Source organism: Arvicola amphibius, chromosome 10 (assembly GCF_903992535.2).
Source record: "Arvicola amphibius chromosome 10, mArvAmp1.2, whole genome shotgun sequence".
NCBI lineage: Eukaryota > Metazoa > Chordata > Mammalia > Rodentia > Cricetidae > Arvicola > Arvicola amphibius.
Genome location: NC_052056.1, coordinates 69,887,598 through 69,959,686, shown reverse-complemented (window position 1 = coordinate 69,959,686; position 72,089 = coordinate 69,887,598). Strand labels below are relative to the sequence as shown.

Genomic DNA, 72,089 nt, shown 5'->3' with positions numbered 1-72,089 from the left:
CAAAAGAGGTGTGTGGATTATCTTCAACGCGGAGGGTCTGTGTTCAGGAAAAGTAAGGAAGAACCTCTGCATGTTCCCCTTGCCTCTTAGATAAACTTACTTCTGCACTGACCAACTTCTTTTCCATAATGTGTTGGTTGGCGGGAGCCATGTGACTTCTTTGGAAAACAAGGCCTGAGAATAGCAGAGACAGTTCCCTTTGTGGCAAGACCCTGGAGACCCTGACCCACATGGCAAAGGCCTGTGGACAGTTCCCTGCATAATTCCCGGAACGATCCCAGAAGCGTGTGTGCTACGTGTTCTCCTGGCTTCCACCATGCTAGCCACCATGCTGGCCTGGATGAGTCACAGTAGGTCATGAAGTTTAATATTACATATTTGCATAACTGTTCTGAAAAGAATGATTTTAACTAAAAGAGTCTTGGAGAAATGCTCATAAATAGATAATATCAGGAGTTAATGGAAACAGTCTAGAGACAGGAGATGAAGTAGAATCATAGAGAGCCACAGTTCTCTCATTTCTAATAGGTATGCCAATATCCAAAGAAGTTATTAGAGAAAAGCATGAGGACAAGGGATAAATGGTGCCAACTCCCAAGAGTAAGTTTCAAAGTTATGTTGCTTATAGGATAAAAAGGAAAACCTGGTATGTCCCCAGAGGGGACAGAGTAGTACAGAATGTAGAATAAATTGATCCAGCTTTGGCTGGTGAGTTGATTGTGAGACTACCAGATGTTAATAGTAACCACAAGAGACAAAACTACCTCTCACCCCACATGACATTGTAACCACATGTGCTGCCAACTGGGCACACTGTTCTTCATGTAGCTGTGCCTATCAGAAAACTTTGTGTAGCTTGCACGACTGCTTGTGCTTCTAACAGCAGAGATAGAGATCAAATAGGTGGGAGAGTTGGGGCATGGAAGGGGAAAGAGGCAAGGAACAAACTGGTATGATTGTAACCATTTTTAGAAACTTAGGAAGTAAAAAAACTGACTGTAAAACTGTTCATGCAAACCGTTGAAACTGTATAAATAAAGACAGCCCAGGCTATCGGGGCCATATATCTTATCAACAACAGGTAGTCATAATTCCTTCAGGTGCTGACTTCACACATTCATCTCAGGTCATAGAACCCATCTGGAGCAAGGCTTCCAGCAGTTGGCATTTCATTCTATCTGTCTATCTATCTATCTATCTATCTATCTATCTATCTATCTATCTATCTATCTATCTATCATCTGTCTTCTATCTACCATATATTATTTATATATGTACCTATTATTTGTCTATTTACATTTCATATCTCATCTCTCTATCATCTATCATTTATATATAATTAATTATTTACTATCATCCAACTACAATCTATCTCTTATCTATCAATCTAATGTCTATCATCTATCTATCTATCTATCTATCAATCATCTATCTATCTATCTATCTATCTATCTATCTATCTATCTATCTATTTATCTATCATCTACTGCTACAAGAGCTCCTTCCGCTCCTTCAGCCAATAGCCTTTAAGATACCAGCCCACTTGGGCGTGGTCTCTCTGGCTTGAAAAAGCAGCAGTAGCTACACACCCCCTCTGTTGCTTTGGACTCTGCTTCTAGCTACCAGACACTTTTCCTGGTCGTGCAGGGGGCTGTTGTCTAGGACGGTGATCTGCAAGTTTTTCCCTTTAAATAAATAACCCTTTTATTAATCATAATTCCAAACTGGTGTGGGATTGTTTTGTGACTTACTCCTTTAATCTATCTATTTACTATCATCCAACTACAACCTAGCTCTCATCTATTATCAATCTCATATCAACCATCTATCTATTTTATATATATCATCTATCATCCACCTTCTATCCATCTATCTAGCTACATCTCATATCTATTATCATCTATCTATCACATGTCTATTTAGCTCATATCTATCATCTATATATCTCATATTTATCTATTTCATATCTATCTATATCTTACATATCTCATATCTATAATCTATTATCTATCTTCAGCAAAATATGTTACTAGTTTCCTTCTGTATCTCCTCCATGCATCTAGGCCAAGTGCTTCAACAAGTAAAGGGTAGTTGGTTAATGTTGATTGAATTACTGAGTCAAGTAAATCAAACAGACATCTAAAGTCAAATTGATTCTCCATTTATCTGAGATCCTTGTCTTTGGTTACAGGAGGAGATATAGCAGACTTTTTCTTTTCGGCTACCAACCAGCTCCCAAATCATGACACCAAGACTTACTAGTTTTGAATGTTTGGTGATGTGGGAGAGTCTTCTGTTTGAGTTGATTTCATTGGTTAATAAAGAAACTGCCTGGCTCATTTGATAGGCCAGCCCTTAGGTGGGTGAAGTAGGCAGAACAGAATGCTGGGAAGGGAAGTTAATAGACCACCATGCCTCTCCTTAGTGAGACAGACGTGATGAAGCTCTAGCCCAAGATGGATGTACGCAAGAATCTTCCCGATAAGGCACCACTTTGTGGTGCTACACAGATTATTAGATATGGGTTAATCAATATGTGAGTAAGAGGCTGAAACTAATGGGTCAGGCAGTGTTTGTGTGTTGCTATTTTGGGGCATAAGCTAGGCATGCAGGAGCCGGGCAGGATGAAAAGCAGGCTCGCAGCTCCTTACTACAGTTTGGTCTTATGCTCATTTCTTGTTAGCTCTTATAACTTACATTAACCTGCTTCTCTTCATTTACTTTTTTCCTCAAGTTTTTTTTTAACCTTTCATTCTGTATGTCCTACTTTCACTGATTGCTCTGTGTCTGTCTGGCCCCGGGCATCTCTGTCTCTTTCTCTCTCTCCTCTCCAAGCCTAGATTTCTCCTCTTACTTATTCTCTCTGTCTTCCAGCCCATCCTATGATTCTATTGCCTATCTATTGGTCATTCAGTTTTTTATTAGACCAATCAGGTGCCTTAGGCAGGCAAGGTAAAACAGTAACACATCTTTATATAATTAAACAAATGCAGGATAAACAAATGTAACACATCTTTACATCATTAAACAAATACATCATAAACAAATGTAGCACACCTTTACATAGTTAAAATTATATTCCCCAGCATAAATAAACATAACACATCTTTGTCTAGTTAAAGTAAGAGTTCCAACAAGGAGGGGCTCTGTTTGGCATCCTGTGGAAGTCATCAAACTGATTTGTTGGTTTCCAGGCCATATTGCATTGACGACTAACAGAGAGGCCGCTTTTGCTTAGGTTTCACTTGAACGTTAGTGGGCAGATTTTCTGACAACTTGTAGCCTATAAAGTTACACCACATGTAGAGACAGACTAGAGATTTTGAGTTTTGCGCCTACAAAGGTGCAGGTGGGTTTGTAGCTTAAGGCAAGAGAAAAATAATTTGGCAACTTTTGCTAATTAAATCTGGGACCCATTGCTCCCTCAGCCTGCTAGGGTGATGCCAATGGGCTACAGCTTGTTATTTCACAGGAAGAATTCCCACTGTAATTTTTCTGTCATTAGTGGAGAAATCTGCATGCATTAGACCCACATGAAGGCCATCCTTTACCCCAGTTTGCATTACATATTTGTTCCTCCTTGATTTCAAATTCACAGAGTTGAATTTAACTTTAAGGAAAATTTTGTTCTCAGGTTTATGGCACTTCCAATTGCTGGATGAATCACAGACTTTAAAAAATATTGAAATGAGGCATTGAGATTAATGATGCTAATGTCCTATGCATCATTGTCCCCAAGCATCCCTAAGAGGAGGTTGTACAACTTCACGAATGCTTCTAATGACAGGAGTTTTGTTACTATTTCAGACAGTCATTTCATTTGTATTATGACTCTAATTCATATTGATATTAATAATGACATTAGTTCATCCAGCAATATTTTACTCCAGAAAGCATTTTCACATCCATACTGTTTGAATTTCACAAGGCGCTTGGGAAGACAAGCCCCTTAGCCCGGGCAGCTGATGAGGGACATAGGCCTATTTGGCTCTAAGCTGCATGTCTAGAACAGGGTGTTCCATCTCCACATATAAAGCTATGGCAAGTATCCCTTTCAAAGGCCATGATAATTTTTACTTTTCAGTTTTTAAATATGGTAATATCACCCTCTGCAGTGAACAGGGAAAATTAAATTATCTCTGTTAGACCTCCCTTATTTGCCAAGAACTCCTTTGAAGCAGCTAAACCTCACCTCTAAAGCCCAGGGAAGAAAGGAGCCTAGACGAGGTGCCTGTCTGTTTGTAGCCTCAGGTTCATGGAGATGGGTCAGGCCATAGCCTGGGGTCTGCTTATAGACTGAGGAGACAGCTTTCACCTAGAGAGCAACCAGGGCACCTGGCAGGAGTCTGACTTGTCAGTCTGTGGTAGTCAGTAGCCCCAGAGGCACTTGGCCTTGCTGGCACCCTTTCCACTGCTTGGGATCAGCATGGTGGAGTGGTCACTGCTCTTTTTCATGGTTCATTTTTGTCTCCATATGCTAAGGGCAGTTCATTAATATAATGACTTTTTACTTCATAAATTGAAGAATTCAAGTTTGTCTAGCCCACTACCATTATTGATCTTCCTGCACAGGCGGGCAAAACCCTGGAGCCCCTTGAAGTTCATTGTCGTCAGTATGGGCAGTTCCATGCCTGTGTTTATGAGAAGGGGAATACAAAAGAAACTAAAATGTTATATAGCAAATACTGGAAATTTGCAATAATAAGAGGCCTAAAGGAAGAAATTTAATATTGGCAAATTAAAATAAAGTAGGTTTGGATTAACCAAAATGAAAGGAGAACACAGTAATGAAACTTCTCAGACTCAGGGAAACGCACGAAGGGAAGATAATATTAAGAAGGAGCTCTAAGAAATGAGGAAACACAATTTTAAAGAGATATCTGAAATTAAAAGAAATCCTTAGAGGGAGCAAAAAATGTGTGGGTTAAATTTTAATTTCAAAAAATTAAAAAGAGCACTTTGTAAGCTTTAATAAGGAAGATGGGGTTACTTTCAAGGGAGAGAATGTGATTTTACCATTAATTCATATTTACAGCAGTTGGGCAATAGTTGACTGTGGAATAATCCTTTTTGTACACTGTGAATAGGTATCACTCTCATTGGTTTACTAAAGAGCTGACTGTCCAATAACTAGGCAGAAAGAGGTTAGGCAGGAAAGCCAAACTAAGAGGATGCTGGGAAAAATGGGTGGAGTCACAGGGTCGCCAGCTAGATGCAAAGGAAGGAAGAGATGAACATGCCAGGCCGAAAAAAGGTACTGCCATGTGGTAGAGCGTTTATAAGAAATTAGGGTTAATTTAAGATATAAGAGCCAGTTAGCAACAGGCCTGAGCCATTGTCCGAGCATTTATGATCAGTAATGTCTCTGTGTGGTTATGTGGAAGCTGGCTGGAGGGACAGAGCTGACCATTGATCCCTAGGAAAATCTCTGCCTACAACAGTTAAAGAATGTAAATAAAAATTATGAACCTACAGGCCTTTACAGAAGAACTAAAGATGTTTTTCCTAGCTTGGTCAACATGCATTCCTGAAGCACACAGGTCACTTGCCCAGGACTGCATTGCCCACAGTGGGTTGTCCCTCACACAACAACCATTAATCAAGAAAATGCCCCACATACTTCCCTAAGAGGGGGGCCTTTTCTCACCTGAGGTGCCCTCTTCCAGGTGACCCTCACTTGTGTCGAGTTCACAAACATAGAGTATCATAGCAGCATCTGTAACTACATAGTTTCTTAAAAATCAGAAGCGAGTACAAAGACACTTTAGCAAGGCGAGGGAGCAAAGGACTGGGCCGGCGTTCTGTCTTTTGCGAACACAAACTAACACGTGAATTTAAGGTCTGTGTTTGGAAGGGGCTAAGCTGCATTTGGTAAATCTTCAGAATGGACCACCAGTAAAATAAATGCAGAGCAGTGATTAGAAGAAATCCATAAGAGGGGAGAATGAAGTGAAAAACCAAGCCAGGTAAAGTAAAGCAAGGCACACATTTTTTATTGTTTCTATTTTGCTATACATTTTTCTCTGCTTCCCTCTTTTCTTCGCCTCTCTCCTTTTACCTCCTCCTGTGACCCCCGACTCCCAATTTACTCAGGAGAGTAAATTGTCTTTTTCTCCTTCCTATGTAGATTCATGTATGTCTCTCTTAGGGTCCTCTTTGTTGTCTAGGTTCTCTGGGGTTGTGGATTATAGACTGGTTATTCTTTGCTTTATTTCTAAAAGCCACTTATAAATGAGTACATATTATATTTGTCTTTCTGGGTCTGGGTTACCTCACTCAAAATGATGTTTTCTAGATCTATCCATTTGCCTGCAAATTTCAAGGTGTCATTATTTTTTTCTGCTGTGTAGTACTCCATTGTGTAAATATACCACATCTTTATCCATTTAGGTTGTTTCCAGGTTCTGACTATTACTAATAATGCTGCTATGAAAATATTTGAACACATGTCCTTGTTGTGTGAATGTGTTTCCTTTGGGTATATGCCCAAGAGTGATATTGCTGGGATTTGAGGAAGGTTGATTTCCAGTTTCCTGAGAAATCACCATACTGATTTCCAAAGGGGTTGTACCAGTTTGTACTCCCACTGGCAATGCAGGAATGTTCCTCTTACCCCACATCCTCTGCAGCATCAGTGTTTTTGATCTTGGCCATTCTGACAGGTGTAAGATGGAATCTCAGAGTTGTTTTGATTTGCATTTCTCTGATGGCTAAGGATGTTGAGCATTTCCTTAAGTGTCTTTCAGCCATTTTAGATATCTCTGTTGAGAGTTCTCTGTTTAGGTCTGTACTCCATTTTTTATTGAATTATTTGTTCTTTTGATATCAAATTTCTTAAGTTCTTTGTATATTTTTGAGATCAGTCCTCTGTTCGATGTGGGGTTGGTGAAGATCTTTTCCCATTCAGTAGGCTGCCTTTTTATCTTGTCGACTGTGTCCTTTGGTTTACAGAAACTTCTCAGTTTTGGGAGGTCCCATTTATTAATTGTTTCTCTCAGTGTAACTGGGGTTATATTTAGCAAGTGGTTTCCTGTGCCAATGTGTTCAAGTGTACTTCCCACTTTCTCTTCTATGAGGTTCAGTGTGGTTGGTTTAATGTTGAGGTCTTTGATCCATCTGGACTTGAGTTTTATGCATAGTGATATATATATATAAATCTTTTTCATTCTTCTACATGTTGATACCTAGTTGTACCAGCACCATTTGTTGAATATGCTTTGTTTTTTCCATTTTATATTTTTTTGCTTCTTTGTCAAAAATCAGGTGTTCAGAGGTGTGTGGATTGATATCCAGGTCTTCGATTAGATTCCATCAGTCCTCCTGTCTGTTTTTATGCCAGTACCAGGGTGTTTTCAGTACTGTAGCTCTATAGTAGAATTTGAAGTGAGGGATTGTGATGCCTCCAGAAGTTCCTTTATTGTACAAGATTATTTTAGCTATCCTGGGTTTTTTGTTTTTCCATATGAAGTTGAGTATTGTTCTTTTGAGGTTTGTGAAGAATTTTGCTGGGCTTTTTCTGGGCATTGCATTGAATCTGTAGATTGCTTTTGGTAAGATTGGCAAGGCCCACACTTAAAACACCAGTATGGAGGTGCATATCTGAATTTCTAGCATGGAGAGGAGGCATGAAGGAAACACAAAGCCTAGCTTTTCCAGGAGCAGGAGGATCCCTTGAGCTCCATGGCCAGACAGCTTAGAAATATTAAAGCAATAAGATTCAGTGAAAGAGCTCATCTCAAAAAAATAAGGTGGAGGGTGACCCAGAAAGATATCTCCATCAATCCTTGTCCTTCATACACATGTCCACACAATGTATATGAAGATAGGTGCCTGTGTACCAACATGTACACAGAGCATAAATAAAAGTATACATAGATTTCACACACGCACACATGCATGTGCACATACATACATACATACCAGCTCTTGGAAGGCCAACAGGGTAGCTACATAAACAACTTCAGCAAATTCACACATTGTGGCAAAAGGTTAAAAGCTGCATTTGCAGAAATACCCAAAGAACAATACAAAATACTGCCCTACCCATCCAGTTCTGCTTGGGTTCTCTGTGGTTTGGGGGTGACACCCCAAAGCACATTTGCCAAGACCAGTGATGGGAAGCTCCTCAGTTTTCTTCTGGAGTTTTACAATTTCAGGTCCACATGCTTCGTTCTTTAACCTGTTCTGGTTTTTGTGTATAGTACAAAAAAGTTCCCAGAAATATAGCCCCCCCCATCATATGCCAGTGTGTGCGGTAGTGGAAGGGTATGGCTTTCCAGAAGCTTCCAGCCCCCAAGAAGTTCCATGAAAAGAACAGTCCCTGTGGACTTCAAGCTATTCCTCAGTCCAGTGGTGCCAATAATAAAGGGTATATTGCTTTTAATTTCCTCCTGGGCTGAGTGTCTATTTGTCAATATGTCTGAACATGGGAGGCAGAGGCATAAGTAACAGCTTCCAGCATGTTCTGAAGGGTGACGAAGTGAAGTATCTCCGTGAATTGTGGTGCTGGCTTAGCCTGGCATTAAAACTCGGCAAGAACACAAAAGTGTAGACAATTCTGATTAATGAGACGTGTAACCATCCTGCTAAACTGACTCCAGGAAAAGAAGTTGATTTATCCGTGTTACCAGAGAACATGGCAGTGTCCTTCTGTGTGGTTGTTCAAGTGTCCTCGTGTGCTTGCGCATTGTCCTAGAGTGTTTCCTGGGTCTGGCAAGCTGTCTGCCAACGTGTGAGTTTATGGCTGAAAATAACCTTTCTGGAGATTTAATCACAAGAGTTATAATTGATTATCTGAGTGCCTGGAGACATAGTTTCAGAAATATTTCATTTTAAAATTTAATGTTATTTTTAATTAGCATACAAATTAATATGTTTCCTACGGCACTCTGATACATTATGTTGGTTGATCCTCTGGCATCTGTCTACCCTTTCTCTACTTACGTACTCACAGACGCTTGTACACACATGTATACACACATGCGTGCACACACACACACACCACATAGTATTTCTCTTTCTACTTTCACATCAAGTACGTTCCACAGGTCTCTAGACTTTTGGAAGTCTTTCTCACTTCTTGTGGTTGGCTTTCTCATTTCATGACTGTGACACACAATCACTCCAACATAAATAAATATACATGAAAGTTAGAAGCCTGGGTTCACATTTGAGAGAGGGGAGAGAGAGAGAGAGAGAGAGAGAGAGAGAGAGAGAGAGAGAGAGAGAGAGAGAGAGAGAGCAGTTGGCATTTGTTTTTTGAGCCTGGTGTTTCTAATGCTGTGGAAAAAGACCATAACCAAAAGCAACTTGAGGAGAAAAGGGTTTGTTTCACCTTACAGTTTGTAGTCCAAATGTCTAGAAAAGTTAGGGTGAGAACTCAAGCAGGAACCCAGAGAAATTGATGCAGAGGGCATGGAGAGATGCTGCTGACTGGCTTGTTCCTCATGGTTTGTCCAGCCTGCTTTCTTATATAAGACCACCTTCCCAGGGGCAGCACTACCCACAGTGGTCTGAGCCTTCTTAAATAAATCACTAATCACGAAAATGTCCAGTCAGTCTGGAGGTGGTGGTTTTTCAATTAGGATTCCCCCTTCCTAAATGATCCTAGCTCATGTCAAATTTACAAAAAAACAAAACCAAAAACACCCAAAACCAAACCAAACCAAAGCCACTTGATAACACACTGGTTAATTAACTTAATCTGTTATTTTCCAGTTCTGATGTAGGATGACCCTCCCTATGCTGTGAATATGTTTTATTACCATTGGTTAATAAAGAAGTTGATTTGGCCTATGGCAGGGAAGAATATAGGTATGCAGGAAAACTAAACTGAATACAAGGAGAAAGATGGTGGGGTCAGGCAGACGTCATGTAGCTGATGAAGGAGAAAGACACCAGAACCTTAGGTAAGCCACAGCCTTGTGGCAATACACAGATGAACAGAATGGGTTAATTTAAGATATAAGAGCTGGCTAGGACTATAACTGAGGCACTGGCCAAACAATGTTTTAATTAGTATAGTTTCTGTGTAATTACTCAGGTCTGGCTGGCCGAGAAACAAAAGAACAGTTTCTGCTAATACAGTTCCAAACATGTTCATACAAGTTCCATTATTTCATTTTTCTTTGTGGCTGAACAATATTCCACAGAGCATAGATGCCACATTTTTATTATCCATTCATCCATCAATTGACTTGTCAGCTGATCACATGTCCTTGTTATTTAGATAAAATAGAAATAAACATGGATTCACAGTTATCTCTTTGGTAGGATAGTGAGCCCAAGAGTGGTCCTTTTAAAACTATGCTTTGTTGATGTTGTTTTAAACATAGTTACTGCAGCAGCTTGCAGTCCACCAGTAGTGAGTAAGGGACCCTCTTCCACTACATCTTCACCAGAAGGTGTTGCCATTGGCTTTCTCCATTATAGACAATCTGACTAGGGTCAGATAGAGCTTAAAGTCAGTTTAATTTGCATTTCCCCAATGACTAGGGATGTTGAACACTTTTTTTTATATATTTTATTTTTATTTTATTTGCATTGGTATTTTCCCTGCATGTCTATCTGTGTGTGGAGTCAGAAATAGCTGTTAGCTGCCATATGGGTCCTGGGAACAGAACCCGGGTCCTCTGGAACAGCAGCAGTTAGTGCTCTTCACCGCTAAGACATCTCTCCAGCCCCTGTTGAACACTTTTTACAGTATTTATTAGTCTTCTATTTTTATTCCTTTAAGAATAATTTTTTTCCTGAAGACACCCATGCACCCAGCCTGGCCCCAGGGTCCCAGAATGGCAAACACCACTACAATGAACAATGATGTGATAGAAAGAGAGAGGACGTGATGGGGAGACACAGTGAAAGGAAAGAGGAGTGGGTGGTACACGGTGGAGAGAAGTGAGGCTGGAGACACAAAGACGGTGAGGAACAGGCTAATATGAGGAACCTGCATAGCCACCTGAGGCTACCATGATGCCTGAGCTCGGGCTCCTGGTGGTTGGGGCATTTCTGTAGCCACGGTCCTAAAGCAGCAGTGTTGATGTCTGAGACCCAAGACCATGGGAATGTCAGGTCTGGGCTGCCACCTAAAGCCATGTTGATGCTCAAGTACTGCACTGATCAGTGACATGGGCAATGGCATGGGGGTAGAAGAGCTGGGGCCCCCTCCCTCTATGTTTGCCGGGTGCAGGAGAGCTGGCCGTGCCCATCACCAGGGGTGGAGGGTGGGATGAGGGGAAGCCTGGGCTAATCGACTCAGCTACCACCCAGGCCCAGATTCAGTTGGTCCATCCTAACATCTGCCCCATCTATGAACTGCTATAGCATGTGAAGGGGACGGTCCTGAGGAACAATATATACAAGATCTCCATGACTCGGGACAACAGCAGGATACCCTAGAGCTGTCTCAGCGAAGGTCCAGTATTGATTGTGAAGCAGAAGCCTTGATCAGACCAATGACTCATTTCAATGAGCATTTGCAGGTAAAGCTGCTTGGTCAAAAGGGTCCACTGTGTGACACATCACAGTTCCAAGGCCACTATGACAAATGAATACGTGATGGAGAGGCAGGAAAGATGGAGGAGCAGAGTGGTACAAGGAAGGCGGAACTGGGGACGCAGCAACAGGGATGAATGAGAAAGACAGCTGTAATTCATAGAGGAGCAGGCCATGGCCCAGAGGGGATGTCTTTTTGAAAATTTTTTATTTTCTTTTGGAGGGGAGGTTACAAGGTTGGAGAGTGGATGTGGAAGGACTGGGAAATAAGTGGGATTTGGGTACATGATATAAAATTCCCAAAGAATCTATAAAAAAAAAAAAACCATGTTAAAAAGAACAGCCTTTTCCATTCATTTGGAGATTTTTATTTTTAATTTTTTCAGTTCTTTATTTATTAATGACAATAACCCACTATCTCAAACAGAGCTGTCAAAGACTTTTGTCCTATTCTGGAGGATTTTTGTAGACTGTTGAGAGTTTCTTTTTCTGTGGATGTTTCAATTTCATGTGAAGCCATAGGTCTCTTCCCTGTGCTTTTGTTTTTTTACTCAGAAATCTCTTACTGTATCTTTATCTTGACGTGTTTCTCCTGTTTTTCTCTAGCAGTGTGAGCATTTCAGATTTTAAACCACTGATTCTCAACTTGTGTGTCATGACCCCTGTGGGGGTCAAACGACCCTTTCACAGGGATCTCCTAAGACCATAGGAAAACACAGATATTTACATTACAAGTAATTACAGCAGCAAAATTACAGTTACGAAGTAGCAACAGTAATAATTTTATGGTTGGGGGGTCACCATAACATGATGAGCTGTATTAAAAGGTCGCAGCATTAGGTAGGTTGAGGAGCACTGCTTTTTTTTTTTTTTTAACGTTGTTTGATCTTATTTTTTTCTTCTTTTATTTTTTTATTTTATTTGAAAAACAATCTTTGTTTGTATACCAACCCTAATTCCCTCTCTTTCCCGTCCTCCTGCTCCCCACACCTTCTCCCACCCCTACCCCCATCCACTCCTTAGAGAGGGTGAGGCCTCCCATGGGGTGTCAACAAAGTCTGTTATATCACTGCAGGCAGGACCAAAGTCCTCCCCCATGTATCTAGGCTGAGCAAGGTATCCCTCCAAAGGGAATGGGCTCCAAAGATCATGCACTAGGGATAAACACTGGTTCCACTGCTAGTGGCCCCACAAACTGCCCAAGCCACACAACTGCCACCCACCTAATTCAGTCTTATGTGCTTTCCCCAGCTGTCAACCCTACTAGACAGGGTCAGCCATTTTTGTGGGTTTCCCCATCATGGTCTTGGCCCTTTTGCTTGCAATATAACCCTTCCCTCTCTATGGCTGGACTCCAAGAGTTCGGCCCAGTGCTTAGCTGTGGATCTCTGTATCTGCTTCCATCAGTTACTGGATGAAGGTTCTATGATGACAATTAAAGTACTCATCAATCTGATTACAGAGGAAGGGCATTTTAGGCATCCTCTCCACTATTGCTTAGATTCTTAGCTGGAGTCATCCTTGTGGATTCTGGGAAATTTCCCTAGTGCCTAGTTTCTCACTAATCCCATAATGGCTCCTCCCTCTTTCAAGTATCTCTTTCCTTGACCTCCCTCTCTGTCTTTCCCCATCTCAGTCATCCCATCCCCTCATGTTCTCCTCCTGCTCCCCTTCTCCTCTCCCCACTCCCCTCCCTCCCTCCCTGTGTCCTCCTACTGCCATGTTACTAAAGAGATTTTGTCTTCGCTTTCCCAGGAGGATCCATGTATGTCTCTCTTAGGTTTTTGCTTGTTTCTTGCCTTCTCTGGGCTTGTGGATGGGTAGGCTAGAGAACCACTGCTTTAGAGTAAGGTTTGAAATATTTTTTATGAAGGCTGAGAGAGATGGATGTAGTCTCCCTCCTGCAGATGGTTTTAGAGATTTTCTGCTACCATTTATTAAACATGCTTTCCCCCAGTGTATGCTTGTGGCATATTCATAGAATTAGGCAGGCACAGAGGTATAGGCTTATCTTGGGGTCCTCTTTCTGTTCCATTGGTTTATGTATCTCTTTCCGCACCAAATGTAGGCAATCTTTGTCACTATGGCTCTTCAGTGTAGTTTGAGTTTGGGGGGCATGGTACCTCTGGCAGTGTTCTCTTCTTTGGGTTACTTTGAGGATCTGTGGTCATTTGGGTTTTCATATGAGTTTTATTTCACATTTTTCTAGTCTATGAAGAATGCCATTTGGATGTTTATAGGTATTGAAGTTAAAGTGCACAGTATGTTTGGCAGTACGGCCATTTTCACCATATTAATTCTGCAATCCAGGAGTATGGAAGGTCTTTCCATTATTGCTTCTTCCATGGTTTCATTTATTCAGTGTCTCAAAGTTTTATTGCAAAGCCTGTCACCTCCTCAACAGTGTTTATTTCTAGAAACTTTTATTAAGTTATTATTAACAGGATATTTTCACATTTTTTTCTGGGCAAGTTTATTATTTGTGTATATAACAGCTACTGATGTTTTATGTTGACCTTTTATCCTACAATTTTACTGAGAGTGTTTATCAGAAGTAAAACATTTATTGTATAGTCTGCGAGGTTGTTTAAGTATACAGTAGAATCATGCTGTCTGCAAGTAGAGATAGTTTCAGTTTTTCATTTCTAATGACTACTTCTTTTATGTATGTCTCTTGTCTTATTGCTCTAGCTAAGAATGTGGGCACTGTACTGACTAAGAGTGGACAGACTGCTCTTGTTTCACTTCAGATTTCAGAGAGAGTGCTTTCGGTTTCCCCCCACCTGGTTGACTATAGGCTTTGTCATATACAGACTTTACCATACTGAGGTCTGCTTCATTTGTTCCTGATTTCTTCAGGGCCTTCATCATGATTAGATGCTGAACTTAGTTAATGACTTTTCTGCATCTCTTGAGATGGTCATGTATCTCTCCCCTCAAGTGTATTAAGATGGTGGAGCATGTTCAGTGGTTTGAATATGATGAATCAAGCTTGCACCCTGAAATGAAACTAACTCTGTGTTGAAGCAGCGTCTTCTCAATGTGGTATTTATTTATTTATTTGTTTGTTTGTTTGTTTGATAACTTTACATCCATGTTCATCAGGGAAGTTGGTCTGTAGTTTCTTCCTTGTTGTGTCTTAATTCAGTTTTGTTTTCTGAATAATTTGGCTTCCTACAATGATTAAGTACTATCCCTTTGCTTTCTACTTTGTGGACAGTTGGGGAATCTAGGTAGTAGGTGTTTCTTAACAGTTTGGCACGTTGAGACTCCCTCCTGCCCTGGGCTCTTTGCAGAGAACTTTGCACAACTACTTTGGTCTTGGTGCTTGTTAGGGATTGTGTAAACTGTCTGTATTGTTGGGCTTTAATTCTGGCAGGCCATTGCATTTAGAAATGTATCCAATTCCTTGAGGATTCCAACTTGTTAAAAATAGAGTTTGAAAGTATTCCCATAAATAATCTTTGAGACTTGATTGGAGTCTAATGCAACACTTTCCTTTTCATCCTTAATTTTATTAATCTGGGACTTCTCTTTCTTTTGGCTAGGCTGCAATAGAGGGCAAAGCATAGATAGCCCTTCCATGTGCAGTTCCTGAGATGCAAGGAAGCAATCTCCTCCAGGCAACCCAGAGGCAGCTAAGTGAGCATGTTTACTTGAGGGCCAAGGAAAAAATACCTATGTGCCCTGAAGACCGCTTCTATGGCATCTGCATATGCATTTGGGCAATGTTACAAATGATCCTGGTTATAGCAGTTCTATTAGTCTACTTGTTCTTCATGTTCTTTTCTCCTTCCACACCAGTGCTTCTGAAAATATGGATGTGCTGTACATAATATGAGTCTCCTGGTCTGATAGAGTGGGCCAGGCATTGACGCTGTAGAGCAGGTTATGGGGAAAAAAACCTGACTGATAAAAGAATTGGGGAGAATGCAGTTGTTCTTTGCCTGATTATAAAACTTGGCAAAAGAATTATACTGAAACAGAAAGGAACTTGGCTGTGATGATAAAGTTTCTGAAGAGCCTAGGGCTTTAGGGCTGAATGCCTATGGTCTTATAAAACAAATTGGAATTGTGGGAATGACATGGGAAAGGTACAACAATGGAGTAAAACCCACTGAACTTCTGTAGCCACAGGTAGTTTGCTGATAGGAATTCCAAACGCCAGTAGCCTTTATGTTATCTGCCTACTTGGGCATGGCTTCTTTTTTTTTTTAAAGTAATTATTTATTTATTATGGATACAATATTCTGTCTCTATGCCTGCAGGCCAGAAGAGGGCACCAGACCCCACTACAGACGGTTGTGAGCCACCATGTGGTTGCTGGAATTGAACTCAGGACCTTTGGAAGAGCAGGCAGTGCTCCCCAACCTCTGAGCCCATCTCTCCAGCCACGGGCATGGCTTCTTATACTATTTATGACGATGTAATGCATGTGTTCGGCCCTCCTTTCCAGCCACGGATTTGGTTGCTGTTCCCATTCCAGCAGAGGATTGTGATCTGTTAGTCTACCCCTAAGTAAAATAACCCTCTACTAGTCTCAATTCTGAGCTAGTGTGGGATTTCTTTTAAGCGTCCTTCTTTTATAGTTAGTCTCTGAGGTGAAAGCCTCAGAAGTTGTTTTATGATTAACTCAGCTAAGAGTTAAGAATATAGTGCCTGGTCATGGGGCTTGGAACTGGGAAAAATGTCATAATGAAGATGATGTTCTGATTTCAAAGAAATTATACTTCTTGTGAACTGCTTTGCCCATGTAATGATTAACCTGTGGCAAGAAAAAGAGAATCATTTTTCCTTGTGTAAAATTTACAATAAAGACTGAGGTTTGAAGCCCAGGGCAGATAAGAAAGAAGTAGAAGAAGAAGAACTTTCCCTGCAGCTGATAGCCTTCAGCTTGCATCAGAACCCTTGTTCGTGTACTCGCTTTGCCTTCCAGACATCCCAGATTCGATACCCACTTCTCTGCCGAGGCTGGACCCCCAGCACTAGGGAATTGTTGATGTGGTTGATAAGTTGGTTGATTGTTGATAAGTTTGGCTAGGGGATTGTTGATATTGTTGATCAAACTCTTTGTTTAATTAACTCAATATATTGTTCTTTAATTTCCCATTGCTAATTTAGCCTAATCTTTAATCGCTTCCTGCTGTCTGCTGAATTTATATTTGGCTTCTTATTGTTTTCCTAGGCTATTGAAGTCATCACTAGGCTGTTTGAGATCACTCGGATAATTTTTTAATAAAAGCATGTATATCTATAAATCTTGCTCTTTGGACCGTCACGGCAGGACCCAGAGGTTCTGATGCGTTAGGCTCATGTGCTCATTTGATTCTAGGAGATTTCTAATTTCCCCTCTGATCTCCGCCATAGTCACCATTTATTCTAAAGTGAATTGTCCAGTCTCTTAGTATTTGTGACACCTGGTTTTAGTACCACCACAGGCTTCTACTTTATCTCACTGTGGCCTGATAAGATGCAGGGACCAACATTTTTTTAAAGATATTTGTGGCCTATGATGTGCAAAATTTATTGAGCACTCAATGGCCCACTAAGAAGAATTTGTATTCCCTATATGTTGGGTAGAGTTATGGCACATGGGATGATAATGCACGTGCGCGCACACACACACACACACACACACACACACACACGCACACGCACATGCACACGCACACATCATCATCATCATCTAAAACAAACCCAAGTGCTAGTCATGGGAAATTCCTTGAGTTATTGGTCAGTGGATGGGCCAAGAGATTTCCTAAACAATATGGGTTATTGCCATTGCCTTTGGTTGCTTCCCAGAACTTGAAGGAGAGAACCTATCGCTGAAGACACCATACACTTTGAACACAGGATTGGAGTGACTGAGCTGGAACTGGCCTGGAAGCCTCCTCCCTGAGGACCAGCTCTCATAGTAGCTGGAGTTGCTATGCAAGCTGCCAAAGGAGAAGAGCAATCAACAGTTCTACCAAGCTGTAAAGTCTAACGACGACAATGACCACCCTGAAAAGACATCCCCCAAAGTGCAATAGTTCTTCTTAATAGGTAAAAATTTATGTGTGGTACTATAAACCTAGCCAACTTCCTGTGACTGGAGAGGGCATAGACCCTAGAGCAGAACCTCCCCCTGACATTTTCCTAAGCCAATAGAATTTTTAACCATATTCTAAACACTCCCACCTTACACTCACAGGCAGGCGCAGCTCTTACCCCTCATAAAAGGAGCTCCTTTTTGCAGCAGGTGGGTAGTGTGGAGATCCACATCCAGTCAAAACATGGAGAATAAGTGTGTGATATGCCCAGTCCCAATTGACGCATCTACAACACAACCCTTACAGCTAAAGCTACGGGAACATCATGCGAAAGGGGCGAGAACAATTCTAAGAACCAGAGGACCATGATGCTTGCAGTGAGATAGTGTCCTTTAGACACGACCAGAGAAAGTGCACTCAAGAACTCTTAATGTGGTTGCTTCAACAAAACCTTAATAATGGCAGCGTTGCTTAACAAGTCAACAAGAATGGGGGAAATTTCCCAAGCCCCTCGAGCAGATGAAGAACTACACAGAATCAATGGTTGTGTAGAGAGGGAGAACCAGTCTTCTCCAGAGGCAAGCAGTCTGGTAGGTTGTTCGATCCCAAGTTGTCCACCCTAAACACATGTACATCCAAGAAGCACTAACGGACACAGTAAATGGTGCACGCACATGCGTGCGTGTGTGAGTTGTGTGTAGTAAAGAATAGGCCATGACCTTGAGAAGGGGAGTGGTAAGGAGAAAAGATGAGAAGGGGGAGTGGAATGAAAAATGAAAATGATCAAATGTAGTACTTGTACACAAAAGATTTTAAACTAAAATTTAAAATGACAGTCATATGTGCATGTGAAATTGGAAATACAATTAAAGTTTACCTGAGGCTTAGCTCATTGAGTCTAATTCTGGTCATGCAACCATAAAAACTTGTTTTGATCCCAGAACCAATGCTGAGTCCTGGATATAGTGGCATGTACTTAAAATTTACACTGGGGAGACAGAGATATGTGAATCTCTGGGGTTTAATGTCTAGACAGCCTAATCAGCAAATTTTAGGCCAAGTGAGAGACCCTGTCTCAAAACAAATCAAAAAGCAAACAAAAAAACAAAAGCCCCCCCAAAAACCCACAAAAAACAAAACCCAAAACAAAACAAAAACGAACTGTGGTGCTCCTGAGGAACGAACACCCTAATTGGACCTTTGGCTTCTATATACACACACCTCACAGATGCAGCCTCTGCTCTGCCATCTCCTCAGGATCTCTGTTACAAGTGTGGGCTTGTAAACTCTACTCTATTGAAACAAACAAACCACCACCAACAACAACAACAAAATAACCTGCCACATGCCATTGGACAGTCAAGAAAACACCTGCAGAGTCTCATGTACCACCAGATTTTCCAGGTAAGATTCATTTGACAAACTCACTAAATGTATTTCGGGTTGGATTTAAGACAGAGCAATTTCTGAAATGGCTCTAAACGTCCTTCTGCAACTTTATATTACGTATTTATGGGAGGAGGCACTCTCAGCATTGGTGACCACAAAATCAAAGTAACTACCAACCGAAATGATGACGTTCTGTACTCTACAGCATCAGGTGTCCAGTCATGATTTAGGTTTGGATGCGGAACAAACACATTTCTCCTCCTTAGTGTGAGCCTGAGTATTTCTGCTGCTGTGATGAACAACCATGAACCAAGAGAAACTTGGGGAAGAAAGGGTTTGTTTCAGCTCACACTTCCAGGTAACCGCCGTCACTCAGGGAACTCAGGGAGAGAACTCAAACAGGGCAGGAACCTGGAGGCAGGAGCTGATGCAGAGGCCCTGGGAGGGGTGCTGCTTGCTGACTTGCTTCCCATGGCTTGCTTAGCTTGCATTCTTATATGACATAGCACCATAACGTCCAGGTGTGGACACCACCCATAGTGCACTGGGCCTACCCACATCAATCATTAATCAAGAATATTCGCCCCCCACAACCTGCCTGCAGGCAATTCTTATGGAGGTGTTTGTCTCAACTGAGTTCTCCTCTTCTCAGAGATGTCTGGGTTTGGGTTAATTTGACAAAATCCAGGCAACGTAGTGTTTAAATTTGCTTTGATATTTAATAAGTGATAAATTGCACGTATACCAAAGAATTCTTTAAAAATAAAAGCTTTTGAGTGAGCATCAGTAAATGTTTGATTTATGAACTTATTTTACATACATATGTGTCAAGGAGCATATAAAATTCACTGAGTGAGTGAAATGATTCATGGATGGAAAACAGCAGAGCTTCTGCCCATTCCTATGTGAGTTCTCTGGGCATGAACAGAGGCCATGGATGTGAGCAATTCACTGGAGAAACGTGTCTCTGACACAAGAAAAGCTATTAGTGGTGGTTGGAAGGGAGTCTGACGTCCTGGAGACTGTCTGAGCCAGGGAAAACCCCAGAATGTTTAAATGTCAAATGCAAGTGGCCAGGCAGGGTTCAGGAAGGACTACTGACAAGGAAAGGGGGAGATTAAAATGCAAGGATTGGGAGAAGAACTGGCGCCATTGCTCACCTTAGGTGGAAGGCTGACTCTAGTGTGCAGGTAGGAGCACAGGATGGAAGGGCAGATGCAGACCTGGGAGGCTTTCTCACAACTGTGGCACGCTGTGAGAAGATGCTGCTCTAAATAGATAAGGACTTTTCCAGAGAGCAGGTCAGTGAAACAGCAAACTGAAATCTGCTGAGAATGAATGGAATTAGACACTGCAAAGATGGAGAGATGTGGCCATATGGGAAACCCCATTGAGACTGAGAGGCACAAGCATGCAATGTGGACATTGCATGTGTGTGTATGGGATTATGTTATGATTAAAGACATAAATGCACAGCTGTTTGGACATCTCTCTCTCTCTCTCTCTGTGTGTGTGTGTGTGTGTGTGTGTGTGTGTGTGTGTGTGTATCTGAGAATGGGGAGAGGAAGGGAGAGAGAGAGGAAGAGGAAAGAAGTGGTATGAAATAGATGAAAGTTAGGATGAGTTGTTTAGGAATATTTGACAGCACTATGAACCCCAAGTTTGTATTTGAGTTAATTAAATAAAATTAACCTTGAATCAGGAAGCCACATTAGTAATTAGTTGACAGAAAGTATTAGAGTCTCAGAGGGCAATTCAGGAGAGATAGAGAGACACAGAAAGTAGTAGGGTGGGGTTGAAATGGTGCAGGTTTTTCTGGTTTGGTGAAGTAGAAGCACAGGTCTTCCACAGACCCCAGTGGAGGAGAGAGGGTTAGCCAGTTGCTACTCAGCCTCTCTGAGCTAGCAAGTTTTCACCCCCAGCCTTTGAATCTCAAGTCTTATTCATAATTAGAATGATAGAGATTTAGTTAAAGCTACCTTTAGCGGCAATGACAGGGCCAGTGCCTACAAGAGCAGAATTCTCTCCAGGCTGCAGCCCAACTTGGCTAGACGATTTCTCGAGAAGCTGACCAGTAACTGCAGAGCTACCATAGGTGACTGAGATGGCGATAGGGTAAGGTGCAGCCACTGTGCTGAAGTTAAAAATAGCCAGATAGGATAAGCCAATGGCGGGTCACGTTTACCTCAACCAGAGAGAGGAGGCCAAAGGCACTGATGGCTAGAGAGAGCAGCAGATAACAAGGCCCACATCAGGTTTCAGGAATGTGACTGAATGAGAGAAGAATGTGGTGATGTAGGTGAACGGCCTAGGATGTGACAAGGCCCAGGGGCCTGAATGACTTCAGTATTCAGAGTAAAGGTCTTTCGGCATGATTGACATTAGGCTTGTGAAATGTATTTTCCGCATACAGGTTGCTTTAATGGCAGAAGTCTAAAGGGCTGTTCCAAGTAGTACAGATTCTAAATAATGTCTTTTGCACCTCTCAATTGTTCCATCCTTACAGAAAAACTCAGAGTGCTTGTTAGCTTCAGATCTGTTTAGCATTTGCGCTTAAGGAAATCATGCAGGGAACGAAAGCATTTAAGATGGGTACAAATGATAGCGATCATTGTATGCTCATTGGTAAGGAGGGTTCACTTAGCCATTATGATCCTTTCCAAATAGGCAACTGCTTAATCCACTTATTGCTAAGAGTGTTTAATTATTGCCCTCAGAAGAAGAAACAGTGTTTTATTTTTCTCATGTTTAGTTTCAGTTTGGAGGGAAGGGCAAGATGCACCCTCGTATTTCACAGACCTAAGTTAGAAGAGGCTTAAATCTATCACCTCCAGCTGACATTTGGTGACTAATTATGCCATGTAATGGCCTGGCCTGTTTCGCTACAAAAGCCATTCCTGGTATATCTTTAAATCTGGGTATTTATTTCCAATATGGGTGTGTAGAATTCTTGAGTGTCCCTAGAGAGAGAAGGCTGATGGATGGGTTCACTCACAATCCTTGTTCAGCACTGAGCTATAGTTTTACTCACTTATCCCTTAGGACAAATGGACCAACCTGGTAGCTTCTTGCTCATGTGTGTGCCGTTCTGAGCTTGGTGATATCAGAGATAAAACTGCTTCCTCTTGCAATGGAAGTCTTTGGTATTATCAAATGGCCACCATTCTGCTGGAACATCCTTTCTTCCAGGTAAGTAGACGGAGACTCATTTTATTCTATTCCTCTCCCCTCTTCCTGGGAACTGATGCTCACACTCTCCCCGCACATACTGCTCCCCTCTTTCAGCCTCATCTGCTTCCCCAGATTTCTCCAACAGAAAAGGTGTTGCTCAATTGTGGATTGGCTTCCCATCTTTTGAAGTCTACACTCAAGGTCACTATTCTACTACACAGTTGGCAATTGGTGACATCACTGCACCAACAGGAAACTCAGGGGACTTTTCTGCACTGGCTCATGTAGACCCAAAGCCCTAGAGCCTTGGTTCATTCAAAAGATGCCAGAACTCCAACTGGATTTGGAGGCTGGCTAACCCAGTGATTATATATATATATATATATATATATATATATATATATATATATATATATATCAGAAAGGAAATAGAGGCTGAGAGGCCAAGGAACTCCTCCAAATAATGGCATAAATTAGGCTCCAATTCAAGTCTACTCATGCCTGATCCAATCTTCTTTATTCATCTATTCCCCTTTTAGAATATTGTTTGTTCTTCTCCTTAAATATCAAGGCCAGGGTAATTTTTCAACTTAGTTCTGAATATTTTAATTTGAAACATTCATTTCCAAACCTCAGGATCGTAACAAGGAAGAAAAAAAAGTGAGTCTAAAGTTTATCTGTTTCTGTGGGGCATGGATTATAATAGATACAATGTAAGAGAAACCTCACATAAGAAATGAAATCTCAGCAATGTACAACCTTATGACATTCATCAGGCTGTAACCTAAATTGGACAGGACAGCATTATTATACCGGGGCTGATAGAGAAGAACAAGGAGAGAAAAATAGCACAATCGTGCTGCCACTTTGAGCAGCGTTCGTCACCGCCTGCTGGCCTCACCTCTTTGGTCTTCAGAACATGTCATCAGCACCTCCGGATTGTTCTCTGAAGCAGTAGCCCTCACAGATCTCTCTCTGTGTGTTCTTCGTATAGGCAAATAACACCCAATAATTAAAGTTCACTGGGATCAAGTAGTCCCTCCCCATGAACAGGGTTTCACGTGGATTTTTAAAAAATGGAAATGGAGAGGGAAAAACTGTCTGATAAGAGTTAGCAGAAGAAAGGGAGTTGACTTCTCTCAACAGCAATGGAAAATCTAACTGAGGTCCTGTGGCTGCCCAGGGAAGGAGCTCCACAAGTGGAACAGAGCCAAGGGTGTGAAGATGACCTGTGAAAATGGACCCAGGAGAGATCAGTAGCTCCAATGGGAAAGTCTGGGTCAGCATGCCAGCATGAACCTCCTCAGTTATCTTTGGGGGTGGGGGACAAGTCTCAACTTCTACATGGAAGTCACCACTCAGAGCCCTTTAAAACACCCACCAAGACTTCCTTGGGTAGAGTGCTTGTTCTCTGGGCTCTTAGCTGCATTTTGTAGAGACTGAAAACTATCTGATGTTAGGAAGAGCCCTATGGATACCACTGTGTTTCTTGCTGCATTTCCACGCTTAGGGTGAGCCTGCAAAGGCAAACATGATATTTGTCAGGGGTAAAGTATCAGGCTATGTGATATTTCTTCTGCTTTGCATCATAATGGGCCCGAATGGCCTGTCTCTATTTTTTATAGCTTTCCTCCTTCACTTTCAATGTGGTTTACTGTTAATTAAGTTCATGCATTATGGCTGTGGCTGTCTCCATTCATCAAAGGCCAAGCCAGGTCAGCTTAGCCACAGTGGCTACACAAATGGTGGTTGGCGTCCTCTCCCAGAATTACACAGTAGAAAAATGCACAGAAGCACAGGTTAAAGTACATTGCTTTAACAACACCGCCACTCATATTTACAGTAGCTTTATCTGGTGTAATCTTAATATTATCAGCTCCACTTAAGACAAGCTTCCAGAGACAAGCCTGAGTTAGATGCTTCTACTCAGTAACCTTCCATCGGCCAATGGGTTTTTATAGGGACTATGTAGTCATGAGATGAAGTATATTGTTTGAGATGAAGTGCTCTCGATTTTGTTTATCCATTCTATCTTTTGTTTTTTGTTGTTTTTTTTTTTCTCTTCAGCCACAGAAACAGATGCTTTCTTGTCTAAACATCTCTCTTCATGTGTGGATCCTCAGTTCAAATTTTCTTTCAATCCAAATGCCATTATTTAAAGACTTTTGATATTCTTTCTTTCTTGAAGTAATATTATCCAGTAAACCACTGGTTAGTCCATATCTAAATCATATTTACTGCACATATCAACTGAATCTAATGGAATATGTATCATTATTTTTGTATTTCAGACAAACTAATCAAGGCTCAAAGAGGGTTAACAGCTCAGGAAAAGCCATTGTCTTCTAATTAAATGCCAATAGGCAAGCAAGGACCTTAAAAGAGCTTAAATTATTTTCCATGGTTTGGAGGTTTGATGACTCCGTTTGTGGGTTGAGTTTTTCCACAGCTGGTTGACTTCGTATTTCATTCTCAGATATTATGAGCTGAGTAAAGATTAATCGTCACTCCGTGGACGCAACTCATAACCCCCGGAAAAAGGCAGTCTGGTCTCCCTGTCACTGTCTGCCAGGCCACCAAACAGATGGTAAATCACCCTGGAAGATGCACGATAGCTCACCCTTAACCTCTGTGTTGAAGGTTGGGGGCTGCTAACACTGAACACTTGCTTGCCCAGGTTAGACTCTGGGTGATATTAGAGTTTACCACTTTTTTTTAAAGGCCAGGTCTCTTCAGGGGAAGACGATACTATGGAGACCAGAGAAATCTGAAGTTTTTGTTATTTTGTTTCTAATTCTCCTCCTCTACAACCAAGCCCAGGATTCTTCTCCATTTTCACACCGTGAGATCCCAGAATGACTTCTACAGATAAATTTAAAAGGTGGGACCCCTTGAGATTTTAAATTTTCCATACTGTTCCTATGGGTTGGTATAAGAACTCCACATCAAAGATCTGCTTTAGGCCCTGCTTCTTTTCTGATTCTAGCACGAGGTGGAGGTAGAGACAGACACTGCTTCCTGTGGGGTACCTGGTTCACCACAGCCTCAAAACAGTGCATGGGCGGCTCTGAATCTGGTTTTAAAGCCCTGCTGAAGACTGCTGAAACAGGAGTAATGTCTATATGCGGTTTGGCTGGCTGGAAAGCCCAGGCGGGACTTTCTTCTCCTCTGAAACTCCGTTTGTTCAAGCTCATGGTAATTCTTTTGACCCCTATTCATATGGTTGTCTATTGAAACTGACCCCAGCATCTCAGGGACAGGCCTCATGATCTAAGCCTGAAGCCAACGGTTTTTACAGAAGTGATAAAACAGCCCGTCCCTCCGAGGAACAGAAATCAGCGTCTGCATTCTGCCTCGTGGTTTATTTCAGCATGAATCTTTGGTCTTTGCAGTTTTCCTTTGCAGCCTTTGTCTTGGGCTTGAGAAGCCATTGACTCTAGATTCACAGCTTGTTTCAATTCTTGCTGGACATCATGGGCAGACATTGGATGTGCCAGCATCGGGAGGAAGAGGCAGCCTTGCCCACAAGAGGCGAGCATGAGGTGAGGCTGGATAACAAGGGTGGGGCAGGGGGTGAACACTTGTAGTAAGTTTGGATTTCCTAAATGACCTCTGTGCTGCCTTACTATTAGGGATATTCCTGGTTGTGTCTTTTAAAATGCATAGATGATAACCTCGGAGGTACCACACAGCGTTTGTGTGGCTTTAAGAAAAGAAAAGCAGGAACACCCCTTTGGAGTCGTTTCACACCAAGTTTGAATAACCCACTTCTCTTCCTGTGTCTTCTGTGGGTCTGTAGTATGTGGTTTTGGCTTACCTATGGGCTCTCCATTGTGTGTCCCCTGTCTATGCCTGCCTGGTGGCTAACTGCCTGTCCTTGCCGTGGCCCTAAGAGAAGACTTTGCTCTATATTATTGCGCAATACAGAAGGCATCACAGGGAGAAGGATTGGGGATTTTTTTTCACAGAAACAACTTCAACAATTTTACAAGGAATTAGAGTCGCTGACTCCAACTGACCCTGAAGCACTCAGGACTGCAAACATACCATTACCAGCACTAGCTATCTATCAACGTTGCTTTCAACATTAAGGGGGGTATTTGTTGTGTAAGGTTGCTTTCATTTGTTACCATAACACATATACAAATAAATAATTTGCGTTGCTCTCAGAGTCAGGGGGCATGGAAAAGTGTATAATTAAGATTAAAGATATCATTAATGGAAGCTATCAAAGCTAATTACTAGGAATTGAAGGCAAGTAAAGTTGGCTGTTATGGTTGTTCTCGTTGAAAGCAGAATAAACAAACAGCTTGGTAGATGGCGGGATACCAGCCTAAGTCTTAAATAACAACAAGGTGTATTATTAACTTGGATATCAGGGCCAACAAAAGTTCCAGTCTCTTTGAATGTAAGAGATATTTTTTTATAAAATCCTTATTTTATAATTTTAACAAAACCTTTATTTGAAATTTTACTGTTTTATTTCCACATATTGACAAAAGCTTTATGGTACCCCGAAGAAACATGAAACATAGCCACACTAATAATAAAATATGTAAATACTTCTATTTGCTAGTGCTGCTAACTATTTTAATCAGTCAGTTGTCACAACAGGCCCCTTGAAAAGGTAATATTCTTATTTCAAATTAGAGAGAGTAAGTTGAGGCACAGAAAGGCTTAGGAGTCTGAGCAAGGTCACTCTGGTGGCAAATGGTAGAACCCAGGACTCCAAATGGGCAGTATGGTACTCATTCGTGTTCCAGTGACAGAATGAGGGCATGAGAAGGGAGTAAATAAGACACCAGTGCAAAGAGCAGGGATTCCAAAGGAAGGTGGGGACACTGGTCAATTCTGAAAAAGGAGGGTATAGAAAAATTGATTCTCAGTGGTTTAGGGTGGGATGGAGTCTCCGAGCCCAACTTTGTCTTCCGTGTAGACTGGGGCATTGTCCTGAAATAAGGAATATGGGACTAAATGATTATAGACATTGACTGAACGTGTCATTGGCCTTTCAAAGATAACTCTCCTCATTCTGCTTTTCCTTAAGTACCCTGTCCTCTCTTCTGACTCCTATAACACAACTCTAGGACACTGGGGCCTTGGTGGCTATATTAGAACACCTTCTTTCCCCTCCATGCTGATCTTCTGTTGAGAGGCAGTACTAACTGAAGCTGTGGTCCATCTGGGGATGTCTCAGTGGATCAGGGAAGCAGTTTGAAGACACCCACCCAGATTCCCTGTGTCTCCTCTCTTTGGTTATTGTTGCCAACTCATCCTGTGTTGGGAGTGTGTATACTTTTCAGAGAGTATGGCATTAGAGGAATCTGAGCACTGGTCTACTGCCTCCTAGGCGTCTCCTGGGTCAGGAAGTGTAGGTGATGAGGTGAGCAGGTCCCTCCCAGCTACTGCATAGCTAGCTCTACACCCAAAATAACAATACACAAGTTGTATTCATTTAAACACTGCTTGGCCCATTAGTTCTAAGCCTCTTCTTGGCTAACTCTCATATCTTGCTTAACCCATCTCTAATAACCGGTGGTAGCACCATAAAGTGGTGGCTTACCATGAAGATTCTAGCGTCCATCTTGGGAAGGAGAACTGCCTAAGGCGTCTGCCTCACAGCCTCTTCCCAGCATTCTGTTTGGTCTACTCCACCTACCTATGGTTCTGACCTATCAGGCAAGCAGTTTTCTTTATTAATTAACCAATGAAATCAACAGATAGATAGAAGACCCTCCTCCATCAGGGGAGGAGATGCAAACTTATCATCATGAGCAGGGAAAAAAACCCTAGCCCAGAATTCATTTCTCCCTACTCTGGGGCTGACTTGTATTCCGGTTCAGTCTCCTTTCCTGCAAATCCTTGGAGCATGTGCTAATTAATGCAATTAAAACTGTGAATGAGATCATGGATGCCCTAGTCGACTGCCTCTTCTCCTTCTAATTTTCTCTTTTAACAAAGGTGCAGCCATTCCATCCCATTCTACACACAAGCTAGAGTCACTGAGAAATAAATTGATGGGCAGTTGTCGTCTTGGGCAGAACAGAGGAGTGGCTTCACTTGCCGTTTTCAGGGACACTCTGGACTCAGTTCTCAGAGCCCCTGACAATCAAAATGATTTTCTTTCAAGACACTTTGATCTGTGTTTTCTTCCTGAGGGCAGGAGGCTTTCTTTACAGCTAGCCTCTCAGAAGTTCTTGAGCCTATTCTAACTGGTTAGATGGCCAGTCAGCTTTTAGCAAGCTTGAGGGTCACTGAGTTTTGGATTTCTCCCTCCTCTAGCTCTGTTAATATTATTTTAAAGAAGGGGAAAAGATCACAATTGCCTCTCCTTATGATTTAAAAATACATAGGAAAAAGAGGAAGGTGGGGAGTGGCTGGTTTTTGTGAGGCCTTTATAAAGGAAGGCTATTTCTTCCTGGTAAAGCAACTATTTATAATAATCAATTTCTATTGAATTTATTTTCTTCCATTACTTCTTTTAAATCTATTCTGTTATTTGATATTTAGTTTAAAAAATTATCTGAGTTGATTTGAGAGTGGCTTTCTCAACTGCTAGGAAAATTTTAGTATCACCAACTAGTTAGAGGTTTTCTGGTAAAGAAAAAAAGACATGTCCCTTCCTCTAAGAGTCAATCCAAATGGGGCCTCCTGGAGTGGTAGAAACAGCCTTTGGGGAAAGATGCATATTCCAACAGAATTAGGAAAATAGCAGAGAGCCTGCCTAAAACGTGTCAGTGGGCTCAATGTCCCTTTGGCCATTGCTCACCTTCACCCCTCAAGGATGGTCACACAGTGTTCTATTTGATAGGGGCACTGTGTGGTCTTATGTCAGTGTGATACAAGCTACAGCTATCTGAAAGGAGGGAACCTCAATTGAGAAAATGCTTCCATAAGATCCATCTGTAAGGTGACCCATCCAGCAGGCCAGGTAATTTAATGGGTCCTCGAGGAGGCATCACCTAGGAATAATGGGGGGGGGTGGAAGGGAAAGGGAACCAAGCACGTAAAAAAGACAGAGTCCGTCTGAGATGCGTCAAGGTTCCGTTTATTGCAAGCAGGGTTTCATTTCTTATAGGGTAGTTCTGGCAGGAGGGGTAAGGTCAGAGGAGAATGGAGAACTACTGAGCCCTAGCCAAAGGGGAAGGTATCTGAAAATACCACCCAGAGGAGAATGTGGCACAGACAGCCGGGCAACGACACAGACAACCGCAAGATGTTTTTTAGATAGAAAGCTCTGCTCCAGGAACTTGAAACTATTTCTTAATTTGAAAAACAACTCTTGTAAACTCTTTGGCTTACAGGCCTTGGGGTCTTGGGCCCCAACAGTAAGGCATTTTCTTAATTAGTGATTGATAAGGAGTGTCCAGCCCGTTTGGGTGGTCCCATCCCTGGGCTTGGGTTCTATAAGAAAGCAGACTGAGCAAGCTATGGGGAGCAAGCCAGTAAGCAGCACCCCTCCACAGCTCCTGCCTCCGGGCTCCTGTCCTGTGTGAGTCTGTGCCCTCTCTGCAGGATGATGAACTGTTTTATGGAACTCTCAGGCAAATAAACCCTTCGGCTCGCCAAGCTGCATCTGGTCATGGTGTTTCATCACAGCAATGTTGACAGGGGTTTCTTTCCCACCACGTCCCACAGCCATTTAATCCCAAATAAACACACAGAGGTCTACATTATCATAACTGATTGCCTATTAGATCAGGCTTTTCTTATTAATTAATACTTACATCTTAAACTAGCCCATTATTCTTGTCTATGTTAGCCATGAGGCTTGTACCTTTTTTTTTTTTTCTTCTTTTGGTAAGGCAGTCACATCTTGCTTCCTCTGCAGCTGAGTCAACGACTGCGGACTGTGTCCTCTTCCCGAATTCTCCTGTTCTCATTGCCCCACCTTTACTTCCTGCCTGATTGCCCTGCCTATACTTCCTGCCTGGCTATTGGCCAATCAGCATTTCATTAAAATAATACAAGTGACAAGATGAAAGACCATTGTCCCACAGCACAACAATAGTGATCCTAACTAAGACAGGCTCTGTCTATTCTACACATGTGTTCTCCATCCTGTGGAAAGGAGTCTGCTATTTACATACTGCTAATGGGTCATTTCTGTAAGTTGACTTTCATCTATATGTCATCAAAAGGTCTGGTTTGGTGAGAAATGCAAGACTGTGACCCTGGTGTCACAAAGCCTCCCTGCTACCAAGAGGAGACCAGGAGAAAAGCAGCAGCACCATACATCTCAGAGGGTCACACTGACCCCTGACTCGAGGGGCAAGTCTGGAGTGTTGACAGTCTTTGTTGTTCCTGCCTCGATAACCCCCAGCTATAGCTGAGATGCAGACAAGATCATTAGGATGCTTTTCTGGTTGCAGGCTCTATGAATAAAACAGTTTACAGATTTCATTCTGAGCTTTGCCTGCAACCGTCAGAAGGACCGTTTGCACACTCTCACGCTTGTGAAAAATGCTTTCTTCCACAATGGCTCCTTTTAACAAACGCTCGCCCTTGAGAGTGCCTTCTGCAATTCTGTAAAAAAAATGCTACCTATTTTTTACACCTTGCTTAGCATTGTTAGATTTCTGGGGCAATTTAAAAAGACAGGAGTCTGACTTTCAACAATGGGACTGTGTTCATTAGCACACACAGTGAGGAGCAGCCTCTCTCTTCTGGAAGTTAGGAGTCTTCCGGGCTGGGGGGTGGGGGGAGAACCTGGCTATAGCCTTTTATATTGGTGGAATGAGGATCTAGAGAAGAAGACACTGTTGCAGTCATAGGGAGCTATGTAGGCAGACTTTACTGTCCTGCCAGTCAGTTCCCAAATAACCCACAGAGACTTATTAAGTATAAAAGCTCAGTCAATAGCTCAGGTTTATTACTAACTAGCTTTTACATTGTTGAATTAACCATATTTCTCTGCCATGTAGCAGTACCTTTTTCAGTGCAGCAAGTTCATCTACTTCTCTCTGAGACCCCTCCATTTTCTCTTTCTTTTCCTCCTCCTCCTCCTCTTCCTCCTCCTCTCCTCCTTCTCCTCCTTCTTCTCCTTTTGTCTTCAAGTCCAGCCTAACATCTACCTGTCCAGCTATTGTCCATTCAGCTCTTTTATTAACAATGAGCATAATACATATTTACGTATACAAGATTGTCCCACAGCAGAGGCTGCATGTCTCTCCTGCAGTTTGCTTTGCTGAAACTGTTTGTCAATATTGAGGCAGGCTATCTTGGGAGACAGGCTGTCTCAAACAGACATTCCCATCTGGGTTGACAACAGGACTGAACATGGGTCATCTGTAATTTCATGGGAATCCTGTTTTACCACTGAGGCGCCCTAGCAGGGGTTACATCTGAAATCATTTGACAGAGAGCATATGGACTGAGGGCCAAGGGGAGACATAGTTAATTCTGGAACCAAGGGTTCTAACAATAGTAGAAGCTTGAAGGGCCCCATCATTAATACATGGAGTGATCATTTTCGCTCAGTCTTAGTGAGGAATGGAGAGGGATATCACAATGATAGCTAAACCAGAACAAAATCCAAGCATGAGGATAATAGTGAGGTGCCCCTCGATGGTATGAAACCTGGTTGTATATGGACTACGCTCCAAGACAGTTCGAGGCCCAGCAGCATTTAGCCAACACACACCACACTGGACTTAATGGAGGGTGGGCATGACACTGTGGGAGGCTGGGTGAACAGGTGTAAGAAATATCAAATATACAGTCTTTCCTCGTCAAATTCTTTGAAACTGGTGTTTAGGACAGCATTAAAATTCTTTTTAGCTACCCCCCCTCCGACTTTGTAAGAATTTTATGCAAATGTTCCCTGCAACTGTTGTGGAAAGCCACTCAGAGAGGACCACTCAGACATTTATAAGTAACTGGAAGGTCTTTATTCCCAACCAGCTGGTACTAATGCTTAGATCTTCAGCTCCTAAGTGTAGCACTAAGCATTTAGAAAAGGGCTTTTCATATACCAACTCCACATCCTGCTATCTTTCTTCTGCAGCTGCAGGGGTGTTTTCACAAGAAGACACCTGAACAGAAGCTAAGATAAGTTGCCAGGGACAGCTTGATTGTGGTTCCTAGGATAGAGTCGGGTAACTTTCCATGGGGTTTCCCCATCAAGAGATCAATTTCTAGTTAAACTGAAAGGCCTCATCAAGAAGATGAGATGGAGGAACCTTGGACTGACTGTCCCATCACATTTCGCCGCTGGTTTTATGGGCATGAATCAATCATTTGACTCATCCTGTTCTGGGGTGGGTGTGCCATAGTTTGGTCCTAAGGACAAGTAGCTTAACTGAATTTATTCTCTGCTTGATGTTGTTATCCATGCAATGAATATGCAGGGTCCCACTGGAAACTCAATCAGGACGAAAAATCAACTGTCTAACTAACGCTGACAGTAAGGTGGTCAGTCATGGGGGGCCAAGCAAAAAGAGACTGTTGCAACTATCTGACCAGTGTCTCCTTGCTTCCCTTTTCTTTGAGGTTTTCTCTGACCATGGCAAGGTTTTCCCTGATTATACCCCTGATTGGTTGGCACAGAAACAGTGAGCTTTTCCTAAGGCCATGCAAAGCCCTCCGAGTTTCAGAAAAAGGGGGTCCAGCTCCAATTCTGTAGGGGCTACCCTCTGTGAGGGAGTCAACTTGACTCTCCAGTCTGGAAACAGACTTCTCCAAATGACCCTCGGTCTAAGTCTATCTGGGAACTGCTGTAGGAATTCCTACTGCCAGTAACCTTTAAGCTAACCCACCCACTTGGTGTGGCCTCTTATGTATTCCCATGTAAGCATGCATCAGGCCTCTTTTTGGCTGCAGGATTCATTGCTGTTCTCCATTCCAGCATAGGATTGTGACTTGTTGAGTCTATAACCCCTAAACTGAGTTCCCTAACATTTTGATCCTTGATTCATATCAAGGCTGAGGAACCAATGGCAGTAGCAACCAGCTTTCCTGCTCCTAGTAAGATTGGGAACAGAATTGGCACCTGTTTGACCCTCATTAATGTTGAAGGCCAGCATGAGCTCTCTCTTCTTCTTCGTTATTGGTGTATATCTGGGGGATAACAGACCAATATATAGAGAGAGTGTGGGTAGTGGTGTGGGTATGACTCTCCAGAGAACAGGATGAGGCACATTTTGTCAAACTGTTAGTTAGGTTCAGGGGCATGAAAGATATGTAGTCCTCTAAACTAGTGTTGACTCTTTAGGCATTAGAGTAAACCTTAGAAGGTGAGGAAACAAGATCGTAATTTGAGGACAGGATACAGGTACTTTGTCCTTAGCAGGATGATTCATCATCAGCAGGACATACTTAAAATTGCAGTCTCCACAGGCCTTTTTCTAGCCAGTCTTTTCCATAACCGGATTTGCTAACCTCTATCCTGTAGTTGTTTTCATTGTTGTTGTTTGTTTTTTACTTTTTGGGGGCCTGTTGATCAATGTTTCTGTCCCACCCGGTCCTTCAGTCATTCAGCCCCAAAGAAATACACAGAGATCTACATTAATTACAAAATGGTTGGCCTAGTAGCTCAGACATTTCTTACTAATTTTTACATTTTATATTAGTTCATTATTCTTGTCTATGTTAGCCACGTGGCTCGGTACCTTATTTGATGAGGCAGTCACATCTTGCTTCCTCTGTGTCTGGGTGATGGCTGCAGACTGAGCTTTTTTCTCTTCCCAGATTTCTTCTGTTCTTGTTGGCCCCACCTCTACTTCCTGCCTGGTCCCCCACCTATACTTCCTGCCTGGCTATTTGATACTAATAAAATCAGCATTTTATTAAAAATAATACAGGTGACAAGATAAAGACCACTGTCCCACAGCAGGGGCCCTGCCACCTAGCTCCCAAATAAATACATGGAGACCTGATTGGAGGATTCTCATTGGCTAATAAACAAACTGCCTTGGCGTTTTGATAGGGGCAAGATTTAGATAGGTGGAGTAGTACAGAACAGAAAAAAGAAGTGAGGTAGATGGCCTCAGATAATTGCCCTGCCTCTCCTCTCTGTACAGTCGCCATGACTCTTCTCAGTGAGCAGATGCCATGAAGCCAGCCGCCAGGACAGACATGCTGAATCTTTCCTGGTAACGACACCAAACTCGTGGTGTTTACAACAGATTATTAGATATGGGTTAAAGCAAGAGATGTGGAGAATTAGCTAGTAGGAGGCTGAAACTACATGGGTCAGGCAGTGTTTAAATGAATACAGTTTGTGTGTTGTTATTTCGGGTGTAAAGCTAGCCAGGTGGCCAGGAGCTGGGCAGCGGGAAGCGGCCTGCAGCTCCAACTACAGAGACCTGTTCTTACTTATGATTGCCTGGTCTTGGCTTTTTTTCTAGACAGCTTTTCTTAACTTAACTGATCCCATATACTTTTTGTCTCTGGCTTTTACAACTTGTACACTTTTATATATATTCTTTCTTATTCGGTGACTGGCTGTGTGGCTGGCCCCTTTCCATCTCCTTTTCCTTGCCCATATTCTCCTCTTCCTATTTATTCTCTGTACCTCTCAGCCCCACCTATTTCCACTCCTGCCTCGCTATTTCCATTCAGCTCTTATCAGAACCATCAGGTGTTTCAGGCAGGCAAAGTAACACAGTTTTACAGAATTAAACTAATGCAACATAAAAAAATGTACACGTCTTTTGCATCATTAAACAAATGTCCCACAGCATAAACAAAGTATACACATCTTAACTCATATTCCATAACACTGTCCGTCCCCTAGACCCCCACTGTTTCATCCCTGGAAGGAGCATAAGGGAATAGAGGTGCACCGGAAAGTTTCCCATCTCCAGCTTTTCTGCGTTCCATGTCAGGTTTGGAGTGGATGAAGATTGTGTATCCAAGTTAGTAAATTCTGGTCAGTCCTTATCTTTAAGGTGTCCGTGGTCCATGGTTTTTTTGGGGGGGGGGGGTGATGAAATCCGGGGTGGTGGGGGGACAATTCTGTATTTTGGTCAATTACTTTTAAATAATTGCTGATTGGCCACTAGCCAGGCAGGGAAGTATAGGCGGGATAACCAGACAGGAAGTAGAGGTGGTGCAATGAGAACAGAGTATTCTGGGAAGAAGGAAGCTCTTTTTTCCAGTCCTGCCCAGATCACCAAGAAGCAGGATGTGACCTGTCCTGCTGAAAAAGGTACTAGAGGGCCATGTGGTTAACATAGATAAGAATAATGGGTTAATATAAGTTTAAGAAGCTAGATAAGAAGCCTGAGCTAATGGGGCCAATCACTTTATAAATAATGCAGACTCTCTGTTGATTTCTTTGGGCCTACGACTGTGGGAACCGGGGCAGGACAGAAACCCCAACAAGTAGGCCCTCATGTTACATGGGGAATGACAACAACCACCTTCACCACAGTTGGTGTGGTAAGAAGAACTAGGTAGGGCCCCTTCCACACAGGGATCCTCCTTATCCAAATCAAGTCTTCTGGCTGGAAGTGGTAGGAAGGTTTGAGGCGGGAGATGGCAGGGTTCCTTTCTCAATCCAGTCAATGCCCTGACCGGGGTGAGCTCCCTGCAAAACCAGATCTGACTTGAGAAGGGAAAGATTAGAAATGGCTTCTGGGGAATATCTCAGGATTTGGGGAAGATGGGAAGATATTTCCCAAACATAACTCAAATGGTGTAAGCCCCTCCCAGTATAGAGCACACTGGGTCCTGAACAGGACAAAGGGGAGGAGTTTGGCCCAATTTTTGCCAGTTTCTGTGACTATTTGATCAATTTCCTTAAGAGTTCTATTCATCCTCTTTATCTGTCCTAAGCTCTGTAGCCTATAAGATCAATATCATTTCTAATTAATATTTAATACCTTTGTCAGATTTTGAGACACTCTGGCCTTGAAGGCCTGGGCCATTATTGGACCCAAAGCTAGGGGAAGTGCAAAACTAGGAATTTTTCCTGAAGAAGTTTCTTAGTAACTATTAGAGGTGTCTCCGTTCAAGTAAGGGTAGCCTTCCATCACTTCCAAGATTGTGTCTACAACACTAGCAAGTATTTCTAGACCAAAACAGTAGGCCCTATAAAACACCTGGTAAAATTCTGCTCATATAGAGGCCCCTGCTGCATTGGAAAATTTGAAGGCCTGGAGCAGCGGCTCTTTCTCCCCTTAGAATAAATAACCCCCTTTCCTCCCACCCTCCTCCTTCATTTCCTGTGCACAATTCTTTCAGATTAGCCAATCAGATAAGCCGTGAAGCTGTGGGGGGTGGAAGACTCAATCTCTACTTGAGTTTAGAATAAAAAAGCTAAGTGAACTTCCTTTCCTACCTGTCTGTTCGCTCTTTTAGGGCACACCCTCTTATCAAGAGCAAAGCGCTTTTCTAGATACTTCTGTTGGAATGGGTGGTCTCTTTCTTCCTTTGACAGCCTGATTTATTTCTAACACTAGGGAGGTGGGAGATGCGAGAGGAGTTTGAGAAGGGGGATGGATGTGATTAAAATACCCGTGTATGAAAATCCTCAGCGGCGCGGGGGGCGGTGGTGTAGGCAGACGAAGGTGATTTACCATCTGGATGAGGAAGAGACTCCTACCTGGTGAGATTCCGTCCCCGGCAGAGCGCATCACCCTTGGCGATTTCAAGAGCGTTTTGCAGCGGCCCGCGGGCGCTAAGTACTTTTTCAAGTCTATGGATCAGGATTTTGGGGTGGTGAAGGAAGAGATTTCAGATGACAATGCGCGCCTCCCATGCTTCAATGGAAGGGTTGTCTCCTGGCTAGTGTCATCAGATACCCCCAGCCTGAGATGGCTCCCCCAGCCCATGAGTCTCGGACAAACTGGTCCCTCCACCTCCGCCATGTACCTCCTTTGCCTCCAGAAAGGACCAGTGGCATTGGGGACTCAAGGCCGCCATCCTTCCACCCTAATGTATCCAGCAGCCATGAAAATCTAGAGCCTGAGACAGAAACTGAGTCTGTTGTGTCGCTGAGACGAGAACGACCTCGAAGAGAGCAAGCAGTGAGCATGGCGCTGGTGGCCACAGGCCCAGTGGCACCTCAAGGCTGGAGCGCCACCTGGCTGGGTACGAGAGTTCCTCTACTCTCATGACCAGTGAGCTGGAGAGCACCAGCCTAGGAGACTCCGATGAGGATGACACCATGAGCAGATTCAGCAGCTCCACCGAGCAGAGCAGTGCCTCCCGCCTCCTCAAGCGCCACCGAAGGCGGAGGAAGCAGCGGCCACCACGCATGGAAAGGACCTCATCCTTCAGCAGTGTTACCGACTCCACAATGTCCCTCAACATCATCACAGTCACACTCAACATGGAGAAGTACAACTTCCTGGGCATCTCCATTGTGGGCCAGAGTAATGAGCGGGGTGATGGAGGCATCTACATTGGCTCCATCATGAAGGGGGGCGCTGTGGCTGCTGATGGCCGTATTGAGCCTGGAGACATGCTTTTGCAGGTGAATGACATGAACTTTGAGAACATGAGCAATGACGATGCCGTGCGGGTGCTGAGGGATATTGTGCACAAGCCAGGCCCCATCGTGCTGACCGTGGCCAAGTTGTTGGGATCCCCTCTCCCCAGGCTTACTTCAACCCTCCCCCGAATGAGCCCATCCAGCCAATTGATCCTGCTGCCTGGGTGTCGCACTCCGCTGCATTGACTGGCACCTTCCCTGCTTACCCAGGCTCTTCGTCTATGAGCACTATCACATCCGCTCCTCCCTGCCCTGATGGCTGTGAAAGCCGGGGTCTCTCCATCCACATGGACATGGCCTCTGTGACCAAGGCCATGGCAGCCCCAGAGTCTGGCTAGAGTCCGGAACCCGCATGTGGCTCAAGATCACCATCCCAAATGCCTTTCTAGGCTCAGTTGTGGTAGACTGGCTGTACCATCATGTGGAAGGTTTTCCTGAGCGCCGGGAGGCCAGAAAGTATGCCAGCGGGCTGTTGAAGGCCGGACTCATCCGACATACTGTCAACAAGATAACATTTTTCTGAGCAGTGCTATTATGTCTTCGGAGACCTCAGTGGTGGCTGGTGAGAGTTACCTAGTTAACCTGTCTCTGAATGACAATGATGGCTCCAGTGGGGCTTCAGACCAGGATACCCTGGCTCCTCTTCCTGGAGCTACCCTGGCCCCTGCTGCCCTACTTTCTCCTACCAGTATCCAGCCCACACCCCTGACAGCCCACAGCCGCCACCCTACCACAACGAGCTTCATCATTAGAGCTTATGGTGGAGGGCAGTGCCAGCAGCCAGCACAAGATGAAGGGATCCGGAGCATGGGTCAACAAGAAGTGAATGGGGGGGGGGGCCGGGCGCACAGGGAGGCCTGAGGAGCGGGCCCCTGAGTCCAAGTCTGGCAGTGGCAGTGAGTCCGAGCTGTCCAGCCGTGGAGGCAGCCTTCGGCGGGGTGGGGAGCCTGGTGGGACTGGTGATGGGGCCCCCCCACCATCCAGGGGCTCAACAGGCGGTACTCCTAATCTCCGAGCCCTCCCAGGGCTCCATCCCTATGGCCCCCCCCCCTGGCCATGGCCCCCCCCTATAATCCCATGATGGTTGTCATGATGCCCCCCCCCCCCTCCCCCTGTCTCTACTGCAGTGCAGCCCCCTGGTGCTCCTCCAGTCAGAGACCTGGGCTCTGTGCCCCCAGAACTGACAGCTAGCCGTCAGAGCTTCCACATGGCCATGGGCAACCCCAGTGAATTTTTTGTAGATGTTATGTAGGGCCCACCTTGAGACCACATTGGGTCTGTGCCCTTGGCCTGTCAAATTTCAGTTTGGTGCTCCTCGTAGTGCCTGGGTTCATCCCTGGTGCTTTGTACCTACCACAAGGTTTTTTGCCACTGTGACTCTCACCATGCAGTGCCTGGTCCTTCTCCCTTCCTCGGGGGTAATTAGGACCTTGGTTATTTGTAGCTTTATTTTTATAAGCCTTTTTGGGGGGTTAAAATAGACTTTCTTATATTTGGGGAGTATTTTTTTTATAGACATTCTTTTATATGAAGAATCCCTTCATATGAAATTTCCTTGGGTCCCTACTAACCCCAGAATATGACCACCACCTCCAATTGCCTAGTTAACTGTCACCTGAAGGGTGGGTGGTGGTTAGTGGTACCCTGGGAAGAGGAAGTGGGGCTGGGTACCCTAGACAGCAGTCCAAGAAAGCTGGTGGTGTACTTGGGGACTGTGTAGCTGCCTTTGTTACTCTATTTATTTTAGTCACTTGTATAAAATACAAAATAAAGCAATAGAGGCCAATTAAAAAAAAAAAAAAAAAAAGAAAATCCTCAAAGAGTTAATGACAGCATTGTTAAAACCTTAAATCTTAAAACAAAAAGAACACAATAGAACAAACCGATTCTTAAGGGTTGTTTAGCTCTAGCATTCTAGACAGAAAGTATTCCAAGTTCCCAGAATTCCCCACGTTCTTTGTCTAGATATAGGTGCTTTCCTATGTTATAAACAAGAGAGTTACATGATAGAATATACAATTCTGGCTCCCAATAAAGTCACATTAAAGTTTAGAATGCTCTTGATGACAGGTGGGTTCTGTTTCCAAATGGACAAAGTAATGGGGTTTTAAGGATGGAGTGTCCTGCTTCTCATATCTTTTCCATTTGATTAGACTTCAGAGGAACCAAGTTTCTGGTCTGGAATTTAGGCATTCCTTTAAAAGATCTAGTTCAATCCCTGAGCACCACCAGCTCCCAAACAGCAATTCACTGCTCTGTCTGTGAGAGAAGCCTGCTACCAGGGCTCCTGTGTTCCCTGCTGGATACTTTCCATATGAAAGGAGAAGCTGAGGTGCAAACCCAAGGCTTCAAAAGCATCAAGAGTCCTCTTTCTAAATGTCAGAGAAAGAACTCCACAGTCTGGCTGTTTCTACCTTTGCAGTCTGCAGAGGCAGCTGGCTGACTTCCAGGTAATGGCCTCACCAGACTTGTAAACCACAGCAGTTTTCACGGACTCACAAAGCCGAGGACAAACAAGGTCCTAGAAAAATTGGGGATGCTAAGAGCTGGTTGAGGAGCCCAGTACATGCATTTGAAGCTGGCTTCTGCAGTCCAGAGGACCAGGGGCTGGTTTCTTTCCTGGTTTGGTGAGTCTATAAATACCACTGTGGCTTACCAGCGTTGCATTTCTCCCACAGACACCTCCTTGTACCTACCGGCCCTTAACTTTGTACAATCTGCCGAACACCTGCCACAATGGGTTTGCTGTGACCGCCTCACTGGGATGTCTCGTAGGTGAGTAATCATCTGTTCAGCTTGGTCCTCCTAGTCTATCCCCAGAGCACAAGAGAATCCCTAGCTCAGAATGCCAAACTGGGCTTGATTACTGTCCTCTGCACTGGTACCCCTGTGCCAGGCCACAGCAAGCCTCCACTGCTTCTCTCCAGGCAGTGAGGTGGGTTCAGACACCACAGGCCTTGAAATCATAGAGACCCAGGTTCAAATTTTACCTCTGCTTACTTACCTGTAACTTTGGGCAAGGTTTGCCAGGCCTTGGAGTGCTTGCTTGCAAAATGCCAGTGTTAGAAAGAAGCTTGGGGGTAACAAGAAAAGAGAACGAGACTCACATTTTAGTGTCCAGACAAAGCAAACATTAGTTTTTTAGGGTGTCCTATGGACCTTGAACACACCAGGGCAGGAAGCACAGTTGGTTTTAAATCTAACTCTGGTAGAGACTGAGTCTTTACCCCATTGGCTGGGGTCTGACATCAGAGCTTAAAATTTAGCTGCCTTAAAAAAAACCTGGGTGAAGGGAAGAAAGGAAATCAGGATGGGGTCAGCCATTTAATTTACTTATGCTCCCACAATGCAGCAGGACCTTGGTATAAACAAAGACTTTACTGGGTGGGGAGGGTTGTTAAAATATTTGCATAAAGGTGGAGGGGGCAAAACGCTTTGAATTCTTTGTTGCAAACAACAACTTTTATGGTGTTTGATGGTGAAGACTCATATTTAGTGTTTTATACCCCAGGAAAATTCCCCTGCTAGGGGCTTGCCTGCGGATTTAATTAGGGCCATCAGGTGATTGGGGCCACAACCCCCTACAGCTCTCCTCGGATCTCAACCAGGCCACTAGCATCTGTTGGAGCAAGCACTGTGTCTCAGTCACTAGGCGTCCTTTACTTCAGTCCCCACACTAGTGCTTTGTTTACAATCAAACTTTTAAGAGAGGAAAAAAAATGAATGAAAGATCCCCACACACCAGTCCCTAGCCGGCAAACAGAGCTGGCTGCTGGGTCGGTTCAGGTTGGCCTCTGCACACGGTGGCAGCTCTCTGCTGCCTTTTGCCTTTCCAGTGAGGAACAGTTCTGTGCACCTTGGAAACGAAAGCTAAAGGCAGGAAATGGAAACTGAAATTCAATGGAGAACCAGAAAATAAAACTGTTCTCTCTTTTTTCTCTCTCTCTCTTTGCCAGAATTGAGCAAGACAGCAAGCTGTTGACTATGTCTAGACCTCAGTGTTCACCTCAAATGTCGTTCTCAGATCCCAGTCCCTGGGAGCGGATGTTTCAAGAGCTGATTCAGGAGGAGAAACCCAGGGCCAGGTGGACTTTACAGCTGGATAAGAACATTTTGCCGGATGACTTGACCATGGGATGGGGGCAGTACCAGCAGGCAGGAGATGGCTGGTGAGTGGGGGTTGGGCAGGTGGTCGGTCCTCCTGAAGGTCCCACTCAGTGCAGAATAGCCACTGCCAATTTGTTCTTATAAAAAAAAGGAAGAACAAATGTGACTGGGTGGGTCCCCCAGTCTTCTGTGGTCACGGAGCTGGTTGGGGGCCCCTAGACGCCAAGCCTCCACCTTGTTTAATGAAGGAAGTCTTTCTGTCCTACCAGGTCTCCTTACAATAATAGTTCTGGAGTCCATGGAGAGTGCTTCCAAATTCCTCCCAAACTGTTCCAACCTTCTCTCTTTTATTGAATCTCCAGCTAGAACAGGCCTGGTCTTGGAGCCAGCTGCTTACTCCTCTTATCAAGAGAAAATATAACAAAATGCTTATGATGGCAAAATAGGTTTATCTACAATTCGGGTCCAAATGGGGGTCAGGGCTGTTCTTAACCTGTCTCTGTCTTCCATGCAGTGGTGTTGGCGTTTATAGAAACAAGACAGAATCGGCATGAGCTTGTTACCAGAAATGTTGGGGGTGCCCTCTATAGGTGCTTGATGACACCAGGGGAAGTAGGCATCCTTCTTGGGGTTCTTAATTTCTTCGGTAAAAGAATCTTACAACAGATAGGACACTCAGATGGAAGCTTGAGGACCATTTTATTTCCTTCAAAGTAAAGCCATTGGGTAGGCAAGCTGTAAATCTCAGTGGCTGTCCAGAGGAGGGGAATGAAGAAGGGGCAGAAGGCCCTACCCTATGACTTAAGTTGCCGCGGAGCTGTGCCATGGTAGATGGCCACACAGCAGGGGTGGGACATAAAGAGAACAAGTAAGCAAGGCCAGTGTCACAGAAAGCATGCGTAGGACCGAGATGGCAAGGAGAAAAGGGAAAGTTATGTAATTCAGAAAAGTGAACAGAGATATGAAGTCAGGCAAGGAGAGTTGCTGAGCTGGGTTTTGTAAGCTGTGGTCGTAAGGAGCAGGAATTCTGGGAACGAAATTACAATATCATTAAAAGGATATCCCACTAGCCTGTGATAAGTACTGAATCCCTGGTCATGGGATATTCTCTGCTGCCCATGTAATAAGCCAATCAAGCTGAATTAATAAATCCAGGTTTAATAAACAGAGCAGAGCAAAGCAACTACTGGGTGACTCTTGGGAAAGCAGGGGAAGAATCACATGGCAAATATGGCGACCAGGTCTTAAATAGCCTGCATGTATTAAATAACCTGAGCAGCCCGGGGGAGGGGCTGACTCTTGGCGGGCTTTCTCAGGGGTGGGGTTTGGAGGGGACAGCTGAGGGCAGGGTTTGGAGGGCAGCTCTAGGAGATAATCCCAACAGCATGGCTTAAGGTGAACCCATCTTCTTAGGGGTGGTCGGTCAATTAGCTAGGTGCTTGGCTAATCCAACTGAAATGTTACAGATCTACCCAGACTAGAGATTCTATTCTCTTTACAAAAAGGAGTTTGTTCTTAATGGGCCTTTATTGCTATTCTAACTTATAGATTTAGTTGTGGAATCTGTGAGATTTGACTGTCTCTGGAGACACAAATATCTTACTCAGGGACCAGAACTTCTAGGGTGGGCCCTCTCCACTTCCAGCGTGGTATTTCCTGCAGGGAGCTGGAACTGAAAAATGGAGGGCAGGAGAGGGGAGGGAGAATCAAATTTTGAGGGAGTCTCTTATACTAACACTGACCAGATTCTTCAGGCAAGACTCCTTGCCTGACCTCAGCTCAGGGCTAGTTCCTAAGAGTCAACTAAATACAAGCAGCCATATTGTACACTGTTTTACAGAAAGCCTGTAGATAAAAAAGAGAGAAAGCTAAAACCCAGGCCGAGTGTCTGAGGAATGCCCTTTCTTTATCGGCTGCCCTCCCTGTGGTCCCAATCAAACTCCAGGTTGTAGGGAACAGTTTTCCTCACCTTGTCAGGAGGGTAAGAATGGCTGGCCTGGGACGCTAACCCCCCTGTCTCTAGAACTCTAGGGCCTTTTCCAGGGCCCTAGGGCCCACAGTTCTTTCTTACTCCCTCATCTGTGCTGCTGCCTGCTCACCCTTGCCCTGTCTCAAGCCCACTGTGCCCTACCCCTTATGAGCCTCAGGCCTACTTTCCCACATATTCTAATCCGTTCCTAAGATATTGCTCAGTAGAGGTACGCTCTGTAGTAGGTAGATGAATAAGGTTGGTTTCAATGGCCCCGGCTGAGGAAAGAACCCTCTCCCACTTGCCTTGTATATCCCAGGTTATGTGTACATTTTATTATTTGCTTTTCTTACTGATGAGGGGCTCAGTCATACCTATGAGGAATGACCTACAGAGGAAGGGCGCTAACACTGAAAGGCAGCAGCATTGCCAGCCTCTCGATAGGCACTTTATAGAAGTTTTGTGTCATCATGAAGAAGAACATTTAATGCACATAATAACAATTCTCTTGTGTGTGGGGGGGGGGTGGGTGTGTGTGGGTGGCTGGTGGGGGTGGGGGTGTAACAGCCCTGACACCCCTGGAACTCACTTTGTAGACCAGGCTGGCCTCAAACACAAATATGCCTGCCTCTGCCCTCCTAGGTCTGAGATTAAAGGCATGCACTGCCACTAACTCCCTTCAAATTCTCTTCTTTTTAAGACTTCCAGAGAGGCTTTTACTATCAAAGATGTAGGCTCAGTAGTAACAGGAAAACATCTAAAACACAGTTCCCCTTGTTCTTGCTTCTCTGTGACCAGGTCATTCAAAACCGTATGAAAGAGATTCCTAGAATTCCTTAGACCTGAGAGACAATGGTCAGCTAAGGACACTGTGGCCTTCTTTGTTCTGCCTACAGGTTCCAGTGTTCCATATGCAGCAGACATTGGAGTTCTGCCCAAGTGAAGATCCTGTGCCACATGTACTGCGAGCCTAGGAAGCTTCAGGGCCGGGTGCTCATGAGGATCTTTGGTCAGAGGTGCCAGAAGTGTGCTAAGTCTAAATTTGAGAATCCTGAATTCTCCGCAGAGAGCATCCAAAGGATTCTGGAGAAGCTAGTTAGTTATATTGTGCAGAAATACTATGGACATGGCCTCAAGAAGATACCAACAACTTCAAATGAGAGGGTGCATGTGGATGGACCCCATGACAAAGCCAATTGTGAGGCATGCTCATGAGGCCCCCATGGAGAGTGTGCATACAAACCAAAGCCACCCAAATCTCCATCTCCTCCACCACAGAGCCATAGTTCTTCCCCACCACAGAGCCACGGTTCTTCCAAACCACAGAGCCATGGTTCTTCCCCACCACAGAGCCACGGTTCTTCCCCACCAAGGAGCTATGGTTCTTTCCCAACACAGAGCCACAGTTCTTCCTCAATAAAGAGCCACAGTTCATCCCCACCACAGAGTCCCAATTTTTTATCTCAGCCTGCAAGCACACATTCTGAAAATACGCATGTTCAGGAACACAGAGAGCTCAATATCACAGAGATTTTTTGCGGCTTTGTCTCTTGGAGCAATTATCCTTTTTCGTCTAATCTTTCTATAATAGACTTATCATCTTGTCTTAATTCTAGAGTTACCCATAAAATGGATATCATTCTAACACAACAATGAATTGATTTGAGATCAAGAAAGGCCAAGTATGTAGAATAAACCTGGTTTCCTGGACAGGCTCTGAAAATAGCCTAAAACATGACAAATACATAATGGACTCCCAAACAAATTCTTACTAAGTCACTGCACCATCTGTATTTGCTTGCTCACTTATTGTTATCAAGCTACATTGATTAAATCTTGACAAGGTCATGAGTATTACTGTAAATTTACTGTGACAAACTGAATAATGCTCCCCTCACCAAAACCGCCCTTACCCTGCCTACCCTCTAGAACTTTTGACTATGCTATAGTATTTTGAAGAATGGATTTTGTAGACATGATAACATTAAAAGATCTTGTGGTTGAATAATAAAAAGTCCTTCTGTTCATCTTTTCAGTCAAGGTCCATCAGAAGATGAACCTTGAAGGCTTGGCCTCTGGGTGATGGTGCTATGGAAGGGGGTGTGAACTTTATGGCATGGTGCTGTGAACTGATCCTCTGTACACTGTAAATATGCATTACTCTCACTGGTTAATAAAAGAACTGACTGGCAGGTAGCCAGGCGGGAAGTGTGGGTATGACAACCAAGCTAAGGATGCTAGGATGCTGAAGGGCAGCGCCGTGGGAGTTGCCAGTCAGATGAGAACAAGTCAGAAACACAAAATGGAAGTAAAAGTCACGAGCCCTGGGGCAGCGCATAGATTAATAGAAAGAGATTAAGTTTGTAAGAGATAGTTAGTAACAAGCCTGAGCTATCAGTCGAGCGTTTATATTTAATATAAGCCCCAGTGTGTTTATTTGGGGGTTGCTGGCAGGACAGAAACTTTGCCTACAAATGGCATTCCAACATGGGGCTAGAATTTCCACATAAGACCTGAGAAAACTTTACAAAAAGGTTCTAAACACACAGACACAGAGCCAAAGGCATCTGTCTAGTCTCATGTCTCTCATGCCAGCTGTGGTACAGGGTCGCATCTCCTGGCCGCTGCCTGCAATCTTGAGCTGCCAGCGCACCCTGAGATGAGCTGAGTGGCAGGTTCCTGCAGTCTCTCAGGCTGGCTATGAGCACAGTCATCTACAGAAAAGTGGCTCTTGGCAGCTGCCTGTGGGAAGAGCCAGCCACCGTGCACTAAGCTAAGCTACACCTGACATGTTTTAAGACTCATCTCATGAGATCAGAAAAAGATTACAGATACACAGTAAAGACAGATTCAGATAGAAAAGAAAACCTATAAACAGGTTACAGTGTGTTTAAAAATATACATAAGCCTAGGAGAGATAAGAGAAGGTGTAGAGAGTCATAAAAAAGAAATATATAGTTAAAAATAATAAGGTGCTTAAGAAGTGGGTAAAGTAATATTATAAAAAGCTACAAAAAGAAAGATAGGACATACAAAGAAAGTCCAAATTCTGTATGTTACTGTTTGTGTTGTCTTTAAACATTTTAGCTGCCAAGGGACACTAGATTATAAAAACTGCTAGATAAAACACAGCCTATATATTTTAAAAATGTGTTGAGTTCAAAATTTAAGTCAAAAGGTGTGTTACTTTGGGAGAGAGGTTATGCTTCTATTTTCACAGGAAATGTGGATTCATTCCAGGTTAAAGATGATCAGGTTTGGTTGAGGAAGACACCCTGAAATTCTGACTACAGACATAGAGAGATAAACCTAGAAGAACGAAAAGACATGTGATATATATTTTGCCTACTCAAATATATAACCAAAAAAATCATCTTTGGCTGACTTATGTACAATGCACAATCTAGACTTGTATTAATGCAGGTATGTATGTTACCTTTAAAAGTTTATGTATTTTCAGAGCAATGGAACCAGACACCAATGAAAATGAATGGCTGAAGTGATCCAGCATTCAAAACAACTTCAAGGCTGCTGACAGATGACTCAGCCTCACAGAATACTCCAACCAAGACCTAACAATTATCTTGATTTTCTCAAGGTTCCTCTAAAGATACCAGCAGCCCTAGACAATGGGAAGTAGTCTACAGAAAACAAAGCTCACATTCCCAAAATATGAATTATGGATGTTTATTATTATTTAAGGGGATTGGTTATAAGTTGTTATTGGTTATAGTCAGAAAAAAAGCTGATAAAGGAGATTTGACTCAGGGATCTTTTTCTGAAAAGAAAAAGAGGGAGTATATAAGTGATAGGATAAAAGGGTATATTATTGAATCTACTTTTAAACTAAAAAGACAACTATTAGTCTTAAATATTTTACATTGATATATATTTTAGTCTATTAATATACATTTAAAGTTAATTTTGTTATACTGTATGTATGTTTCTGTTTTTGTTTAAGGTATTATATCTATACAGCTCATACCTATACAGCTCATTTAAAAATATAATGTATAATTAAGAAATACTGGTTAAAAGCCGGGCGGTGGTGGCGCACGCCTTTAATCCCAGCACTCGGGAGGCAGAGGCAGGCGGATCTCTTTGAGTTCGAGACCAGCCTGGTCTACAAGAGCTAGTTCCAGGACAGGCTCCAAAGCTACAGAGAAACCCTGTCTCGAAAAAAAAAAAGAAAAAGAAAAAAGAAATACTGGTTAGTAGTCATCTATAAGAATCAAACTTATAGTCATGTTAGGCATATTTTCAAGGTTAAACAGATATATGTAGATAAATAGTTGGTCTTCAAACACTTCAAAGACCTACAGAATATGGCATTTAAAATAACAGAAGACTTTTCTTGACAGTTTTGACAGGAAAGTGTTCCAGGTGTAGAGTTGCAGAGATATCCTGACTTATCAGGAAGCCAGGCTATACTTAGAGCTGTAATAGGACAGACAGTCTGGAGGAGTAGAGCCACAATAAAACAGTTCTGGAGGGGTAGAGCTCCAGTAGCACAGCTCTGGAGGCTGAAACCACATAGGACAGCTCAGCTCAGAAGGGATTAGAGACCCAATAGGACAGCTCTGGAGCTGCGGAGGACAGTTGTCCTGACTACAGGGGAATCAGGCTACCTAGAGCCATCATAGAACAGCTCAGCCCTGGAAGAAAGGTGTTTTTACTATCAGGAAGCTAGGCTACCTGAAGCTGGGGTGTGGTGGGAGATGGTCTCCCAGCAGGATATAGCAATCATGCTCTTCTCCTGTAGAGCCGCTATAGCTCATTTCTGCTCTGTTCCCTTAAGAGAACATCTTAGCAGAGCTATCTGCTTCTTCTCCAGCCCAACATGTTACTTCTTTTGGTAACACTCTGCTACAAGGGAAGCCCCTGCAGAAATGTAGCAATCTCCTCCACTTTTGGCGAAAAGTTGTTACTTTTTTGCTTGACTTTGCTCATCCTCCCCTTAAAGAGCATCCTAGCAAGGTTCTTCTGTTCTGCTCTGCCTTGCTCAGTCCCCCTAATGGAGCATCTTAGCAAGGTTTTTCAGCTCAGTGCCCTAAGGAACGTCCCAGCCAGGTTCTTCTATTCTGCACTGGTGAATGAAGATCGTCACCCAAGACTCTTTTGAGAAAGAGATTTTATTTGGGGAAAGGGAGTTCAGAAGAGTGACTATCCCTGCCAAGGAGGGATAAATGGTGACCTTTAAACTGAATGAGCAGTGAGGCTTATATAGGGCTTCTTAGGAGCGGACTTTTCCCCAGGAAGAAGAAGGTTCGGTTAGTTTTACCCTGGTAAGGAATTGGTTAGTTTAGTTGGTCAGGGGCAGAGATGGATCTGACTTCATGGCCAAACTGTTTCTTTTGCTGATCCTTTTTAGCTTTTTGACTCTAATCTTAGAACCAGGGCATATTTTCTTTTTCTGACTCTGATTCTAGGAACAAACTGTGTTTCTTTGATACTAGTTTCAGAGTCAGGGCATGTTTCTTTGATTCTGGGTTCAAGGAAAAAGATGTTCCTTTCCTTTGCTCAGGGCTCAAATCCAGGGTGTGTTTCTTTCACTGGCTCTGGATTCAGAGTCAGGGTGCTCAGTGATTGGTTGGTTTCCTGCTCCAGTTGTCCCTTTTACCCTACAAGTGAGACACATCTTCTGGCAGCTCCAGTTCAATTCAAAGAAGATAATTAGCATTAAAATAACTCTATATGGAGTTTATCAACTTTATAGGAAAAGCTAGCCATTTGAACAAAGAAACTGCCTTTGCCTCCATTGCTGATAGTATTCTGTCCAAACTGGACCAGCAGGAAAAGAAAGCAACTGACAAACTTTGAAAAGACAAGGCAGGACAGTCCTTCAAAATTCCTGCATCACAGAAAAGCTTATTATATATTCTAGGCCCTCAGGCTGAAGATGGATGACCCAATGTCACTGAAGAACCAAGGGTGACCACCAAGACAGCCAGTTGTCCCTGTCATTAGGTTAACATTTCACTTTTCTTGGGTCTTTGATGGAGTTGAAGACTAGATAGTCATAGTTAAAGTTTTCCTTAGTTATGATAAAAGATAAATTAGTTATAAAACTTTAGACTCACAAAGATAAGATAAATAATAAGAGTATGTTCTCTAAATTTGCCAAATACAACTGGACAAGATATTGCAACTGTAATTCTTACTTAATAACTGTTTTTATTATATATAATTTTGCTATGTTAAGGTTAAAATCTTTTTTAATTAGATAAAAAAGGGGGAAATACTATGGAATAATCCTTCTGTATACTACAAATATGTATTGCTTTCACTAGATAATAAAAGAACTGACTGGAAGTTGGCCAGACAAGAAGTATAGTCTGTTTATAATTAATAAATTATAAACAGTGTTTATAATTAATACTGTTTATAATTAATATAAACCTCAGTGTATTTATTTGGGAGCTGATGATGGGACAGAAACTTCTGCCTATGACATGGGCTTTGAGGGGGTGGATTGCTAGGGCATGTTCTTGCAAGCATCCTGAGCCATTCATCCTTTCCCTTCTCTTCCTGATTACCATGAGGTGATCATCTTCCTTCTTCTTGCACTAACCTCCATGATAGTCTGCCTCGGCACAGGTCCCCAAACAATAGAGTCAAGTAACCATGATAGTGACTGCAAGATAGAACTCAACTATGTCCTTCCTGAAGGAACTTAACTCTCAGATATTTTATCAAAGCAAGGGAAATCTGAGAAATGCATGTCCTAGTAAATGGGAGGTAACAGGATCAACACCAGGAGAGATTTGAGGATAGAAGCACAGGTTGGAATGATGTGTTTCAAAAATGAAGGAAGGGTTCACCAAAAAGAAAAAAAGGTAGAGGTGAGCATCTGTCTGAAACCTCAGGCAGGTACAGAAATGGGCCCTTCCTTGGAGCCTGCCCTCACATAAAGTTAAGTTTTAGTCATATTCATTTTTAGTGTGCGTGCGTGTGTGTACACCTCTCTCTCTCTCTCTCTCTCTCTCTCTCTCTCTCTCTCTCTCTCTCTCTCTCTCTCTCTCTCTCTCTCTCTCTCTCTCTCTGTGTGTGTGTGTGTGTGTGTGTACATCATGCCACAGGGCACATGTAGAGGTCAGAGGAGAACTTTCTGGAGTCAGTTTTCTCTTTCCATCACATGTGTTCTGGGAATTCTGGAGATTGAACTCATGTCAGGCTTGGCTGCAGACGCTTTTACTAGATGAGCCCCTTTCGCTGTCCTGCCTGTTAACATGATGGTAGGTTAGCAAGGATGACTTTGGACATCTGACCTCCAGAACTATAAGGTGATAAGTCTGTACTGAGGTACTAAGGTTATGGTCATTTGTTCCGCAGCAATAAGATGGCATAAGCAGGGCTCATCTGGGAAGAGGAGAGTCAAAGGAGAAACCGCCTCCCTCAGATTCCCATAGGCAAGCCTGTGGGGCATTTTCTTGATCAGTGATTAAGGAGAGTAGTCCATCCCACTATGGGTGGTGCTACCCCTTGGGTGTATAAGAAATCAGGCTGAGCAAGCAAGCCATGGGGAGTAAGCCAGCAATAGTATTCCTACATGACCTCTGCTTCACTTCCTGCCTCCAGGTTCCCGGTTGAGTTTCTGCTTTGGCTTCCTTCATGATGAACTGTAAACTGTAAGCAGAAATAATACTGTTCCTCCACAAGGTACTTTGGGGCACAGTGTTTTATCACAGCAATAGAAAGCAAACTAAGCTGGTCATGTTTGGCGAGGATAGAGTCCACTTGTCGGGAGTGAATTAGCTCCTCAGGGAATGTATATTGTCGACATGGGCATGGACATGTCAAGAAGCCCGATGCCTCAGCCCCATGGCACCGGCAAACCTCCAGACAAGGCTCTGAGGGCTGGCAAACCCTTCATCTATTCCAAGTGTGGATGTTGACAGTGGATGAAGAAAATATTCCCTGTAACTTCTTCCCCCGGGATGAGGTACCAGGAGTTATAAATTTAGTTTATACATGTTGGAGGGGGAGGAGCACAACTAAATCCATAACCTATGAAAGCCTGAGTTTATGGGTTCATTGATCCATAGGCCCTTGGGGAGTTGTGCTGATCAAAGCCCTCCAAGCAAGACATGCAGGCCGACATCTGGAATATCTGCTGATTTTAGCCAAGATAAAATCATCACATTCCCTGTGACGGTGTGTTGTAATGTAGCTAGCTTGCCACCAATGATCTGGTTTGTATACTCAGGGGAGAGTAGTGTGTTGCGGGCTCGTATGGTCATGACAAACTGAGAAGTCAGAAGTAATATGTATATCAGTCAGTCACTCTGTCTACTTGGATGGTTTAGGGTCCTTTCTCTCGTGGTTACTTTCTGGTAGACACTAACATAACACATGGTTTTTATGTGTTTGTTTTTTACACTTTGTGCCCCTCTTAAAAATCCATTCATGCTTCTCTTCCTCTAATCTCACTGTCTCTAAGTTTCCTATCTGTTATACTTTGAGATTTTAAGTGTTTTTCAGAAAGCTTGTGTGTTAGAAGCTTGGTTCTCAGCTTGTGAATCTATTCATTGAGAGGCGGTGGAATTCAGATGGTCAGTCTAAAAGTATGAGTGTCACAGGCGGGGCTTTGTACTTTATCTGATTGGAGCAATGAGGGAATGAAGAACAGACAGACACACAGACACACGTACGGGAAGTCTGGGATCAGGTGGGCAGCTGGGATACTTCACCTGTTTATTTTATACTGCTAGATGAGGAGGCAGATTTATTGTAATATAAATTATCATATTTTTACATTACATACACATATCTATTATAAACATATAAACTATATGTTTCCTTCCTTCTCCCTCTGTATCACTGGCCATCACGGAACTCCCTATGAGGACTGGGCAGGCCTATACTTGGTAGAGATCCACCTGCCTCTGTCTCCTGAGTACTGGGATTAAAGGAGTGCATGACCATGCCAGGCAAAAATTGCATTTCTTAAGCTATGTACATACGTGATTGTGATAAGAAGATAGTCCATTTGGTGTTTCCAGACCCCGCCCCCAGCATCTCATCCCTATTTATTTGGGTTTTACATTCTGTGCTTCTCCCCTTTCTCTTCTCAAATTTCCTTGGTTTTTCTTGTTCTCTTGCTCTTTGTCAACTGTGTTTTAGATGTGATTGCTCTTGTGGGTTTCAAAGACAGAGGATGTTCTAGTTGCTCAATAACGTAACAACTTGAGGCTATCATTACTTACACTGTGAAGATCTAAGTCCATTAGCCCAGGGTGATGATGGTGATGGCTAATTTTGAACACAAACTTGATTGTTTTTTTTTTTTTTTTTTTGGACATCAATGAGGCACACGCTTGTGTGTGATAGCGTTAAATGAGAATGGGAGACTCATTGTGAGGTTGAGCAGAAGCATCAATGGTCTGGGACCTGGGACCAAGTTAAAGGGAAAATTGGAGAAAGCCAATTGAGTACTTACATTCTCTTCTCCCTGCTTTCTAGTCAGTGTCATGGAGTAAGCCCTTCTCACCACCATGCTTTCCGTGAAGGACTACATTCCTTTGAACTGCACGCCAATATGAACCTTTCTCTTATTAGGTTGCTTTCTGTTGGGTGTCTGATCATAGTATTTGGAAAAACAACAAAGGCAACAATCATGGCAGGCATGATTGGACTCTACCATAGGCATAGTGTGTCCCACTGATTGTAGTGAATTTTGAATCCATAACAAAACTGATTTTAAAAAATGTGTCGTTTTTTATTACCATCTTATGCCACCAACTATCAATAGTGTCAGTCTCAGAGTGTTAGGACCCAGGATATGGCCAGCAGCCTGGGGAGTTTCACTCTATATTAGAGGGTTGACTTGATTCCTACAGTGATGGATTGGAGCAGTATAGAAGAAGAAATTTCAGTGGTGTATCCTGAGCCAGCAGCGAGTGCTATTAGTCAAGCCAGGCAGCCAAGTTAGGGTCTGATACAGAATATTCTCAAGCAAACAGACATTTGACCTGAGCAAGGGACAAGCCTTTCCCTGTGTGGGTCAGTAATCATAGCCCAAGGCTAAAAGCTACAGATCCCAAAGATGCTAATGCGGCCCCTGGTCTCTCTTCACACACTGCTCACGTTGTTCTGCCCCAAACATCCTCCACACATTCACTATGGTGAACAAGGCGCAAGACCCCAAACATCCTTAGGCCAGACAGCAGAAGGAGAGCTGTCTCTGGAGACACAGAAGGACAGAGCCATCTGATGTCACTCAAAACTGATTTCCCAGTGAAATCCTGATCCATGCAGAGCAAAGGGGGCAGCTGTTTGACCCTGGTGACTCAGCTGGGACCCAAAGGCACAGACTTCCATTTAAGGATGTCAGACATGTGAACCCTCAGAGGTAATGACCTGGGCCTCGGAACTGAACTAAAAGCTGTAGTTCAGAAGTCGGATTAGCTCAGTGTCGCAAGAAGAAGAGCAAGGTGTTAGAAGAATGGAGGAAAACTGGACAAAGCAAAACAACACGTTCTGGTTCTGAGAAGCCTTCCAAAGGACTCCAGAGTTGCTGAAGGCCTTCAGGGGTCCTAACACGCTTTTGGGTTGGGGGGGGCGGGGCTAGAGGGCAGGGACAGCAGGGAGTGAGATCATCATTCATCCTCATTGCTGACACAGAGAGTGAATGGTCTTTCCCTGGAGACCCTAAGATGATGGAAAGGAGGAGGAGGGGTCCCAGGGGGCTTTAGTGAGTCAAATATCTTCGCGTATCTTTCAGAGGTCCTCTGGAACTAATGCATCTTTCAACAGATGAAGAAGTCGAATCCTTGGAGGCGGAATTGAGTTGCTTGTTCATAAAAGCACATGCCTTATACAGATAGCAAATCAGCATGTTTCAGAAATTATTAACTAATGAGGAAAGAATCAGATTTAAAACTGTCCCAGAAGCCAGGTATGCAAAGGAATTTAATGACCTGCCTGGTTACAAGCAATATAAAAATGGTTTACTTTTCTTAACAGAATCATTTAGGCCTCCCAGTCAGAAATTATTTGTATTTCTCTGTAACAAAATTTATAAGTTATTTTTATTTTTTGTAATCGAGCAAAATAGTAATTGAAGAGTTAAGCCCAGCCTTGAGAAAAACAGCTAACAATATCACTGGTCTGTTTCAAAATGATCTCCATCATTTTGAAAAATGCCCAAGAGATAACATCTAGTAAAATCTTTTTCTTTTCTTTTTTTTTTTTTTGTTTTTGTTTTTTTTTTTTGTTTTTTCGAGACAGGGTTTCTCTGTAGCTTTGGAGCCTGTCCTGGAACTAGCTCTTGTAGACCAGGCTGGCCTCGAACTCACAAAGATCCACCTGCCCCTGCCTCCCGAGTGTTGGGATTAAAGGCGTGCACCACCACTGCCCGGCTGAGATAACATCTTAAGGAAGCAAAGATGTGTCCTGACTCGTGGCTGCACTCTACTGTAACGGGGCCTTACCATTCCTTGTGAGACAGACCACCATGGTAGGGGACATGGGTTGATTAAAGTGGCTCACCTCATGGTGGCTGAGAAAGAGGGGAGAGAGAAAGGAAGGGACAGGGAGAGAAGGAGAGAAATGAATGAAGAGAAATAAAATGAGGACATGACGCTTCTACATACTGTGGAGGAGAAGGTTTATTGCAGAAGGAAGAGCATAGCCAGAGGCATCTGGAATGATCCAGCCTGAACCAGGCCATGAGAGGAGAGAAGGGAAAATTTCACTGATTGCAAAGTAAGAGAGAAAGAGAGAGAAACCAGGAGCTAGGAGTACAGGAACTAGACAGGAGACTAAGAGACTGTTGTAGTCAAAATGGCTGGGTTATATAGGAATCAGAGAAGCCCATCCCAACCCCTGGGCTGGAGAGTTCAGGGTACAGGACGGGGGAGGTTAGACAGAGGGACCCTGGAAGGGGGAGGGACTGGGGAACACTGGTGGCCAGAATCTGCTTTGATATGCTAAATAAGGAACTTGATTAGCTATTTGTCCTGAGTTTGAGACCTAACAAGAGAGGACAAAATATACTCTTGGGGGACACATACTTCTGTCTGGGCCCCATCAGCTAAAGATCTGTTATCTCCTGATAACCTTATATGCCATGGGTCCTTTGGCAGGGTAATCTGTCCATGCAGAGGAGCCCTCATAACCCAGGCACCACCCCAAAGGCTCCAATTCTAAACACTGATCTTTAGAATTAAACCAGGGACCAAGGTTTAAGACATGACCTATCGGAGGGAGGATGCATTTCAGATCCGAAGCATAGTACTATATTTTTGGTTTTTAATTTAGTCAAAGTAGTAGTAGTAATTACAAACATATATGATAGTCAAAATCCTATTATATTTAACCCAACATTTTTGTCCTTACAAGACAGTTGGGAAGACTAAGAGCTAAGTAGTCACTTAAAAAATGGATTGCTTAGGGAAGTGGTACAGTCCTTAGTCCTCAGCCCATCCACCCTCCCTGAGGTGTTTTATACCTGTGAGCTCAAACTGGGTTCTTGTTCTCCTTCTCCAAACCCATGGCACATGTTCAGTACTCTTTCTTCCTTCCGGCATGTATAGGACCTTGGCCCATACTCCACAGCTCACATCCCTACACTCCCCTGTCTCAGAGCTTTCCTGGTCCTGCAATTCTTTGCTGCACCTGTGAGGTCCTACAGCAGCTCATTCAGCTGGACCCCTCGGGGAAGGTGTTCAGAAAAATTAAAGGGGCTACCTCGTCTGAGGCACTTAACCAACCAGATTCAAGTCCTGAGTGTGTTTGGCTGGCATCGTGTCCTTGAAAGTCCTTCCGGTGGTGCTTAAGTTGAGGGATTTTGTAAGAGTTGGGAGTGATGGATTTCACACAGAACCTCGAAAGCCTGGGAGGCTTTGTTTACAGTGCTCGGGATGTGTTTAGGGCTCCCGGAAAGTTCCGAATTTCCTGGCTTCCCAGCAGAGCCAACACCAGCGAGCCTCTCTGTGGCAGAGCTTAGGGATGAGTGAGCGATTTGCCAAGTGATGTAGGAGCCTGAGGCAAATAACGGGGAGCTGCTCGCAGACTGTGACAGGGCTTCAGCACAAACACCCGTTTGTTCTTTTGTTCTTGCCAGATCTGTGTGGGTGGCAGAGGTTGAAATCATTTCATTACCCGAGTCCATCAACCTTGACAGTGCCTCCGCAAGACTGTCTTTTCCATGATCACTTTATTTGTCTGAAACGGAATTTGGGTGCCGAAGGAATGGCGGAGCACAGGGGTGGCTAGTCACCTTTCAAAGGATAAACGGAGGAGAGTGAGTCAGCTGCCCCCACACCCGCATTCTGAGCTTTGCCTGTGCGTTCTCTTTGCCCTTTGAATAAGAAGAGAAAAAGGTTTAGGATATGCGGTTTGCGCGTCGTGAAATTGAGAAGCATCATGATGTAAAGTGTAGCACGGAAATCCGGGGTTGGAATGGGAAGGGCTTGAAAATGCTAGGCCCAGGTTTTAATACTTTCCTCATCTTTAGAGCCAGGTCCTTGATACTGTGAGTGATTGGCATTCTCCACTTTAAATACAAAGACTCAGAGAAAACACAGCTCACCCACAATCTCACAGCTGTTTCCAGGAGTTTATGTGTCATTTGAAGGGGACAAGGCAATGGAAACAGCTCTAAGATGAGGCGGCAGCTAGCATCCTGCTTGCTAGAATGGCCAAATAGTGAGGTCAAAGAGACCAACACAGTCTGGAAGGACAGGATCCCCTATTTTCCCTCTTCTTAAATCAAACCCTCACTCTTGAATCCCCAGTCATTGTCATTAAGGCCTCCAGAACCTGCTCTTATTTTGATTCACCACCAAGCATCTCCTGGCTCTTATTTTGACATTACCACCAAGCATCTGCCTCATGGGTTGTCTCTTGGCCTCACCCCAGAAATAACAATGGACTAGCAATATTTCTGGGGCAGCCAGTGGAAGTGCTCAGTTCTGTCATTCCACATCTGTTACAAGAATTCAATCTTCACATCAGCATCAAGGCTAGAACAACACCTTTGTAAATCAGTGGGAAATTGAGGCTCAGTGATACTGAGTTCTTGCTCAAGAGCCCGCAACTGGTAACAATGGAGCTGGAAACCTGACACTCAGATCCTGTGCATAAGTACTGTGCATTGTGATGAACCACATGTAAGCACTTTCATGTCTTCTCTCTTCCTGCTTCCCTTCCTGGCCACTAAATTCTGCTTCCAGATGTACACAAGATTCTTTCCTTGGCCCCATGTAAAAATCAGAACATTTTTGACTGGGAAGGGATTGGAGCTTTTGAGTTCAGAGCCAAGAGGGATGGAAAAACAGAATTCAATAGATATCATGGTTTAGTTGTATAGCGTCCATTTTTCATTTACCTTTATAAGACTTTAACGTTTGTCAGGTGTCCACCTCTCTTTTATTAGTATTAGTTTGGGTTTCTATTTTGTATTAGTTTGGTTTCTATTGCTATGAAGACACCATGACCATGGAAACTCTTATAAAGAGAAACTATTAACTGGAGCTGGCTTACAGTTTCAGAGGTTTAGACCATTGTCATCCTGGTAGAAAGCAAGGCGGCAGATATGGTCTGGGAGAAGCACTGAGAGTTCTCCATCAGGATGGGCAGGCAAAAGAAAGTAAAACTGAGACACATTGGCCAGACTTGAGCTTCTGAGACCTCAAAGCCCACCTTCAGTCACACACTTCCTCCAACAAAGCCACACCTACTCTAGCAAGGCTACGCCTCTTAATAGTGCTACTTCCTATGAGGAAGCATTCAAACACACGAGTCTATGAGGGCCATTCTTCCTCAAACCACAACATACTCCCACGTCTCACCCCTACTTCCAAGGCATACTCTAATTGATCTAAGGGAAAACATATCCTTCTGGCCAGTGATTGACTTATAAACAAGCATCAGATATAAAGCCAATCAGTCAGCTAGAAGGAGAGGTTTGCAGAGGCCTCTGGGAGAGTTGCTCTCACTTTTCAAGTAGAATTTCCTAGAGACTGTCTCATGTTATCTGACGAGGTTGTGTTTAGATTTGAAGTCTGCCATGCCTATAACTTTCTTATTTGAAGGCTAAAGGTAAAACCCTAGAGGACTCCAGGGTCATAGGCTCATGTAGACCTTGAGGTTTGGCCCACCTCTTCACTCTGATAAGGAGCAGATAGAGTTCTTGCTTAAGCAGATTCAGGCAGATAATCTGATGGAAACTTTGATGTGAAGATGTGGAAGATTCTTGGCCAGTTGGAACTGATTGTTGAGTGCTTTACCCCATGGACAATACTAGCATAGACTTTGTCAGGATATCTGGAATCCTCCACTATTTTCCTTATCTTAGTCCAAATTCAACCTGGTTTCAAGTCCTAGATCAGCAGTTCTCAGCCTGTGGGTTGTGACCACTTTCGGGTCACATATTGGATATCTTGCATATCAGAGATTTACAGTACAATTCATAATAGTAGCAAAAGTACAGTTATGAAGTAGCAATGAAATAATGTTATGGTTGGGGGGGTCACCACAACATGATGAACTATATTAAAGGGTCGAAGCATTAGGAAGGTTGGGAACCACTGTCCTAGATAAAACTTACCTCCCTTGGAAAGTCTTTTCCATTAGTTCTGAGCCTTGTCCAGTTCCTTCTCCTGAGACATTCTTGAGATCTCCTCTACACAAAACATCTATCAATCACTCGGTATCTCCACAGGTCCTTGGAGGTGACTTGTCACTTAAGGCCAGAAAGATAAATGTCCTTTAAAAATTGCTATTAATTGTTGGGTGTGTAGCTCAGAAGTAGAGTACTCACCTATTACATACAAGGCCTTGGGTTTGATCTCAAGCACAATTCACTAGTTTTGTTTCTGAATGGATAGAAAGCCTGTACAAGTTGATTCATCATTTCCTTAACCACAATTGTTTTATTTGTCAGGTTTCTTTATCACTGAAAAGTTAAACTTCTATTGCAACTCAAATATTAAAAAAAACATTTCTAAATAAGTGGACATTTTTAAAACAGTGGCTCTCAACTTTCCTAGAGCTGCTACCCGTTAGTATAATTTCTCATGTCGTGGCAACCCCCCAATTATAAAATTATTTTTGTTGCTACTTCAGAACTGTAATTTTGCTACTGTTATGAGTCGTAATGTAAAGATCTGTGTTTCCCAATTATCTGAGGCGACCCTGTGATCTGCCCACAGGGGCCTTGACCCACAGGTTGAGAACCACTGTTTTAAAGAGCCCGTTACTCACACCTTCACCCAGCTCCAATTCTTCAAAACCACAGTCACAGTCTAGTCGTTCTTCAACATGAATTCTGGAGGTGGAGGTGATTGTTTCTATCTCAGCAAGCCAGAAATGGGTCTCAGCCTCTCCCCAGGTGCTGCCCCTGCAAACCCGTCTCCTCCCCCCGTTCCTCCAGACTTTCCTCTCTTCATAAGTGAGAGCGGAAGCATGGACGTGAAACAGTAGCGTGACGTCTCCAGAGTGCTTGGCTTTTCTCCCTGCTCTAAGTGTAGATCTGGGGCTTTGAAGGGTCCTTCTTAGTTTTAGTTGACACTGGAGTTTCTTTAATAAGTGACCCTGAGTATACTACTTGATGTCTTCAAATATTAACAACCTCATTTGTTTCCAAAACACAGAAAAGGTGTCATGAAAATTAATGAGTATGCCACTGGAAATCAATTGTCTTTGCCAAAAAATAGGGGAAAAAAGGTTCTCTGGAGTCCTTGTGTAGGAAATTGTGTGGGCTTTCTTTCTTTCTTTCTTTCTTTTGAATCTAGGACAATATGCTTCTAGCTAAAAATGCATTTTGATTATATTTATGATGCAAAAGGCAAAAGAAATGGAGATTTGGTATGATTCTCCTGGCCCTCAGTTCTGGAGATAAATGAAGTTCAGAGAAAAATAATCCCAAAGAATGAAAAAAGACAAAGACAGCATGTCAATCAAATATTCCTCATGAGACCTTGGCCTTCTTCCAGCACATTTTATCTGTATACAGGTGTGTTTTTACTGAGACAGGAACATAGTGCCACACTGGGAGAGAAAAATAGACCCACGGTGAGTCTTACAGTCTAGTGTCTGATTCCCAGCTTGTAACTCCTATAACAGCATATCGCTGCCTCGCCCACTCTTCCAAAAACAACAGCAACAAACCTTGCAAGAGGGCAGAGATCAGCAATGCATTCACTTGTTACTATAAATTCCAAAACACAAAGACATTTTAATTCTATAGGTTCAGTGTTAATAGCCTTTTCTGCCCTGACCCTGCCATCATCTAACGTTCAGTGGTGTACATGGCAGAATCTAGGTTGGTGGTGTTTTTGAGGTCCAGCCTTTAAGAAAGTTTAATTGGGGTATATCTAATCTGTAGTTAGTTGAATATATTTATATTACATGTATCAGAAAGTAAATAATATTCACGGTTCTACGCAAAAGGGTTAGGTAATGTTTAAATATACCATTTCAACTGAAAAGATACACCGCAACGTCTTAGCATATCTAACAAGAGCTTCATTTGGATGCAAATGAAAAAAAAAAGTTTTTGTCCTTAAAAAGTATTTGTTGAAGAACTGAAGAAAATTCAGAAAAAAGAATAGATATGTATTCTAACGTTTAAAGTTAATTTGGTATATTTGAGATTTCCCATCATAAAAATGCAGGAAGTGGACTACAGATTAATGGAACATGAAACAACAATTAGAATGAGCAGGAGAAGCGGCTGGCTTTCTTATATTGAGAAGAAAATTGTTACAAAGTCCAGACATAACCAAAGGAAGAAATTCATTAGCAGGAAGAGATAAACTTCTGCAGCAATGAAAGGGCTGTGGGATTGTTTGGTGTTTGAATTAATAATGATGGAAGCTGATCAGATAAACACGCTGGAAAGTGAGGTAGTCTTCAGCGTTGACGTGGACTGCTTATACTGGTGAAGATAATTTGAAACCGATAACACAGCAGCCCAGGAAAACAAAGACAGACTCGTCAATAAAGAGTTCTAAAAATCTCATTAGGACGCTTGTTAGTCATTGATTCAAAGAGTATTTGAGATGTGTCATTGTCCCAAGAAACAGGGGATGTCCCTGAAGACCCACTGCTGATGTGTGAATGGAACTTAACAAGGGATGGCTCTAATTGGACAGCTAGCCTGAAGTTTGTCATATTATCAATGAAAACTGTAAAGCTGAAAGTTATCTAAAGTGTCAATACTTTAACCTGCTTGGATTAAACATATTGGTGATTAAATCTGAGTTACCAATAATGCACTGGTGTCATATTAAGGAAAGAAATCAAAGCACTTCCCCATTGGAGTCCTGTAACGAAGAGTTCGACCAGATTTGAATTCTCTGCTTCATGTGCCCTGGGTCTCTGTCTGTCTGTGGTGCGAGTCTGAATCTGTGCCTGCTGGAAAGTTGCCTTGAGAATCTGTCCCTGTCCCTGTGTCTGTCCCTGTATGTGTGCTTTATGATTGTGTGTTCTGTCTGTCTATGTCTGTGTCTTCTGTATGTCGCTGTCCCTCGCAGAGGGCTTTACATTATTGAACTGCACAGAAAGCATCATATAGTGGGGAAGGAATGGGATATTTTAGAAAAATCTTTAATAGGGTTTTACAAGGGATTAAGCCATTGACTTCAAAGGACACAACTGACCCAGACAACAAAGAGTATTACAATCATCATTGTTTATCAACCAATATCCCTAGAGGGGAATTCATTTTAGAAGATTGCCTTCAACCTCGGTTTTTGCTCTTTTTTGCAAAAGGCACACAGTATTACTCTGGGTCAGGAGCATGGAATAGTACGTAATTTAAGATTACAGCTGTGCATTAGCTTACTGTAAAAGTTGATTACGTGGAAAATCCAAGGCGAGTAAGGTTGGCCATTGCATTGTTCTCAATAAGGCGGGTCAAGCAAATAGGCTCAGTACACAGTAGACAGCAGTCTTAGGTCTTACGTGGCTTCAGGGGCTGTAAACTCTGGCTGTGAGGCCCAGAAAAAGTTTCAGACTCTTAGAATATAGGAGACATTTTCATCATATTGCATTGCCACATAACGAAACTAGAAGAAATGTGTGTCGTTATTTACAGGAGTGAATATAGACTATTTGCAGAAAATTATATTACATTCTTCATCAAATTCAGGAAAAAATCATTACAGAGATGTCAGCCTATATTGTAGTAGTGGATTTTGTGGTCGTTGTTTAAAATTTGTTACTTATTTTGAGTTCTTGTTTGAAATAAATATATTTATTTTCATATCTGATAATACACTCTTAAAGAGGGCTCCATCTTTTGAAAATGTCAAGCACTGTCACCCCAGATGTCCCCCACCCTCAGTGGAGCTGCTGTAGACTTGAGGAAGCGTGATGGTATTAACTGGGAGCCAACATCTGGGTGCAAGCTTGAGGTACAGAAAAGGCAGGTAAGCTTGGGTGAGCAGCCACTTCCTGTTGGGTTCTGGGTCTGTAGGGCCCCATCTGTGATGAGAAGGGACCTTAGGGAGCAGGCTGGTGATTTCCCAAGGCTCCTAGTGTCAGTGGCACCAGTAACAGCTGTGATTACCGAGGGCATTAATCATCATATCTGTGTCATCATATATGGGCCCTGCTGGCCTGCAAGGTGGCCTTCATCTCTGTGGTGGGCTGTAGTCTCACAAATGCCTATAGTATCTCTTAACCTACATACTCTTGCGGAATGTCTTGTGAAAAATTCCACCCCTACCAAGAGGGTGTGTGTAGACCTGTGTCTAGATAGCCTTTGATATTTCTTTCATCAATAAAACCCTTCCTTAGCTTACCTGCAACATCTGATCCATGTCAGTAGGAAACTAGCTGGCAGGTAAGAGATACTGAGATCACCACATTGCGATAATCTCAAACTCTGTGAATGGTTGCTGGTAGGTAAGATGCCACACACAGAAAGAGTAGAGGGCTCAGAGGAGAACCAGGTGTGACTAAAGAAGCCATCTAAGGAAGCAGCCACACCAACTGCAGTTGCCTGGGCAGATATCACGTGGATCACACATGAATCAGCCACTCGGCCTTCACAAGCAATCCACAGGATGGCTAGCTTTGACAGTCATTAGCTATAAGACAATGGCAGTTTTAATCCAATGACTTTGGGTTAATTTGGGAAATAATAGTATCTAATTGGGGCCATCTTACTTGATCTCTAAAATACCTACAAGAAATAGGATCAATTAACCCCAATTTAGGTTTGAGAGAGCCATAGGTCTGAGAATTCAAATTACACACACCAAATAACACAACCAGGGTACAAGCCCAGGCTTATTGGACTCCTAAACCCAGACACTGATGTGCTGAGAGCCGACAAGCTGAGGGACAGAAGGTCAAGCAGCTCTGAGAAGGTCACATTCTCAGTGGCACTGGGTGGAAGGGGGAAGCTGTGACAGTGATCCCTACAGAGGGGGTCAGGACTATGCCAAGTCCTGGTTCCCTGGTAATTAGTCTAACAATGTCTTGATGTTTTTTTTTTCCACCCATGATATGTGTTTGCGTACTTTTAGAAACAATTATTTTTAATTGCTTTCTTTTATTTGCATGTAACACATATTCTGTAAAACTCATCAATTATTAGTGCACTGGAAATCAGTTTCTGGTAAATGTGCACCGGTGTGCACCAATCTCCACAGTCCATTTTAAACATCTTCTGCCACCCACAGAAGGTCCCTGATGCGGGACTGTAGTCAATCCCCATCCCTCACCTGCCCTCTCTTGACTTCTGCTCTTCTTCCTGTCTCTACAGCGTGGCATCTTCAGAGCTTCTGAAGAAGCAGAAGAGCATCACATGTTGTTTGCCATGGTTTCTTTCTTTTTTCTTCAGCACTCGTTAGTAGTTTACACCTTCCAATCTCAAAGAATGCTCATTCCAGCCGATGGTGCGTCAGACCTGTCTACAAGCTTCCTGCTTGGTAGACGTGTGGATTGGTCCTAGTTTGGGGCTGCACTGACCGTTCTGTTTGGTGAATGTCTGGCTGCTGGAGGAAAGAAAAGGTAAGAACAAAAGTGATTGCGGTTACAGACCCTTGTTTACCATGGCGAAGAATTCAAGAATACGGACAGTGACATGATGAGACTTAGAACCCCACGTTCCTCAGGGCCGAGAGGGTCCTCACAGCTTGAAAAGAGTTGCAGGTATGGAAAGCAACCATTTTAGGATCAGGGACTCTCATCCTCCAATGAGATAGGTCTGTTAGACTCCCAGGGTCCTGGACTTTCCTGCATTCAGTTCTCATACTAGATAGTACCATGGATGCTATAATTTTGACCATTGGCTTTTCTTGAAAATTCGCCTCCTGAAATTTTAACAAGGAATGTTCTCAAATACTCAGAATCATGGAAGATAGCCCAAACAGAGAAGCTCATGATTATTATATCTAGCACAAAGTAATTACTCACTAAAATGTTCTCGAATAAAATTTGTTGAAAAATTCACTTTTTCTTGGTTATGGAAATGATCCCATTTCACAAAAAAATGAGTTCAGAGAACTCTTTTAAAGGAGATAGATGGATTGTCTTATGGTGAATCAAAGGGTTCCCTTCTTCTCTTGCTTAGTTGTGTCTGTCCCAGGAGTTGACTGACCCTAGCCTACATTCTCCCCCTGTGACTAAGCTGTGTGCCTGGCACACTAGGGCCATTCAGAAAATACTCATGCTGACTTGGACTGCCATCAGCAAGTGCTTTTACACAAGCCAGCTGCCATACTCCTTGGGTCTTTCATCTCAAAGAAGAAGACCCTAAGCCTGCAGAGGTCAAGTGATTTGCCCAGGATGGTCCCATTATAACAGTGACAGGTAAGGTTATGTTTCAAACCTGGCCTCGGGTCTATGAAATCCTCTACAGATAGAGACCCATAGCCAAAAGTGATCAAACACGAGACACCATGTCACTGTCAATCCCACTCTTTCTCCCCCTTTAATCTGTAGATATACTGTATCCTGCTCTTTGATTCTAGCTGCCAACTTCCTCCTACGATTGTTCTGTATTGGGGCTGTAATTGCCCCTCAAACAACCTGAACCCACAGGCCTGCAATTTCCCTTTAAGTCAGCAGCTTCCCGAGTACTCTGGCTAATGTGGCCCGCAGAGGTACATGGTAGCTGTGATCACTGCCGTTTGTCAGATGCTCCTTCACCCCAGGAGAAACCCTAAAGAGTCTGTGAGTGCCATGTAGTGACATGGTTAGATGGTCAGGAATCATTATCCTGCATGTTCTTACCGTAAACTGATCCCCTCAAGGTGGGGGCTGCCGGGCTTACAGACATGACTGGGGGAGGGTACTAAGGAAGGTTTCTCTGCTATTTAAATATTTCGTTTATATTTATTTCTATTAGTTTTTTTTTCTTTGAGTGTTTTGGCTACATGTATCCATGTGCACCATATTGTGCTTGCCTGGTGCTCTTTGTGGTTAGAAGAAGGTATCAGATCCCCTGGGACTGGAGTTACAGGTGGCTGTGAGCCACCATGTAGGTGCTGGGAACTGAAGCCTGGTCCACTGCAAGAGCAAAAAGTGTTCTTGAAAGCTGAGCCATCTCCTTAGCCCCACTCCCTCTACTATTAACGTCTGCTTCTTGCGCTTGAGGACACAGTTCTCTTCCCAGCAAATAAACTAAGCTTCCAGAAGAATAATAGTACCAAAGTTCGGATGACTGATCTATGTTGTATAACGAAAAAAAAAAAAAGAAACTGAAAAATAAAGAATTCCTCTGATTTTTTATGTATGAGAAATCTTGAAATGCTGGGGGCAGGAGAGACAACTCAGCAGTTGAGAGCAATGACTGCTCTTTCAGAGGATGGCTTTCAATTTCCAGCATCTATGGCAGCTAAGGAACCTCTGTAACTCCAGTTCCAGGGCATCTGATGTCCTCTTCTGGCCTTCGTGGGTACTGCATGCATGTGGTGAGCAGACATACATGCTGGCAAAACACACAAAATAAAATAAAATTTTTAGAAAAAATATTGAAATTTATTTCTAAAGAACTAAAACAAATCATAAAATCTGTGAACCAACAGCGTCTTGAACGCTTGGAGAAATTGGGCTTTAAAGGCAAGCTAGGACTTGACCAAGTCATCAGCAAGTGGGTATGCAAATCCTCAATGTCAAGATGTCCCACAAGGACTTCTTCATAGCGGGTAAACCCAGAACTAACAGGGAAGATCGCCAGAGCTGTGTTCGGGCTTGTAGGAACATCCTTTAGGGATAACTGTAGGAAGCACAGGTCTCCAGAACAATGGCTTTTTTCATCAAACCTAGAGCTTGGGCTGGTAAGCTTGGCCAATAAAGAACAGACAATATAACACTGAAAAGGAAGAGGAGACAGAGAACAGCTCCTGTCTCCATCCTGGGAGTCAGAGAAGCTGGCTAAGCAGCTAATCCTGAGCACACAAGAGGTTCCTAGAAGCTGCGAAGACTGGAGTATATGGGTTCCCAAGCCGGAAGCTTAGAACACTCCTATCACTCTCCCCAAATAATGAACCCCTTACCTTGGGCTTAACCAAAAGCAAGGAGCTATGGAGAGGTTGAGGAGCCCTCAGGGTGGTGACAGAGTAATGTCAAAGGCAACTGGGACCACGGCAGCCTGAACTGCACCACTCAACAGCAAGCACAGCCACGCTAGGACATGGGTGCCCATGCTGTGTACCAGACTTCTCAGGGTGCTACTGAGCCTCACTGCAGACTTAAACAGGAATCAAAGGATGAAGTAGTGGTACTCCGAAGAGATCTGAAAGAGATTATGGGGTAAGGTCAGACATACCTGTGAATAAAATCGCACAAGACCAGGACCATATTGAGGTAAGTCCCCATTGCTTCTTTGCGCAGGCATGAACAATGTCATTTTTGTACTTATTAGTCCAAACCAAGAAAAACTGCCTGTTTTGTAGGTCAAGAAATGGTCATACATTAAGCATTTCATATAGCTAACAATAATATATAGATATATATTCTTTATGGGAAGTAAATCGGAAATAACCAGCAAATACAACAGTGTGAAGCAAGCATGAAATGTGAAGTAAGTACTGTGCTAAGCCTGAGGAAAACAAACGAAGAAAAAAGGTTCTAGACAGGAGATATGTCTGAAAGGAATGACCTGTCTGATGGGGACTTAAGGACAAGAGAGGCCCTACAAGACTGTGTCACTGTGAGCTGGATTTAGCAGATCAGCACAGCTGGTACTCCACTGTCAACGGATAGAAACAGACACACAAACACACACTCACACATGTATGTGCACACTCATATGTATATACACAGAGATACACATATACATATATACACATATACATAAATGTGCGTACACACATACATACGTGCGTACACACATATTCACACACAGATACATACACACATATATACAGACACATATACATACACTTTCACATACACACATGTCCCATTTTAACTCACACATCACACATCATACACATACTGACACATACAAGCCCAAATACACATAAAAACCCTGATGTGAATAAAAATAAATATTGATATTAAGGGGATATAAGAATGATTGAAATTTTAAAATAAAGAATGAAATTTTAAGAAAATGTATATTCACAATGCGCTTCTTTAGATTTCTTGGCCTCTGTCAACTCTCCCCCATCCCTGCACACTGACTGCCAGCCCTGGGCGGTGTCTAACCACACATGGCATCAGGGGGACCTGGCTAGGCTTGGCAATGACCAAGGGAAAGCTTGCACTGACAGGTACCAAGGAAATGGTTTCCGTCACCGGGAAACTCCCTCCCTTTCATAGAACCAGCCACACTGAGGAACTCTGACTGCTGCTCGGGAACCTTCACAGAAGGTGAAATTGTCAACTCAGGGCTTGGACGTTCCAACTTGTCATCCTTTCTACTTTGTCCTCCATCCCTTCTGACTGTACAGATGAAAACCTCGACCCAGAGGCGACAGGGAGGCAGCGGCAGATGTGCGCAGGGAGCATCCAAGGGCTTGCGAACTGCAGAGTCAACTTCCTTGCTTGAGTTCCGGAAGAGGCTGTGAGAGGGGTCTTCACAGGGCTTGCATTCGTCCATTCATCTGCACCAGAAAAATGTAAGAAATCTTTTCCGGATCGAAAAATGCAAAGCAAGCAAAAGAAAATGAAATGGCACCAGCACAAGTCTTTTGATCCTCTTGCCATCTGTGCCAACCTCTAGGCTGCTACACGTTTAAAAAATCATATAGAAGGAGCTGCGGAAGGGTCCATTCTGCGTCCTGGGAAACCGGCTCTGATGTCCAAGTGGAGGAGAAATTAAATATAAATAATGAAAGGGTGTATACTAAGTAGTTTCTTCCCCCTGGGAAAGTACCACTCACGGGGTATGTTTTGATATTCTGTGGATTGTTTGATATGCCACTGGCATGGGTGAGGAAGAGCCAGGAGTGACAGACATGATGCATTGCCCTGCATGGTTTCAAATGGCTTAGAATTGAACAGAACTTTTAATAATACTCTATTTTACACATACTCCAACTGCTAATGGTGTTTGAATAGCAATATAATGTTAGTGCCGGTCTGTGTTGGTGGCTATGAGCAATGCAGGGCCGCTGTGCAGAGGTGCAAGACTTGACTGCTTGCAGGCATACTAGATGCTAAATGTTTTCTGGCAATTGCATCACCATACATATTGTTATTATGTTTCAAATGACTTCCCCCATGTATTGAATTCAAGGTGCAATACTGGTTTTGGTGAAATGATAAATGCTGGCAAGTAATATTATCTGTATCTTTGTAGGTATGAAATGAGACATCATTAGATATTTGTTGTTTCTTTTCTCTTAAGAAAATCAGCATGTTTTTTAGTGGTGCTAAAGACAACTGGTTTGGATGATAAATATGGAGAACCCAGGCAAAGACCTGAGGAAGTGGGGAAGAAAGTCGTTTTGATTGAAAAATTAAATGAATTCGGAAGGCAGCTGGAGTCTGTGGATTACAATAATTAAACTCCCTTTCAACTTCCCTCTCTGCAGGATAATTAAAGCCATTGTTGCCACCTCACCTTGCTGGGCTTCCCAAGGCTTCATCATCTTCATTGCCATCCTAAAAGTACGTTCCTGGCTCTTCAGATGGTGCTTGGCTGTGAGTTTCCCAAAGCAGGCTCAACACGTTGAGTAAAAAGCCGAGTTTCTCAAGTTCCACACAAATTCATTACACGCTAACCCACAAGTCTGGTCCATGTGTTGACACGCTCTTGCTGTTCACAGTGTTCACAGTTTCACTGCCTTGTCCATGTTCCTGCATCTTCAGCATCTTACAAGGGACTTGCCATTGCCGGCATCCCCGTTTCTTTTGCTGTGAGTCTTTGGCCATGAAAGCCCATTATGGAAGAAGTTGGAAATGATGGCTTTATGCATCTTACTAGCTCCCAAATAGCCCTTACCTGTGACTCATAGGAGTTGGGGCCTGAGTGGTCCAGCTCCCTCATCTACCACGTGGCACAATTCTGAAGTCTGTGTCTTCCCTGCCAGAGCAATAGTGTTAATCTCTAGTCACCAACAGTAATTGCAAATTCAATAACCTATGTAGACTGACTTCTAATCTACTTCATCTCCCATCTGCTGGTGTTTCTCTTCCTCAAAGAGAAACTTCTTTGTTATGCTTTTCTCTTCTTGAAGCCAGGGGCAGGCCACCACAGTGGGAAGGCCTTCTCACTGAAGAGAATGTGCTTAGAGAACAGACCCAAGACACAGAGCTGGGCTCTGACTCGATGCTCTCGCAGCTCTGTCTGAGTTTAGGCAGGCCATTTCTCTGTGGATTTTTTTCTCTCATTCTAAAACAAAGAATTTGGCCCAGACTGACATTTTTCAAATATATCCAATTGCTGGGACACTAATAACTGTCGCAGAGTAAAGAAGACAGGCAGCTCCTGGTCTGCACACGGGGCAGTCTGGGCCTCTCTGTCCATGCTAAGGGACAGGTAGAAGTGCCCAGCTTGGAGCCTGACTCCCCATATCAGTGGTTCAGCTTTGGCCAAAGTTTCCCCTCCACACTTCCTTGCCTGGAGGAAAACACTAAGGTCTTGGATTCAAATGCTCTCCCAGCGACAGGACTTCTCATGGGATCTGGTGTCTGTTGGGAATAGTGGGTGCTCCCTTTGCCCATGCACCTGCAACCCTTTAAACAGTCTTTCCCAAGTGAGATCTCAGCAAGTACCTCTCAGCCTGCTGTGTTCTGCTGCTCTCAAACACGTACACCACCACCACCACCACCACCACCACCACCACCACCACCACCACCACCACCAGCAGCAGCAGCAGCAGCAGCAGCAGCAGCAGCAGCAGCAGCAACAACAGCAGCAGCAACAACAGCAGCAGCAGCAGCTTTGAGAGAACATGACTCTACCTCAAGAGGAGCGGGAAGAACCCTGAAAGGTGTTTCTACCAGTCTCCAGTTGTTGTTGACAACTGTTGTGACCACATTTGTGACAAGAGTTGGGGGTCAGAAGCATAGGACGGTAAGAAACAAAGGGAGGGGTTGAGGAGGGAGAGAAAGAGAGCACGCATGCAAGCAAGCAAACTGGCAGAGATGATTTTAGAAGGTGCCCGTTGTCCCAACTATTTAAACTGGCTCAGATTTGTCTATATAAAGAGGAGGCATAATTTTCTTGCTTTTGAAAAAATAACTCCTGCCTTGCTAGAAAACAAGTGCATTATCATGGGTAACAGAAAACACACTGTCAAAATAATTGCTGTGGGAGATAGGATCTGATTCTAGCAAACTCCCATCAGCTCCTCACAGGCAGGGAATGGCCTTTTGGTAGATCACACTTTCAGTATCATGAGTACAGTGCTCTCTCTACTGTATCAGTTAGCATGTCTGGCCCAGTGGGCCTTCAGTTTTTATGAGTATTGGGACCCCTCTTGGGACTTTGTTTAGTGAGGGCCTCCAGTGTTATGAGTGTTTTTACTACCCAAGGAAGGGAGAGAACACAGCATCGCAGCTTTTTGCTGCTGCCTAACAAATCCCTGGGTGTTTTAAAGGAACATGGGAATGTGGGGCTCGTCCATCAGGGCTGGGCAGGTGTTTTCAGCAACAGAGCATCACTGTAGCCACCATGGAGCTGATCTGCTTGAAGACTGCAACCCAGAGGCTTCTGACACTCCTGTGTCCAGAGGTTGCTGCTGGCTGTGCTAAGCCCACGTGTGGCTCCTCCACACCATTCTTTGACTGTCCCGGGGCATGGAGTTCAATGCTTACAGGAAGGCTCTCAAGAGCACAGGGGTCAGCTGCATTTCCGTTCATTTGCGTGGGACTCAGGTCACTCAGGTCATATTTTGCTTTTTCCCCAGTGACAAGCCTGTCTAGGTGTACGGGTGAAGGTCAGCATTGTATTAGGGTGGTTGTAAACAAAAGACTGTGTCAGTGAGGAGAGATGGGGATTCGCGCGAACTGTTGGGGAGACTATAAAGCAGTTACAGCTGTTGTGAAAAGCAGTCCAGAGATCCCTCAGAAAACAAAAGGTCGATCCAGTTATCTCCCATTGTGGTAGATATCCCAAGTTTCTTTTGGACCA

At 43.4% G+C, this 72,089-nt stretch overlaps 1 protein-coding gene and 1 pseudogene across 1 annotated transcript; both read left to right on the top strand.

Moving 5' to 3' along the window:
* The first annotated feature begins 36,551 nt into the window (after positions 1-36,551).
* Positions 36,552-38,842, top strand: LOC119824279 (annotated as a pseudogene).
* Positions 38,843-41,458: 2,616 nt separating this feature from the next.
* Positions 41,459-45,614, top strand: Rtp4 (receptor transporter protein 4). The gene is made up of 2 exons (XM_038345901.1): positions 41,459-41,693; positions 44,497-45,614. Exons 1-2 carry the CDS (start codon positions 41,509-41,511, stop codon positions 44,813-44,815), a joined length of 504 nt encoding a protein of 167 aa, XP_038201829.1. The 5' UTR covers positions 41,459-41,508; the 3' UTR covers positions 44,816-45,614.
* The last annotated feature ends 26,475 nt before the right edge of the window (positions 45,615-72,089 follow it).

What these genes read in the sequence shown, in the direction of transcription:
- Rtp4 (XM_038345901.1), top strand. Translation starts at nt 41,509, where the DNA reads ATGTCTAGACCTCAGTGTTCACCTCAAATGTCGTTCTCAGATCCCAGT. An exon ending in CAGCAGGCAGGAGATGGCTG is followed by an intron (nt 41,694 to 44,496) that starts GTGAGTGGGGGT and finishes TTCTGCCTACAG; the next exon opens with GTTCCAGTGTTCCATATGCA.